This window comes from Podarcis bocagei, assembly GCF_964188305.1.
Source record: "Podarcis bocagei genome assembly, chromosome: 1".
In the NCBI taxonomy this organism is placed as follows: Eukaryota; Metazoa; Chordata; class Lepidosauria; order Squamata; family Lacertidae; genus Podarcis; species Podarcis bocagei.
Window position 1 is genome coordinate 92609135 of NC_138125.1, and position 72089 is coordinate 92681223.

Below are 72089 nucleotides of genomic sequence, written 5' to 3' on the forward strand. Positions count from 1 at the left end.
GAGGTCCCGCTTCATTTTCCGAAGCTCCTCGGTAAACCAGGGAGCCCGGTTTCTGCGGGGTCGCAGAGGGCGCTTAGGTGCGATCTCATTGATGGCTGCCAGGAGCTGGATATTCCAGCCCTCCACAAGCTCAGTCAATGAGTCGCCAGGGGGAGCAAGGTCCCGCAAGGCTTAACGGAATCTATCAGGGTCCATCAGCCTCTGCGGGCGAGCCCAAATCAGCTCGCCACCTAAGCAGGGTGGGGGTGGAAAGTCAATCCTGGCTTTCAGAGCGTAGTGATCAGACCATGGCACCTTCATCGAAGGAGACATGATCACATCTATACCTACGCCAAAGATCAATTCCAGCGTGTGGCCTGCTTGATGTGTGGGGCCTGAAACAAACTGGGAGAGCCCTAGTGTCGCCATGGAAGACACCAGATCCAGAGCCTGTGAGGAGGGAGTGGCATTAGCATGGATGTTGAAGTCCCCCAATACCAATAGGTTAGGGAACTCCAAGGCCCAGCCGGCCACCGCCTCCAGCAGGCCTGACAGGGTGGCTGCTGGTGCGCTAGGTGGCCGGTACACCAGCCAGACAGCCAAGCTCACCTCAGAGCCCCACACTAGGCCAACACATTCAATGCCGGGGATCGATGGCGATGGTAGAGCCCTGAAAGAACAATCTTCCCGGATTAATAATGCCACCCCTCACCCCCGGCCCACAGTCCGTGACTGGTGGAGGACGGAGAAACCCAGGGGCACCATCTCTCGTAAGGTAACAGTTTCCCCTTCACGCACCCAGGTCTCCGTCACACAAACCAGGTCGACCCCCTGCAAGGTAAAGAAATCTTGCAGAGTGGCGGTTTTTTTGCCTATAGACCTGGCATTGCACAACACCAGTGACGGAGGTGAGTAATCCTTGCTCACCCTACCCTCGTCCCTCGGGATGGGGCGCAGATTGGAAGGGGTACGAGCATATCCGTATCTCGATCCCCTTCGCCTATAACATCTGCCCCCACCGCCATACCTCCCTCGCCCCTCCAAATTTATTTTTTATACCCTGCCCATCTGGCTGGGTTTCACTCTAGTGGGTTGGGTGGTTAAGTGAAGGGTACTGGAGGTGGGAGGCAAATAATAATGTATAATATGAAATGGGAGGAAGGAACACAAAGCAATGCTATTTGTTTTCTAGAGTGGACATTAACAGCCTTAAAGCAACTGTGTATCATATAGAATATACATTATAGAGAGCCATGTATGCATGGGGGGGGCAGATTTGCATCACAGGCCTTAAACCTTCAGTGAAATGGTAGGACCCCATTGGTATGACTTCTTCCTATGCTGGCCCAGTGTTGGCAAGCATTATCCCAGATAGCTGCTGGAACTACAGCCTGAGGTAAAGCCCATCGCCAAACCCTGCCCTGGACTCCTTTTAAAGAAACTTTTCATCAGGTGGTTGGGTCCAAGGGGAGCCCACTGGCGTAGAGAAGGGACCACCAGAGGGAACTTTACCAGTCCATCACCCTCACCCACCGCAAGCAAGCAAGCATGCAAACAAACAAACAAACAAATATGCAGCCTATCCTGTTTCCCACATGTAAAATAGTGGAGGGTGGAAATTTTTGAAAGACACACACACACACGTATGTATGTATGAATGAATGGATGAATGAATGAATGGTGTGTGGCACTGTGGTCTAAACCATTGAGCCTCTTGGGCTTGCTGATCAGAAGGGTTGGTGGTTCGAATCCCCGCGATGGTGTGTCCCAACTCCTGCCAACCTAACAGTTCAAAAGCATGCCAGCGCAAGTAGATGAATAGGTACCACTGCAGCGGGAAGGTAAACGGCGTTTCTGTGCACTCTGACTTCCATCACAGTGTTCTGTTGCGGCAAAAGCAGTTTAGTCATGCTGGCCACATGACCTGGAATCCTGTCTGTGGCCGGCGACTGCCTTTGACTGGGCTTAACTGTCCAGGGGTCCTTTACCTTTTTAAAACCTATATGTATGTATGTATATGTACAGCATATAATATCCAAATCCATTTAGATTTATTGGAAGATGGGCTGCTTTAATTAATTTCCATGTAGTTTTTAGATTATACCCGCATAGCATCTGAACTGTCTAGCCAAACACATAGCAACTGCTGCCATCTGGGACTGCTTTGCCTGGCACTAACAATACTATTCTTGCTAATTTAAAATGTGTTCTCCCAGCCTTTGACGATAAATGATGCTGAAGTGCTTTAATTGTCATAGTAGCATTAGACCTCTGTGTTTTATATGTTCTGGTTTGTGATCTGTATTCTTTTAATTTGTTTCACCATGATGTTTTATGCTTTTTTCAGTTAAGTTGTAAGTCACTTTGTAGGCTCAAAGGCCTTTCCAATCTGCCCAAAGAAGAGCTGCATTATTATTTTGCTATACTGACAAGTACAGTGGTACCTCGGGTTAAGAACTTAATTCATTCTGGTGGGCTGTTCTTAATCTGAAAATGTTCTTAACCTGAGGTACCACTTTAGCTAATGGGGCCTCCCGCTGCCACCACACGATTTCTGTTCTCTCCTGAAGCAAAGTTCTTAACCTGAGGTATTATTTCTGGGTTAGTGGAGTCTGTAACCTGAAGCGTCTGTAACCTGAGGTACCACAGTACATGATAGCTGCTTCACTTTTTGTATGTTGTGTTTCTTTCAAGAGATTTCTAAGCTACCAGAAATATTAGCAATTTGCCTAATATCTTCCATAGCTGAAAAAAGAGATATTTTAATTGTCTAACACCTGTAATGAAAGTGGAATATAATCGTGAATTTTTAAAAACAAAGAGGTAACAATGTCGCATTTTGAAAATGGAGTACTGTGTCCAGTTCTGGGCACCACAGTTCAAGAAGGACACTGACAAACTGGAACGTGTCCAGAGGAGGGCAACCAAAATGGTCAAAGGCCTGGAAACGATGCCTTATGAGGAACGGCAAAGGGAGCTGCGCATGTTTAGCCTGGAGAAGAAGAGGTTAAGGGGTGATATGATAGCCATGTTCAAATATATAAAATGATGTCACATAGAGGAGGGAGAAAGGTTGTTTTCTGCTGCTCCAGAGAAGATTCCATACAAGAAAGAAGATTCCACCTAAACATTAGGAAGAACTTCCTGACAGTAAGAGCTGTTCAACAGTGGAATTTGCTGCCAAGGAGTGTGGTGGGGTCTCCTTCTTTGGAGGTCTTTAAGCAGAGGCTTGACAACCATATGTCAGGAGTGCTCTGATGGTGTTTCCTGCTTGGCAGGGGGTTGGACTCGATGGCCCTTGTGGTCTCTTCCAACTCTATGATTCTATGATTCTATGAAAAACTTTCAAAAAGAACTGAATGTTTACAACATTCTGGGAAGGGCTGCTTGGTGAACTTTCTCTTCAAAACTTTCTGACAGCAAAGAAAGGAGAAAATGTAGCATATAATTAAAGTAAAATAAAAACAATTCATTTTCTTAAAATGTACTTGAAGAGAAAAAATTAGCAGTTTTTCATCTTGCAAAATACCACTGTGTCTAACCACCACTAGCTAAATGGATCTTTTCAAGAAGCAGTCTTTTATTCTCAGCTTACCTCCCCAACCCTTTTTAAAATCCAGTGACGAAAAATTCTCCTGCACAGTTCAGTGCTGAGATTCCAGCTCAAGATAGTTGAGTTACATTTGTATTGCAGATACCCTTATCGCATGCTTGCAGAAAAGCACTGCAGACAGAGGAGTTATCTATGGAAAAGAAAAGGTTTTCTTACTTATCGCTTAAAATAATGGAAGTTGAAGTCCAAAAAAATACTTTAGGTAGCCAGAGTTTACTGTACATCTAGTGTCATAATGTGCTGGTGGACATCTTAAATTGGCCTTGAATAGACACGGGGTGGCAGCTATCAGAAGTTATTTCCTCATGAAGACAGTAAAAGATAGCAGGAGGTGTTGGTTTGATGGTTGGCAGTTCCGGATTTATGTATAAGCTAAGCAAGTTATAGCTTAGGGCCCCACTCTCTTGGGGGCCCCAAAATAATTTAAAGGAAAATAAAACTGGGTGTACATTTCCAAAATATAAGATTTTCAGGAGCATTGCCACCTTGACCAATATATATTTCATAGCTTAAATACTATATATTACAATATATTACGAAACCGGTTTCGTGGGATACCTATTTGTCTGATCCAGAGTTTCTTTTATGACTTCAGTCCTATTCAGGCCTTACGACCTTCTTGTACAGGAACACTTTTTGGGTTTTACAATCAAGCAGTGTGTAGCAGGGTGTATAGCTGTTGGTAGCTACTCCTCTTCCAGTATTGCACGCTCCAGCTATCCCTTCCCTCAGCATCTTGCATACAATGGGACAGTGCTGGATTTACGTATAAGCTAAACAAGCTATAGCTTAGGGCCCCACTCTCTTGGGGGCCCCAAAAAAATTAAAAGGAAAAAAACCTGGATGTTCATTTCCAAAATATAAGATTAAAAAATAAATAAAATAAAACCTACATACAGCAACAGTGTTTTGTGTTGTGTAGGCTCCTATGACGTAAGTAATGCACCCCGCCTGCTAGCCTGCTCCCTAAAATATCACTGGTTTGCTCATTTCTATGTATAGGGTGCCTACATTCTGCATGGCAACATGTGCAAATGGCTTTAGATACCTATTAGGTCCCTAAATTACCATATAGCATATGTTCAACACAAAAAACAGGGGCAATTTGTTGTTGTCAAAGGACAGCTGGACATATAAAGGGCCCCATTACCTTCAGTAGCTTAGAGCATCATCTAACCTAAATCCAGCCCTGCTACGAGAGCATCTATAGGGAAGCAGCCTTCAGGTATACAACTCTGTGTGGAAAGCGTTCTGTGAGATTTGAAGCCCCAATATTTCTGGGTTACAGATCTTGTTGAAGACTTCATGTGGGCCGCCTCCTTTGCAGACAACTGGGGCCTGAGCTTTTTCTGCACAGCTACACTCTATGCTTCCATGCTTCCACGCTGTTGCGCATGAGAGCTACTAAGATCAGTATAGGAATATAATCCTGTTGTATTAGTTGTTGTAACGCTCCATTCAAGGACTGATTTCCCCTGTGAGGAAAGGTTGCAGCATCTGGGACTTTTTAGTTTAGTAAAACATAGCATAATAAAAAGTTATGCATGGCATTGAAAAAGTGGATGGGGGAAAATTTTCCCTCTCTCATAGCACTAGAAATTTTGGAGATCCTATGAAGCTGCATGTTTGATAATTCAGGACAGGTGAATGAAAGTGCTTCTTTGTGTGTCTCATAGTTAAACTATGGGACTTGCTACTACAGGAGACAGTGATGGCTTGTAGATCTAGATGGCTTTAGAAGAGGATTAGACAAATTCATGGAAGACATAGCTATCAGCAGCTGCTAGCAGGATGGCTTTGCTCTGCCTCCACAATCAGAAGCAAGAATGCTTCTCGATACCAGCTGCTAGAAACTGCAGGAGGGGAGAAAGCTTTTGTCCTGTTTCTGGGTTTCTTGGGGGATCTGTTTGGCTGCTGTGAGATTGGGATGCTGGGTTAGAGGCGCCATTTGCCTGATTCAGCAGGCTTTTAAAATATAAAAATGTATTGATATAAACACATACAAAATACAGCAAAAGTGATCAGCGCAGCAGGCTCTTATGTTCTTTGAGAGGAATCTCCAGCTAGAATTGGTCACCTTTTGCTTTTCGTTCTTCCCCTAGATTCTCCTCCTCCTCCTCCTCCTCTTTCTAATTTTTGTACCCATTTGTGCAAGGGAGCTTGTAGTCAGCTTCCCTTGTATCTTCCTGGCTTCTGACCCTCCCATCTCCTTATTTGATGTTCCTTTCTCTCCCCGGCCTTCCTCACAATGCTGCTTCATCTCTCCAGAATTTGCTCATCTCCTACCTTTTCTACAGATTAAAATTGTCCATTCTGACATTCTATTGGGCTTGGACTGGGGAAATAACACCTCCTGTGTGGGATATAATTTTCAGTGGGCAAATGGCAGTTGGTAGAAGGATGAAACCCTCCTGGCTGTGCAACACAGTCCTAAGCAAGGCTGAATGCCTGCTCTGCAGTTTTATCTTTAAAAAAGGAACTGGCCAGTGTTAAGCACATTTAACATAATGTGAAATTTGACCCTTAATGTTCAGTTTATTGGCTCAGAGGTGTATATGAATGACAAAGACATGAATTTCATATTATTTAAGGGCTATATCATGTATTAAAACAAGACTGAAATGCTAAAGAAAGGCATATCCTCACACCCAGAATAATTTAGGAAGGTAATATACTATAGAGAAAGAGTGTTATGTAAGCCAATTTATATCTATTTGGAATGTGCGTGCACAGATGCACATTAAAATGTGATAGGGATTAAGATATTGGCTTATAAAATTGGATTTGCAGTCATTATGCTAAAATATAGATAAGAATTATATTAAGAGCCTGCCTCCAATTCATTAAATTGTGAGTGGAATTGAAGATATACTGTGCTTCATAGGAGTCCTCTATCTTCAACCCTACCAGCTCTTACACCTACAAAACAATCTAAGGAAAAGAAAGGTAAAAGCTTAAGAGAGAGGAAAAAGCTATCATACAATTCAACTCTTCCTGGTTGCTCAGAATGAATCCTTTAAAATTATTTTTTTAGTTAGTCTGGGAGAATTCTAGCGATATGCCAAAACAATCTCAGGCATTTTTTCCTGACACTCCTTCATCAAATAATAAAAATAATGAGAATTTCATTCTAAAATGATGAAAGGGGGTTATTCTCTTTTTAAAATGTGAATTTCTCTTGGGTGAAGTGAAGGGATTTGGTTGTGCTTACCTTGCTTTCAAGGTGGCCAAAAGGTGCTTGTGAGTATCCTTCATTTCAATCTACAGATCTGTTCCATGGTCTATGGAGCCTTCTTCAGTGCCCATGTTTGTTGAAAAGCCCAGTAGGACCTCAGCTGAGCTGTCCCAGAAGCACAGGAAAGCGGGACCCATGTTCCATCTTTGACATCTCTGTGCACAGCTTGGAAAAGTTTGTGGCTGAAATCCTGAGGAGCTTCTGTCAGTCAGTGTAGACAACACTGGCACAGATGCACCAATGGTCAGACTCCGTTACTGGTATCAAATGAGAGTGGAGAAACATGTGTGATCATGCCACATCATGCATCTCATTATTCTTATTTTTTTCTCTATTGCATTTATATCCCACCTTTTTCTCCAAGGAGCACAAGCTGGCCTACATTGTTCTCTCCCTCCTCATTTAATCCACACAACAACTCTGTTAAGGTAAGTTAGGCTGAGAGGCAATGACTGGCCCAAGGTCACCCAGTGAGCTTAATGGCTGAGTGGCTCTATGAACCCGGGTCTCCAAGGTCCTAGTCTGACATGCTAGCCACTATGCTGTTGTGGGTCTCATTACTATACATCAGAAGGAAAGGGACTAAAGAGGTCACTTATGAGTTCTGGGTAGCATCCAATTCTGTCACAAGTGCATAAACTTTTGACATTCAAAAAATTTTGGTTTAAGCAGCCAACATCTAGGATCAGTGGGTAATATGATGGATGCACTGACTTTCACAACGTAGAAAGAAAACAGAAGCCCCACCCCTCCCTCCTTTTCCTTAAGAGCTGTGACAAGGCAACAGGTTGTTGTTATTGTTGCTGCGGCTGCCACTGCCTGAATTCCAATTACCTAAGAAGCGTTCAGCTCATCACATTTCCACATGTCATCTTTCCTAAGTGGAACCAATTGCATTAAAAACCATCAGGAAACTTCCAGGGCCCCCACACTTCAGTGAAAATGCAATGGCAGAAATTTAAAATGCACATATTCAGCCTCCATCCCACCTCCTCCCCCACCTTCAAGAATGCCAGGCGAACAGTGCCTCAGGAAGATTCACTGGGGGGCATAATTATCAATGCTCCTTCTGCAGAATCGCTAATGGAAAAATTACATACGCAACCAACTTGTTCTTATAAACCATGCATCTGATTTCGCTGTCTATAAAGTGGCTGGGGGAGGCTTGCATCTGTCCCTGTCCCTGTCATTCTACCTCTTCATTCAAATGGACTGAGGAAGGTTTTTGAGCATACTCTCTTTCTAGTCAACAGACTTCAAGTGAATCCAGGAGAAGGCAAAACATATTAAGCCCATTGGCTCTGCATGAGAAACAAAGCTTTATAGATCACCAGGATTTATCATGCTGGTGAATTCTGTAGAATAATGAATTTTTGCAAGTGCATAGGGGCAAAATGAAATCATGTGCAGGAAGTATCCTCAAACTCTATCCAGTTCCTAAGCCTGTAGACTGGACAAACCTACCCTGCAGAGAGTAGAATTAATTTTCAACTCTTTCCTCCTGTCACACCCTTAAGGTGAGGAGGTGGTCTTCCTGATTCAAGCCCTCTCAAGGTCGCAACCCCACCCAGAGTATGTGCCTTAGGATACTCACTATCTGTTTCAACTTCTTCCTGCACACACCTAACAAGTGACCAAAGACAATTAAAAAAATCAGCCTAATCATCCAGCACCCAACACTGTAACATTTGAGTAACAACAACAACAAAACCAAAAAAAAACCTCTGCAAGCCAATCACAGAAAAGGACAATAAAAATTCTACTCAGCTGCTTTGTGGCAACCAGTTAAACTCACAATGCCTACCAGGGGTGGGAGCTGAATGCTATACTTAGAAAGGAAGAGGAGGTGGGGTGGTCAGCCTGGCCTTAAATATCTATGAAACTGAAAGTGGTTCTATGCCAGTCCTGTGGTCCCCAAGCAAACACACTTGCACCCAGACTTCTTTCTGAGCCAGGCAGAGAGGCTACATTCTCAGGAATCACTTTCATACAGAGGTGCCAATTTCTAGAACACACAAAAATGAGTGGATTCTAAACAACAGTAAAAAAAAAATAGTTAAGGAAAATGTTGCTTTCAAAGTCAGGAACAGGTAAACTACTTTAAAATCAGACATTCAATTTAATCTGAAAGGAAAGCAAATCTATCAACGTCTTTTGGACTTGCAGTAGAGCCTGGAGCAGCATTTCAGTTTAATCTCTTTAGGTGTCCTCTGAAAGTTTGGGTTTGTCTTTCTTTAAATGCACATCAGCTGTAATGTGGCTATCAGTTACTCCATTCCAGAATAGTTTACAAGCATGCCTTGGGCATGAGTCATGAGAAAGCAGGGTATTAATATTTATAATAAATTCCACCAAAGTAGCTTGTCAGTTTATCTTGCACATTATTTCAATTACAAAACTCAGTGGAGCAAGTTACACCGCAAATCCTTTTCTGGAATAAATCCAGGCATTTCACTACAGCTACTCATGAGTAAATATTTGAGCTATTTAAAGAAAGAAAAAAGTCCATGGATGTCTGATTAATGGGCTTTTCACAACCCACATTGCGACTGCATATCACTTGTCCTGTGGCTAACATCCTCTTGTACTTTCTCAATTGTCTTGTCTTACAGATCTAACAATCTAAGTCAGAGTTGCAAAACCCAAATCACTCTGAGAACCATGACATTTTGATTAAATCCTAAGGCTACAGGCCTATGCATGTCTACTCAAAAGTGGGTCCCATTTAGTTTATTGGGACGTGCTCAGGGAAGTTGTGTGCAGAATTGTAACGTAAAGTAGGAAAGCATTTCTGACATATTTTTAACCCAATGCTCTATTTTTTTATCCTATTCTTTGTTAACCTGTCCCACCCTGCCTGTAAGATTTCCTCTGTACTCTGTGCTATCATTAGGTAATTTTGGACTCTGGGATTAATGATCTTACAGATGCTCCCACTTTAAATGGTAAAGCGTGTTCTCACTAAAAGAGAGCACGTGTTGCGGATGGGGCCAGCCTAAGCACCCTTTTAGTTGCCAGCCACTTGATCCAAAGGGACTTGGATCAGATTGGTGGCTGGTGTTGCTGGGGTAAAATCGATGTTGCCAATTTAGGGGTGGGACCAGAGGTTATTTAAGCTAAGCCCGTAGAATGTTCCTTTCTCTTTTGCTGTGGACACCGGATCAGTACCGGAGTGATTGCAGCAGGAGATTTGGTTGTATACTCTCCCCTTTTCCTCGTGATTTTCCCTTTTTTCCTCTTCCTTCCCTTATCAGTTACTGCTCTTATTCTGCCTTAGTTCATTTGCTTTCTATAAATCTATTATTACTGTTATTATTATTAGTTAATTTTATTTTATTTTCTTCCCTGTGTCTTTGTCTGACTGGGGGGGGGTGGGCTCCTGGTCCCAGGCAGCCTACGGCCCGATTCTCGGCCGAGCCTTTTACGGGCCAGGGGCTAGGCCTCCCTCCCGGCCCGCCCTCTGCATAGGCCCTTGGGCCCAGTGGTTTGGCGGCCTCGCCGGGCCTAGTAAGGGCCCGTAAATTTCTTCCATTCCCCCCCCCATTCTCCCGCCCCTCTGCGGGTGCCGCCGGGGATCCTCGGGGGACGCGGGCTCCTCCGGGCCCTCTCCGCCTGGGGAGCGGGGGTTCCGTTCCCGCCCGCCCGCTCGCCCGCCTGCGGGCTCCCGGCCGGGGTACCGGCCTCGGATCGCGGCGCGGCGGCGGAGCCGCCATCGGGTGCCGCTCCCCGCCCTGCCGGGCGCGCTTGGGTCGGGGGACTGAGGGCAGGTGGCCTACCTTCACGGGGTGGGCCTCCCGGGCTCCTTTCGCCGGCGCGGCGGTTGGTCGTGCCTTTCACTCCCCTGGGGCTGCGCTGCCGCCGCGATCCCCTGTGGTGGGCCGGAGGCTCGGCGCGCCCGCCTCTTCAGCGGGCCTGTGGCGCTTTCAGCGCCTGGGGCGATAATTCCAGCCCTGTCCGCTGTTGGTCCTTGGGTGCTGGTGCTTTGGGCGGCCGGTGGCCTCCCATTTGGTGGCAAAATTGGCGGGAGCGCCATTTTGCCTTCCCTTCTCGGGCCACGTGGCGGCCTCTGGTGGCCAGGACGTGCAAGAGCAGGCCTGGACTGCTTGAGGGGGAGCCTCTGGGGCTGAGTTGGCCTGGTGTAGGCTCAATTTAAACTCAGGTGGTGGCCTCTAGTGGCCGTTCTGGTAATTGCAGGGTTCTTTAACTACCTGCTTACTGTTGATGGTGTGGCTGTTCATTTAGCCACTTGTTTGGTGCTACCTTAATATAATAATTAGCGTTTGAATTCACAGTACTTGCAGCCGTATATATTTATTCTATTTTAATTTTATCTTATTTTATTTAATTTTATTTTATTTACTTATTGTTATTTAGCTTTAATTGCGGCTATATATATATATTGCCTGTTGATTGGATATTTCTTTGTTTTGCCAATATCAGGAATGGCTCCAAAGAAAGCGACTGCGAGACCTGGACTCGCACGTACTTCAAAGCGCCCTATTAAAGGCCCATCTCAGGCTTTACGTTCACCTGAACCCAGCCAGACACTGAGCCGTTTGCAATCCATGGTCACTGGTTTGGTGGGTGACCCAGTCGCACTGGCGCGGGTCGAAGCTGAGATGGAAGGCTTGGTGCAACGCTACGCGTCGCCTTCAACCTCCTCTGCGCAACCAACGCATCCAGGGGTCGCTTCTTCTTCAGTGTCTTCGGCTAGTGAGGCAGAGGGAGAACCTTTAGCGTCTGGGTCCTTCTTACCTGCCACGCAACCGGCGCAGTCCCCGGTCTTACCAGTGTCGCAGGTTGCTGCGCCAAGGGGTCGGGGCCTTGCCAGGGGAGGGGCCAGGAGGAGGGCACCGGTGCGAGGTCAGGCGGTGCGGGGTTCACCCGCTCGGCCCCTTCTAGCTGGCAGTCCGATTCCGGGTCCCTCACAGGTTGTTTCTTTCCAGTCTGTTGCAGGCACTGTTCAGCAAGATGATTTATCGGAATCTTCAGTGGAGGACAGCCTTCTGCCACCGCCGAGGTCCTCTTCAGGCGGGCACCGCCGCCGCAAAAAGAGCTCCAAGAAACGCGCTAAAAGGAGACGGAAGGATACTTCATCTTCCTCTTCAGGTACTACCTCACAGAGTTCCAGCAGTGATGAGGAAGCTTCCTTGAAGCTTTATTGGGGCTTTGGCGAGACCTCGGGGCTCCCTAAGTGGGTTTGGGAGCGGAGGGCAAATTCCCACAGGGCAAAATATGGGGCGGTGCAGGAGTGTCGCGAAGGGGTCTTGGTGCCTGACGTAAAAGTCTCCACCAACTCAGCTAGGGACCTTATTCCCGGTGCCCACTTGTCTACCAAATTGCGCTCCAGGATTTTAAACGGTAGATACGTAGATATATTCAGCCTAGCTCCTCCAATCGATGGTCAGGAGCCTTTGGATAAAGGCTTTGCTGCCTCAAAAAAGCGGGTGGTGGTTGCTAAGGCTGATAGGACTTTTGAGCGTTGGCTAGATAGTTTCCAAGTCTTTGCCGGCGTCGTTTCAGCAGCCTACCCTAGAAGGTCTTTGCACTTATGGGTGTATCTCTCTATAGTCCGTTCGGCCTTCACGATGGCCGGAGAATCGGCTGCGCTGTCCTATGATCAGAATTTTAGACGTAGAGCGGCCAAGATTCCCACGGCTCGCTGGGATTGGAAAGACTTGGATGTTTGGACCACTTATGTGGCCCCACGTATTGATAAAAAAGTCCCTGAGCCGCAGAAGTTTAAGATCCTCCCTCAAAGGGCGGGTCGTAAGTCGTTCTGTTGGGACTTCAATAAGGGTGCGTGTCAGCGCCAACCTTGTAGGTACTTGCATTTGTGCGACAAGTGCTCTGGGAATCATTCAGCGTCAGGGTGTTCTGTGGGACGGCGTCCCTTTCGTAAAGGAGGGGGCTCCCAGCAGCCCCCAAAAGTTGCTCCCCAGGTTCCAGCTCCGGGAGCCGGAAAATAGTGCCCTATCTACATTGGCGTATACCCCGGTGCGGCTTCAGCCGTTGCTGTCTTTATTAGAATTGTACCCTGACAAGGAATCAGCGTCTTATTTGCGCGATGGTTTTTCTTTAGGTTTTAGGATCCCAGTAGCATCAAACCCTGTAGCAGGCATCCCTGTTAACCAGAAATCCATTAAGGACATGCCGGAAGTGGCGCGTAAGAAGATCAAAAAGGAACTGGCTTTACATCGTATGGCCGGCCCCTTTTCTGTTCCCCCTTTCCCCAACTTGCATGTTTCACCTTTAGGTATAGTTCCTAAAAAAGCCCCGGGGGAATTTCGCCTCATTCATAATCTCTCTCATCCTAGAGGCACGTCAGTAAATGACGTGATTCCCCCGGAGCTTTGTTCGGTGAAATATGCTTCTCTTGATCATGCGATCAAGATGATTCGGAAGTTTGGGACTGGTGCCCTTTTGGCCAAGTGCGACATTGAGTCGGCATTTCGGCTGCTTCCGATCCATCCCGATGATTTCTGGCTGCTTGGTTTTCAGTTTGAAGGTGGTTTCTATGTTGATAAGGCCATGCCCATGGGCTGCTCAGTGGCCTGTGCAGCATTCGAGCGTTTTAGCTCATTCTTGGAATGGGCCTTGCGTTATAGGACTGGAATGGGCGGGGTCACTCATTATCTTGATGATTTTTTATTGGCTTCCGCGAATGATACAGGGGACTGCGTAGCATTGCTGCAGTCCTTTGCCTCCTTGACGGAAGAGCTGGGCGTGCCACTGGCAGCTGAGAAGACGGAAGGCCCCTCCACTCAGCTGACTTATTTGGGTATCTGGTTGGATACCGTGGCTCAAACCTCCAGCCTGCCGGCAGACAAGATTACCGCCTTGAAGAGGGTCATTGAGGAACTCCTCCCCTTGAAGAAGGTCACATTGCGGCAGCTGCAGTCGTTGTTAGGTCATTTGAATTTTGCGTGCAGAGTTGTTGCCCCCGGGAGGCCGTTCTGCTCCCGCTTGGCTAGGCTCACCTCAGGATTGAGGGCTCCGCAGCACAGGGTGCGCCTTTCCTCTCAGGTGCAAGCTGACCTTCGTGTCTGGTTGGAATTTCTTGAGGATTTTAACGGAGTGTCCTTGTGGCAGGATACCTTGAACCTCCACAATGATTTCCAGGTGCACTCTGATGCAGCGGGTTCCCTCGGGTTCGGCTTGTTTTGGGACGGGAGATGGTGCGCTGAACGGTGGCCTCCTGCTTGGCGTGGGGAAGCTATAACTCGGGACCTAACTTTTCTTGAGTTTTTTCCCATTGTAGTGGCCGTGCACTTGTGGGTTGAGCATTTCAAGGACCATCGAGTTTGTTTCTGGTCTGATAACCAGGCAGTGGTGAATATACTAGCCAAGCAGTCTTCACGATCGCCTAGGGTATCAGCCCTGCTCCGGGCTTTCGTTCTACATTGTTTGCGCTTTAACATTGTTTTTTCTGCTCGCTTTGTGCCGGGTGTATCTAACGAGATTGCCGATGCTCTGTCCCGTTTTCAGATGGAGCGATTCAGATCCCTGGCGCCAGTGGCTCGAGAACGTCCGGAAATTTTCCCGGATCATCTCTGGAACCTTGGCAGCACTTAGTTTTACAGGGAGTAGCTGCATCTGTTGCCCCCTCTACTCTTAGGTCCTACAAGAAGGCCTGGGCTGACTTTTTATTATTTAATGGTCAGTTGGTGGGGGAGGTTACTGCCCCCCCTTCCACTTCTCAGGTGCTCAAGTACCTTGCGCATCTATTCCAAATGCGACGGGCCGTTAGGACGCTGCGGCTCCATTCGGCAGCGATCTCCTTTTTTAGCAGGGCCTATTTTAACAAGGATCCATGTGGAAAGTTTGTAGTGCGCAGAGCTTTGGAGGGGTGGGGGCGACTCACCCCTTCGCGGGCTGTGCCCAGAAGGCCCATCACATTTGAGTTGCTGGGTCAGATGCATAAAAAATTACGTGGCATCTGTTGGTCCAGGTTTGAGGCTCGACTATTTTCCGCAGCCTTCTCATTAGCTTTCTTTGGGGCCCTGAGAGTGGGTGAGCTGGTCCTTGAGCCCATGCGGGATGGAGGTTCCAGGGGCTTGCTGTTGCAGGACGTGAGCGTGTCTTCGACCGACCTGCAGATTCATATTAGGAATTCAAAGACGGATCAGCTGGGCAGGGGAGCAGTCGTTAGGTTATCAGCAACTGGGGAAGCCGGGCCTTGTCCGGTAAGGGACCTCAGGAAGTACCTGGCCGTGCGGCCTGTGGGTGAAGGGGCCCTGTTCATACATGAAAATGGGCACCCACTGGTGAGGCACCAATTCACTAAAGTGTTGCGTAAATCTGTGGCAGCATGTGGCCTTGTGGCAGCGGAGTTTGCTCCTCATTCCTTCCGGATTGGTGCCGCAACGACAGCTGCGCATTGGGGTTTATCTGCAAAACGGATAAAGGACATGGGCAGGTGGAGGTCGGATGCGTTTAAAACGTATGTGCGGAAGTGATGTGGTTTGTGTACTTACATTTCCGTTTTAACCCTAGGTCCGGGCACTATCCATATCTGGATAGTGGGGCACAGTATTGTGCACTGGGCTGCTGTCAGAGCTCGCCAGTCTGGATTGGGAGATGGCCTGGGCCTACCGCAGCACGTACGGGTGTCCTGGATCTCCAGAAGGGGGATGCTGTGGAAGGAATTCTTACCACTCATGCAAAGGCGTGTCCTCTTGGTTGGTCCACCTGCGGCGATCATGGTGCAGCTCGGGGAAAATGATCTGGTTTCCTCTTCTTGCTATGGGCTGCGTACTGCTATTGTACAAGATCTTAAGGATCTAGCGGCTATGGTTCCCAATTCCACATTGATTTGGTCACAGTTGCTGCAACGCCGCATTTGGCGTGGTAGTCCCAGCCCTCAGACTGCCGAACGCTCAAGGAAGCGGATTAATTCCGCGGCAGGCAAGCTAGTGGTGGGCTTGGGCGGATTCGTCATTCCTCACCCTCTAATTTCGTTCAGGGCTGCAGAATTCTATAGGGCCGATGGGGTTCATCTTTCCTCAGTTGGGAATGATGTGTGGCTGGATTCAGTAGTGGCCAAGTTGAGAGGGTGGTTTGATTTGTGAATGGTTGGCGGCGAGCATAAGGGCTCGGGTGGCGGTTAGGCATTGGTTAAATTGGTTGGTGGAGGGGTATGGATAGGCTGGGCCTGCCCCTCCAATGATGATGCTGCATGGGAATTCCGTTAAAGGAATTCTGGGGCTTACCATCCCCTTGTCCAAACCCCTGGAATCGGGTGCGGGCCGTGTAAGACCCCAAGGAGCATGCGGGGAGGAACTGAAGGGTCTGTGACGCAGCCCCAGTTGCCCTGATCTTGTTCCTCCACACTGACTCTCGCTGGAATCCGGGAGTCAGTGCTATCCCCCAAGGCGGGGGGGGATAGATAGTCATACCAATGCCTAAGCAACCATTCACAATTTGTATACAATAAAGTTGTGGCCAAAATCATGCCAAAAACCTTAAACAAAAATTATGTGTAATGTGTGAGTTATTTGGGAAGGGTGTTTGGGGGGACCTCAGCACGCAACTGTATTACTTCAAAATGTGGTAAACTGGCCCAGCTGCATTTAGGGCTCCCCAATATGCAGGGTGGAGCCCTGGACTTTTCCTCTAAAGTCCTATTCTGATGGCGCCACTGTCAGAACCCCTTAGTGGACTCTTTTATTCATAGTTCTCTCTGCACTGCCATTTCTGCTATCTCTTTTATCTGTTGCCTTTTAATTCCTCTCACACTCAAGCTCTCTGCCTGCATCAACACATGCTTTTCTGTGCTCCCACTTCTCATCTCTTGGATTGCCTTACCAGCATCTGGTGATTTGATTTTCAGACATTAGCAAGTGATACAGTGCCTACCTCCATGATGAAAAGCTTCACCTGTTGATTCCTACATGCCAAGCTGCAGTTAGAAGAACGTCAGATACCCGTGTCAGTCTGCTTGCTTGTGTTTCTGGCCAGTTGACTATTACCACTATTACTTCTCTTTTCTTCCATTAGTCCCGTCAGTTACGGGCAGCCCTCTGAAGATGACGCAGGAGTGGACTCGGTAAACCAAGCTATTTCACACACACACCAAAGATGGGGGAAATAGCTCCAGTTTTTCCTTGCTGAATTCCAGATTCAGAGTTCTCTAATTCCTCTACAAAACCTTAACCCCGTCCCTTTAAGTTGTTGTTTTTATGATGCTGTATTTTGGGCACCACTGAAAAAAGGCCTATAAATGAACTAAATGAACTAAACTTTACTGAGAGTAGCAATAATTGTAGCAGAGATTGCCCCCAATGGTCTGTTAAAAAGTCAGGTAGACAACTGCAGTAGGTCTGCAGGCCTTATGTTCTGCAGGCCTCATTTGAGATAATGGAGACAAATCATTCAAATGTGAAATGGGAGGAAATGACATTTGGACTTTCATTTTTCACAGAGCTGTTTTACTAATTGATGAATTGCCAACATCCATCTGGGTGGATGTTTCTGTTCCTTTAAGAGGGCAACTGGGGGGGGGGGTTAGCAGATATAAATAATCTCATTCACTTTATAGCTACTATTAGCTTCATAAACTAATAGAAAAATTGCAGTTTATAAGTTCCATGCTGCCTCTGCTCTCATTGTCCCAAACATGCACACATATGAACACATGCACACACAATCCAATGGTCCAACTGTGTGAATGATGGATTGTTTTTACCCTGATGGGAAAAAGGGAGGAACTACAGAGAGATGTAATCTGTGTTGTGGCAATTTCAGGGGAATTTAAAGCCTCTCTTCCCACCATGTATGGTCCCAGTCTGGATCAGAGAGCCCTTTGCTGGCTATTTACTTCCAACAACAATGTGCAATTTCCTAGTTGCATGAATAACATCATGTTGTATTCATCCCTCAGTTGCAATACTAGACAGTATCTTTCTTGCTTGTGCTGTGTATGTTCCATGTCAAACCACTAGCAGGTTCCAGTTTGTCCCTGTTTGTTAGCTGAGACCAGGCAAGCAAGCAACTCAACAAGCAACTAAGCAGTAATATCACAGTTGGGTCTACCTCCCAAATCCATGAAATGGGGCCAACAGAATTAGCAAGGTATCCACAGGGATGGGGAACTTGGGGCCCTCCAGATGTTGTTTGACTACATCTCCTATCACCACTGACCATTGGGTTGTGCTAGCTAGGGATGATGAGAGCTGTACTTCTACAACATCTGGAGGGCCACAGGTTTCCCATCCCTGCATTAAAGGGAAGTTTGTGGATTGCTAAGCATACAAAGTGTTTTAAGGTTGGGATTGGAATAATGGTAACAGTTCTATTGCCAAACTGAAGAAGACCAAAAAGTAGTGCTGTTCACTTGACCAGAAGTGGGGGGACCTTTCTAGTCCAAGGACTGCATCACCTCATGGCAAACCTTCTAGATGCTGCAGTAGAAAGCAGGGCCAGAGGCAAAAGAGGAAATGGCCAGAGGCAAAAATGGAGAGTAGTGGATGTTACATGCTTGTACAGTTGCCCCCACCCCACATCTCTCCACCCAGGCAAGCAAGGGGCAAGTTCACACTTCAAAGACACATTCCAGCACTTGAGGGAGGCACAGCACAAAGCCAGTGAGAGATACGGCCTGGGGAGATTCCTGGGGGCATTTGGCTTTGCTTTCTTCAGTTGTGGGGACACTGAGAGAATCTCCCAGAAAAAAGGCTGGAAGATCCCCAAATACAGTATATAGTGTACTCCCTCCCTCTCAGCTTTTGATGGCATCTTCTCCTCTGCACCACAGGAGCTCAGGGGAGGTGGACACAGATAGGCAGAGCTGCAGATCTATGTGGCAATGATACAAGATTTTAAAATGTGATGAGTATAAAAAAAGGCTTGCATATTCCTTTCCGTTTCTTTTGGCATCACCTGAGGCTTGAGGCTTCTCACTCCAGCGAACCGCTGGGGACACAAATCCTGATGGCAGTGCTTGACAGCTATGAATATTTCCACATAGCTTATAGATGCATGAGAAGATGTGGGTTGGGCATGTTCTGAGGAAGCTGCCTTTGGTTATTTGTAGATGGGAAAAAAGACTTTAAATTGGCCTAATGAAAACAACCTTTAAGGTCTGAAATAATAATGTGCTTGTGCTCAGATTTTCAGAATTTGCCTGACTGTTGAGATACACAAACAGACAGGGAGAAAGGCTGCACACACAGAGGAAAATATTGTCATGGCGAAATGGAATGTCTGAACACCTAAAGTAGGTAATTGAACAATGTTATGGTCACCCTTTTTGCAAAGCATCATACTGAGAAAATATTAGCTGGGCAGCTAAGCCACAGGGCATTTTTAAAATAATTCTGTTTATTAAGAGATTTTCCTCCTTTGTATTACAGAAGTGAAGTAATAGAGGAAGAAAAGAAACTACATTTCTTCCAAATCCTTTATGAGATTCCCTCCACCTTCAGGCAATTTACATGAAGAGTGGAAAACCCCAAAGCCACTTTTGATCTTTTATTTAATTTGTTGCTCTCAAATGCCCTAGATAAGTTTAATTCTGTTCCCACATACCATGATAAATCTGCAGAAAACCACCTGCATTTCAAGGAGGCATCTTTTCTTTCATTGCAAACCTTATATTAAGAATCTCTGCTACTATTTCAGTTACACTAGAGACTGGGGATCTGTCAAGTTCAGTTTCTTATTTTTCCAAAATCATATTCAGACTATTTATTTATTTATCATTTATTTATTACATTTGTACACCGCTCTGCATCACAGGACAGTTCACAACATAAAAATGCAAAATGTTTCTTGGTCAGTTCTGGGAACCACCCTGAGATCTTTGGGTGGCGTGGCGCTGAGAGTCGATCGCTACCTCGGTTGAGCGAAGCCGCGAGCCATGACTGGAGAGCGCTGACTTCCTTCCTTGAAATTCGGACTGAAAAGAATAACCCGTGAGTAAGACGGAATTGGATTTTAAGAATATTATCCCGTGAATTTGAGACGACCGGGGGGTGTGCTAAAAGGAAGTCCGCACCCCCCCTTCTGCAGACGATCTAAAGCAACGACTTAAGAACTAAGCTGGAGAGCCTACCCTTTGTGGGGTGAGTTAAAAAAGATTTTAACTTCCAAGATTTGGCAAAAAGAAATTTTGAGCTGGAGAGTGGAGTTTTGGAAGCTTTCTTTCTGTTGTAAACAACCCCCCCTCCCGGGCCCGGGAGCGTCCTGTTTTTGAGCTTGTGGAAGAGGTGCGGAGTTTGACAGCTGTCAAAGCTGTCAAACGGACAGTTTAGAGTGGAAAAATTTGTTATTTAAGATTCCTCTGGACTAAAATGAGTTACAACTGAACTAAAATTGTTGGAAACAAAGTAATAACAATAAGTTAGAGGATTGTTGGAGAAAGATTACCAAGTAGCCAGATTCCCTCTAGGGGGAACTCTGTGAAACTACAATGGCTGTGGATGGAAAGTTACTAGTGGAAATCGAAAGAATGTTTCATTTTGTGGGAATCTTACAAGAGCAGAGTCTGGCTATGAATAAACAACTTATGACCTTGACTTCTGGAACAAGCAGCTCTGCTGAATGTATTGAGGACCTGAATGAGAAAGAATCCACAGCTGAATTGGAAATGATATCAAAAGAAGTGGAAGAGACTAAACAAGAAAAAGAGGAAATAAAGTTGGAAAGCACCAACCAGGAGCTGACATCTGTGGAATATAAGCAAGGAGACTTTTGGATCATATCTACCACAAATCTGCGAAAGATGCAAAAGAAGAAGGAGGAGGCCCCGGGAGTTTATGGAATACAGGAATTTAAAATAAAGAAATATGATTGGGGCCTCCACTTTGACTTTGACTCTGAAGATGCAGGCCTTGTGGAAATTTTCCAGCAGCTGTTTCCAAATGCCCTTGTGGGAAGAGAATATGGTTGGATGGTGATAGAACTCTTTCGAGATCCGACGACCGACATAAAGGACTACCAACAAGACCGGCGGAGAGGGACTGAAAGAGACTTGAAAGCCTCGGACGTGAGGAACCCAGGCTAAGAATTGCTATTTTGGACATGTATTGGGGAAGGGACGAGAACCGGGGATGGGAGGGAGGGAAGAATAGAATTTTAAAAACACTCAAGACCTTTGGGTTTAGTTAATATGACCTTTATTTAAGACAAAATGGGAAATCGATGGGAGGGAATTTGAGTCCAACTTAGAAAAATTTATTTTTTTTTATTTTTTTTTATGAAAGAGGTAATATTAAGATGGTTAAGAGGAGAAATACCAATTTGCTGACATAATTCTGGGAATTGGGATGCATGAAGGGGGGTGGGGGGAAGTCAGGGAACAAGGTTAGGAAAGTAGGATTTTCTGAAATTATACATGTTTTTGTCTTTTGTCTTTTTTGTGTGTATTTTGTCTTTATAAAAGGTGAAAAACCAATAATTTTTTTTTAAAAAAAATAAGAAAACGAAAAACTCCTTTGTCTAGCGAGTTTTTCGTCTTCCGAGGCGTTCGTCTTGCGGGGTACCACTGTATTAGTTTTAATCTTCAAGGAAGTGGCTGTTTGAGAGCTATAGCAACCTTCTTCAATGGTGCTAGGAACCTGCTTTCAAAGAGGTTTGCTCTCTCCAGATCAGCTGATTGGTACTGACAAGGAAACCTGCTTGTAAAGGAACAATTCAGAGCACCTTTTAAAATCCTGATTGTTCCTTCCTCACTGTTTCTATACTTGCCCCACACTTGACATCATATATAAAATCAGGCATGAGGCAGGTGGGTATGGTTTGTGGGAAATAGCCTTGCGAGCCACACCAGGCCCATTGAGTCCGACAGGGCCAGACGTTCCTCAGCCCTGTGGTGTCTAAGGTTGTAGCATTATTCCAGAATACCACAGTTCCATAGTAACACAAATTCTGTATCATGCCACAGCTATATAATGCAACAAAGGGGAATTAATAGCAATAGCTTAGCAATGTGTATTAATCTCATTGCACTGCTCACAAGGGAAAAAATTGGATTGTTGTTGCTGTCCTTCCTGTTACAGTGTGTTTTCTTTTAAAAACTCTGTTCCAGCTCAAGTGCACACTTTTTGCTTAGAGTTAAACCACCAAGAGCTTGACAGGTAAGAACGAGCAGGTGAACTCCTGACCTTTTCTTTCAGTGACCTGAGGAGCTGCAGAAAACAAAACTCAAAACCTGGTGCTCATCTAATTGGAAACCAGCTGAAGAGGCAACCGATCTCCAGCAGTCATCACACCCTAGTCAACTAATTAGGTGCATGACTCTATGTCAGGGTAAAAAAACAAAAGGCTTGGTCTAGCCCATTTGCTGTTCTTGTTCAGTGTTAATTCTCTATAGAAAAACAAGTGCATAGCCTTCCTTAATGTATCTCCTGGCCTGAGGTTGAAAGCCTTGACCTAACATTGTCTTTGTGACTGGACAGATTAGCAACCTGACTATTGCACTCCTGTGAACCCTAATCATTAAAAACACAATTCAAAGCTCTGTTTTCCTGAAGCTGCAGGATTTCCTAAATGTTTTGTTTGTATATTTTTAGTTGCTTCCTGTTGTTAGGTGTTATTTAATGACATGGCTGCATGTTCTGATGAATGCTGTAGGAATAACAACTGTTTAACTATTTGTTCATTTTAAACCACAAAGTGGACTGTTTGAGTTCTCGCTGTCCCCCCTGCTGCTCTTTGCCATGGCCACAAGCCCTTCCTTTATTATATGGCTAGTTGTTTCTCCAGCATATATCTTCTATTCAGTAGGACCTTTATTCTCCTGATCACAAAGGGAGTAGAATCCGTTCGACCTGAGAATCCAAACCCCACAAGGAGGAACTGTGATGATTTGGCCTCCCATCTTGAGTGATAGGAGCTTCCTAGGTGCCCCGCAATCAAACATGCTTTTGAAGAGCAGCTCTATGCTAGACTACATGTCACAGTCACCAAATGAATCAGTGCCCCCATGACAAGTTCTCTGCCCCCCTCAGTAACATTTTGACATTTATGAGCACTTAAAACCTGAAGTGCTGTCCACAGGCTGTGAATATCCCTGGTTCCAAAGCACACTAATTTGATTTCATAGAAGGAACACTGAAGGAAATCGCCATGGGCCACCTGGCACATTGGGAAATGTATTTAGAAATGTCCTGTGGAAGTGTTGCAAAGCAGCAGCATTTCTCTTCTTCCCAGAATTGACAAAGAAACACCAGGGCACCGAGCCTGCAATTTTATTTTCTAAGTTATAATGTATAAAGAAAACCACAACTTGAGTATACTTTTGGTCACCTGTAACAAAGGAAAAAAATAAGGTGCTATGCTTGAAGGTCTAATCATGCTGTCCTGACAAAATGTTTCCTCTGAACGTATGTCTGGAGCTTTTTGCTTCCGATGGCGGGTAACAAAAATAGGCTGATGGGAGGAAGAGGCAAGTCATGTCTGGTTCTGATGCTGAAAAGTCAGAATTTGAACTAAACTTAGAAGTGCCACACAGAGTTGGCAGAATTTGGAAGAAGCCTTAGAAGGACAAACTGCATGTTCATGGGCAAAGGGAGTTATATATTCAATCTGGATGGATTTCCTGCTGTTCCCCTACAGTCCCCAGGTGGGTTACACCATTAAAACAACTTGCAATCACATTGACCAATGTGGTGGCTAGTGATGATGCTGGCTGGAGATGATGGGAGTTCTATCTCTGTATAGAGCAGGCATAGGCAAACTTGGCCCTCCAGATGTTTTGGGACTACAACTCCCATCATCCCTAGCTAACAGGACCAGTGGTCGGGGATGATGGGAGTTGTAGTCCCAAAACATCTGGAGGGCTGAGTTTGCCTATGCCTGGTATAGAGGCTTTCTACACCAATGAAAGGAGGTACAGGCAGAAATGGAGCAGTTAGTGCTGTAAGTACATTTCTGAAGACTAATATTGAGTAATAGCTGCTTTTTACTTATACCACACATTTTTAACTGATCACCCCAAAAAGGTAAGCATTTCTCATAGACTGAGCAGTTCCCACTATTGATTTTCTGTTGGTATTAAAAACAACAACAACCCACAATTAAAAAAAAAATCATTCCTAAAAGTGAGGGCTACACAGTCATCATGACAATTATGATAATAAGAAACCAACAGCAGCGGAATAATTAAATCAAGAGAACATATTGTCTTTGTTAATTAGTTGCCGGTTATAAATCTAAAGCTGTGTTTCTATGCGTGTTTAAGTAGAGAGAAAAAAATCACACACCAAATGAGGGTTTGCTTATATGTTCCAATAGTTACCCATCATGTTAGTGTAGCAGCACCTACAGTTTGGGACTCTTTGCCCATTGACACCTGGCAGGTGTGTTTGCTGTGCTTTTCTCAGTGCCTGCTTGAAAGACTTTTGCTTAGGCCAACCTGTATGGACAGGTGGGTGCGGACATGTTTAAATCTATGTTACCATTAATTTTAATTATCGTTAAATGTTTTTAACCATTTTCCTGACAATTTCAACATTTACTGTTAAACCACCTCAGAGGTTTTATTACAATCAGGCAACATATAAATTTTAAATCAAATGAATAACACATATCAGGTAAGGGCCATCGCTCAGCAGCAGGTCATCCGCTTTAGATGCAGCAGTTCTTGGGTTCAATCCCCAGCGAATCCAGGTAGACTCTACGTGGGGCTGCCCTTGAGACTGACCCAGAAATTCTAGAGGGTGCAGAATGCCGTGGCGAAACTCCTTATGGGGTCCTTGCCGTGGGATCACATTCACCCGGTGCTATACCAGCTGCACTAGCTCCCAGTGGAGTACAGGATCAGGTTTAAGGTGCTGGTTTTAACCTTTAAAGCCCTATATGGCCTAGGACCCTTGTACCTATGGGACCACCTCTCCTGGCATGTCCCACAGAGGACCTTACAGTCTTCAAATAAAACATCTTGGAGATCCCAGGCCACAGGGAAGTTAGGCTGGCCTCAACCAAAGCCAGGGCTTTTTCGGCCGTGGCCCCGATCTGGTGGAATGCTCTGTCACAAGAGACTAGGGCCCTGCGGGACTTGACATCTTTCCGCAGGGCCTGCAAGACAGAGCTGTTCCACCAGGCCTTTGGCCAGGGCACAGCCTGACTCCCTCCTTTGGCAATCTTCACAGAACTCTAGCCCAATTGCCATTAATTTGATTCTGAATTGATTTTAGAATGTATTTCAATTAATTGATTGTGATTTTTGTGTAAACTGTGTTATTTTACTGTTGTTAGTCGCTCTAAGCCCGGCTTCAGCTGGGGAGGGTGGGATATAAATAAAATAAAATAATAATAATAATAATAATAATAATAATAATAATAATAATAATAATAATAATAATATAGCTGGGAAAGACTCCTGCTTGAAAACTCCGGGAGCTGATCCAGCTAGTGTAGACCAGTGTTTCTAGCTGTTTCCAGACTACAGTTCCCATCATCCTTGATCAGTGGTCTTGCTAGCTAGGGATGATGGGAGTTGTAGTCCAAAAACGACTTGGAGACCCAAGTTTGGGAAACACTGGTGTAGACATTACTGAGCTAGAAGGACCAATGGATCTGACTCTGTATCAACCAGTTTCCAGCTGCTACAATGAGTGAGATATTCATCTCTTTGGGTGCATCCTTGAGAAAACAATAGATCTTATTTTGTACTAAAAGTAGTGGAGAGATCAGTTCCACATGAGAAGTGAATGACATAAAATTAGCAAGATCAGATGCCAGGGGCTAAATCAACACAATTAGATGGATGGGACTAAAAGGTCAGTGCATTTCAAAAGGTTGATATTTATGTTATGCTTTCCTGTTGATGGTCTTTGAATGTGCTTTTGCTGCTGTCTATTTTTACACTTACATTGTTTTAGTCTGCTGGTCTGTTTTCTCTCGCTCTGATCATTTTTAGAATTATTCTGTTTTAGATGATGTTTCTTATTATTTTGTTATTTGTAATGTTATAGATGTTGCAAGGCTGTGGAAGGCAGCCTTTGAATGTGGCAAATAATAAGTAAATAAAGCAACTGGGTGGCAAATACACAGCACAAACTTGCCTATCTGAAGAACAGAATTTGCTAAATTTCAGGAGAGATTGGTTCATTCTATCTTCTACCTCACCCTTCGCTGCACAGCAGAGAGCATCCACATTCTTCTCAGCTTTGAGGTTTCCCCCTGACAGGGATACTGTCAATAGTTGCTTCTGACACCACTTGGATAGACATATTGAGATGCTCCTTGCTTGTGCAGCTTCCACACAAATAGTGGAGGCTTGCAGAGGTTTTCAGAACTGTGCAGAAAGACACCTTGGCCCCATCCTGACCTTTTCCAGCATGGCAGATCAGGAGGTTGATTTGCTCTGTTAGACTCCTCTCCGTCATTCCATATGGAGCTATATTCTGCCTCTCTTTTCTCTCTTCTCTATCTGTGAAGTTTATGGTCTAGGTAACACATAGGTGGGTTAATGTGTGCATTCCATTATTAACCCTTTCTATTCTGTATGCTTCAGCAGTGGCATTTCAAGCTGCAAAACCATTTTGTTCCTTCAGAAATCATTTTATGTTGGTGTGTGATCACCTTCTTCCCATATTTTTTTGTGCGCTCTCTCTCTCTCTCTCTCTCTCTCTCTCTCTCTCTCACACACACACACACACACAATTGCTGCAAAGTTGTGGTTATTGCTAAAGCAGGAAAGCTAATACTGCTTCCATATTGGGCAGTTCTATGCTTTCCAAAGTTAGCCAGGTATCCTTAGCCAATGCAGTTCTGTCTGTGTGTTCCCAATGGGCTCCAGTCAAGATCCCAAGAGTAGTATTGCGAATCCCTCCCAAATTAGCTTCTCTGCCACTACAAGTGCAAGACGTGTGCAGGCACGCTAGCAAACCTGACAACAGAAGGGAACACAAAGTTGTGAATCCTAACCAGCCAGAATGTTGTTTTCTCAGCTAGTATCAGGAATTCAAGGATGTGAAGCTCAAAACAAAACAAAACAGTAGACTTATGTTAAACATCAGCGATATTTGTAGTATAGTATACATGTATGTGCTATGAACTTAATAATTTCCTTCGTATATCTGACCAAAGACCATCTGTTCCAGTATTATATTTCAGCTGTAGCTAGATCCAGAGGGAAACTTAGAATGGATACCCCATTTTTTGTTCTAGCACCTGGTGCCCAGATTTAAGCTGTTAATAGCCATTGACAGGCATTCTCCATGAATGGGTCTAATTCGTTTGCTGGGGGCATGTAAGGAAACTGACACTGAGGACAGTGCGGAATCTGAAGTTATGGTGTGTATCTCCCTACCTGTGCAATGCAGGGATGGGAAACCTGAAGCCCTGCACTTCTTGTTGGACTACAAGTATCATCATTCCTAACTACAGTGGTACCTCGGGTTAAGTACTTAATTCTGGAGGTCCGTTCTTAACCTGTAACCATTCTTAACCTGACGGCCTCCCGCTGAGCTAATGGGGCCTCCTGCTGCTGCCGCATGATTTCTGTTCTCATACTGAAGCAAAGTTCTTAACCCAAGGTACTATTTCTGGGTTAGCGGAGTCTGTAACCTGAAGCATGTGTAACCTGAAACGTCTGTAACCCGAGGTACCACTGTATTGGAGATGGTGGTTTGTGCTGATGAGAAGTTTAATGTTCCCCATCCCTGATATAATGAAATAGGCTGCTTAGGAAGTGCCTCAATAAGCTTTAATCAGTTAGCAAGTCAGGGATGGACCACCTCTGGGAAGGGTTTTTCCATCTCCCCATCCCTAGAGTGATCTACCATCAACCGTTCTAGTCTGAGTAAATGTTGGTTCCGTACAACTCAATGTGATTTAATGTTTCTTGTAAGCTACCTCCTTATAAGTATTGTAAGCTGGACAGAGTATACTAGTAGGATCTGTCATGGTATCAGATCGGATCAGAATGGCAAGGTGGATGCAAACTTTTCTCATGGTGCATACTTTTTCCCATAATTATATGAAGCTGGAAATATCATTAAAGCTTTCACCATTTAATGAAGGATCTCTTGTTTCAATAGCTTCAGGGAGCAGCTGTCCATGGGAAAGAGTAATTACTTTTAGTGAACCTACTACTGGTGACCAGCGAGTGAGTCTATCCAATCGCTAGAATCTACCTAGTAACCGTGTTGGAACTGAAGGTAACTCTTATGTAACAATGGCAGTCACATAAAGCGAGCTCACCCAGCAATGGCAGGGGTTGGGTCAAGTGACATTTGGCAAGCTTAATCAGTGTCTCATTGATTATTTCATCAAGAAAACTTTGCTCACACTGCAACTAGATTATGATGGGTGCACTATGAAAATACTTGTGATGGATTCCAGAGTTTATTGGAGCAAAAACTGACATAAATGCAATATAGGGACCATTTTCAATGTACCTAAATGGCTGTGTGATTTTCAATCATGTCTTGCTCCCACAGCTGTCTCTGTTTAATAATATTAATCATTTCTATAGGACTTTCCAATGTACAATGTGCTGTACAGTTTTTTTATCACATTTCTCATTGTCCTGCCCTGAGGAAATATTTGAACCTGGATCTCTCACATCAGAACTCAATAAACTACCCACCACAACATATAGGCCAACATATAGAAAGTAACAAATGAATGAGTTGAGTACCTAAATTAACCAGTGAGGTCCACATAGCCACCTGTGGGAATAGGTGTTCTTTATCATGCCACCTGTCCTGGGCAGTAGCTCATGTCCCAACCTAGAAGAGGAGGAGCCTGACAGATCAGAGTGACCAGCATCAAATGCCACGAAACAGCTAGACCAGGGGTAACCCTGCAGATGCTGCTGCACTGAAACTCCCTTCAACAGCTGACAGCTAGTCATGTAGTTTAGTCAAGGTTTTAGCATTGTTTAAATGTCCATATAAGCCAGGGCTCCAAGCAAATTTTCCTATCCACCACCCTACCAATTTCGCATTCTGGCAGTTTGGCAACCTGATGAGGATGCAAATCATTCCTTCAGAATATTTTGATTTCTTTTCTTTTTTTTGCCCCCTTTGTGAGCTTGGGTCAAGTGTAGAAACCTCCTTGTGTTCAACTGTTAGTACACATCAGGTTCATCATTGCTCAGTCCACTGTTTCTCACTCTCTCACTCATCCCCTCATCATTCCATTCACTCATAAGCAACAGTACATCACAAATAACACCACCTGTCCACAGAAATCAGATTGGATAAGCACAGAGGGAATATAATAATTTGCTTTTTCTGAAAAGCATGCCCACTCAGAAGTCTCATTAAGTTCAATGGAGCTTACACCCAGGTAAGTGGGCACAAGACTGCCACCATCAATCCTTTCTGGAACTGTATTGAAGCAGGAATGTGTGTTTTTATTTTCTTCCCCCTTTTCTTTGACCTTGAGTTTCTTTCTTTAAAGAGATCAACCCAGTTCCCTATAACCCAGTTCATTATAAACTGGGGAAATCTAGCTTGTTTCATGTGGGTTTTCTGTTTGTTTTTGCATTGATGGTTGAGGCTGCAAACACAGAGTGCGGTTTATTCTTATTACATGTCTGGTATATTGCTTTGTATAGGAGGTTTCCATACTATCTGGAAGATAATGTCTGTGGTGGGGCAGGGAGATGGAGGGCATAGAAAGTTGTTTCACAGCAGCTACACATCAACTTTCTAGTTCCAATGTCCATTGAAGAAAGAATTAAACATGTGCAAGTTTTCTCCAAATTTGTGTCTTTGGGTCTGGGCCTCATATCTTTTAAGTAATGGGCCTGGCTGCAAAAACTGGGCAGAAAGAGAATTCTCATCTCTTTTGCAATCCAATTGTAACCCTATGCTAAAAATTATGTTATGTAGGACTGCTGAAGATGCAAACAAAAATAACAGGCTGTCCTTATCATTAGCTAGGATAAGATGACAGTTTTCTGGTACCATTTAAGAGTAGCAAACTGTCAATTATTTGGCTTGTTATAATAGCATAATAATATTTTTCCATCACTGGAGGTACTGATGCCCATCTGTTGTCATTTGGATTTTCTGCTTAGGGCACTGATATATCTGTGACAGGATTTAGTTTAGTTACTAGCCACCATAAAACATGTTTACCTTACAAGGAACTGTATCCGTAGCAAGCAGCAACATAGTGTGGAGTTGTAATTTCTTCATGCTGCTCTTCTTATAATGTAGTAATTATCACTCATTACCAATTTCCAACACAGTTCTGGAGAGGGTCACAGTGAACATGCATACATTTTGCAAAGGCATGGGGTGTAACATGCCGTGTTTTTCTTACCTTGGAATATTGATTGCCTTACTGTAATGTATGTTGGAGCCCTAATAAGAAAAGGAGGGTGGGGAAGCAAACTTGGATGGTCTAGAGCAGTTTATTAGTAAGGCTGAGGGGAAATAATGAAGCAGAGCAGAAATAATTACAGTTAGCACATATTTAATTGATGTGAGAATGATAAGTAACACTGTGAATATTTGGACAGATTTGTTAAAGTGTCTGGCACAGTTTCTCAACTCTCCAGTAGGGCTTTAAATAAGACATTTAAATGGAAGCCTGCATTTTTAACCCATTGTAAACAAAGAAAAAATGCAGAAGTTGGGAGGGGAGTCTCAGAAAAGTCCCTGTAACACTGCAGCATTTAGAATGCATTTCTTGGATCTTGCCTGTGTCTACTGCATTTGTAAGGACTTCCTATGTCAGCAACATGTAGCCATGCACTGTCAGTAGCGGGTGCTGAGAAATTGAGCACAGTTTACTAAGAGTGCCTGCAGGCTGTCACTATCTTTTGGGATGAATTCAAGCGCATGCCAGAAATTAAAGTTTTCTGCAATTAAAGTGGACTAAAGGGCTTTGTTACCCTAGCACAACCTTTCTTTTTATCAAGGTTTCCCACTTTGACCTTGCAGAGAAATATTTGAAGTCAATTTGTTCAGGACCCTTTTTGTGGGGTTTCAGACATGTGGTTTATATATATACAGTTATGAACAGTATGACCTTAAAATTCTTATAACAAGCAGTATATAAATACTGTATATAAGTATGCTCCTAAAATTGTTAATGGTTTAGAGATATACTCTTGTGAGGCCTGCAGGTATCTGCTGTGTACACTCTGATACGATTTGCTTTGACTTGATGTGTGAAGAGGACTCTTCTGTACAAAACCCCCCAGAAATTTCAAATGTAAGGTAATGTCTATTCTCATAACAACCTGTCTATGCACTGAAGTCATCTTTAGAGGCTCTCATCCAGATGCCCCTGTCATCTATGTGAGACCACCTTGCACGTTTTTGCTTGTGCATAATACTTTGACCACAACTGTGTTTCAACATGGCTGTCTTTCTATAACAGAGTTGCAAATATTTTGGAGGTTACATAAACATAATCAAAGTAATGGTGAAGGTTTCACTTATACACTAACAGAATGATAAAAGTGTCACATCAGAGAGATAAAGACAACACAAGCTGGGGGGGAAAGCTCCATTCATATTTTTTAAAACATAAACAGAACAACTCAGTTTTACAATTTCACTCTAAAATTCTGGCTAAAGTGGCAGTGAGCAAAATATCGTTTGCAAAGGAAATACCTACATTTCAGAGTACAAAACAGTAATTCTACATGTCTTTCACAGTCTTTGATGAAAGGGATTATACATACATATATATTTCTTCAAAAGTGTTGCAATGTCCATTTCATGCTAAGGCAACTTTCACCACTATAACATAATTATAGTAGAACAAGAAATCCCTTATTGATGCCAAGATCTCATTTAAGTGTTTACATGTTTCCCAGTTAGATTGCACCTTGTATTTGATCTGGCTTTTGTTGTGGTTACTGATAGTTATCCTATCTCACTAATGCGTTTACTGAAATCTCATTACTGGAAGTGCATTTGTAAGAAAGCTAGGGAAGAAGGCATAAGCCCCTTGATTTGTACAGACAGCAAGTGTGACAAACAACTTTGAGCACAAAGGGATAGATCCAGAAAAAAGAGGTCTAAAATGCTATGCCCCAAAATGCTTGCATGGAGTAGGATAGCCATTTGTTGTCCTACTTTGCAGAGTACAATCTCCCATTTGTGACAGGACAGTCCTCTGTTTGAAGAAGTCCTCTATTTGAAGAGCTATCTAGATCACTCCAAAGGCAAAGAACCCTGAGGAGGAGGATTCTCTTCTGAAGTTGTTCACCGATAGCTACCTCATGGACAAGAGGCTGAGCAAGCAGTCAGTTCACTTAGTCACAGTCTTTCTCACAATGGCATGTATGTCTATTTAAAGTACAGTGGTACCTCAGGTTACATAAGCTTCAGGTTACAGACTCTGAACCCAGAAATAGTGCTTCAGGTTAAGAACTTTGCTTCAGGATAAGAATAGAAATCATGCTCTGGTGGCGTGGCAGCAGCAGGAGGCCCCATTAGCTAAAGTGGTGCTTCAGGTTAAGAACAGTTTCAGGTTAATAACAAACCTCTGGAACGAATTAAGTACTTAACCTGAGGTACCACTGTATAGCAATTATTTCTAAATTATCTCCACATCTGAATTAGCAACTGCAGATATTATAAAAATTGGTGTGCCCTCCTTCATCCCTCATTTTGATGGTGGCCACCTTACTTCTATGCCAGATGGGGAATGGGTTACAATGAACTACCCCTGAGGATAGGTGAGGAGTTTTGAAGCTGAGATTAAGTTTACTATTTTCATTTCTGGCACAACTATACAGAGCTGTTGTGGTTTTTAAACAATATTTTAATCTTACAGCCAACTACTGATAGCATCAGCATTGGATTACATCTCGTTTGCAAGAAGAAATTATCTCGCTTACAACAGGCAAAGCTGTTTCAAAGCAAAACCCCTTCTCAAAGTGTTATTCTGCTTTCATTTCTCACTTGTGTGGTCTCCTCACATACGCCCCAAAGGGTGAGGTCAGCATTATGTGAAATTTACATGGTTAATGAACCTTTTACAAAAGCAAATGAAACAAAGCAATCACAAGCTGCTCACAGCTGAAAGCAAAACCATATAAGTGGGAATACCAATAAGTAAGATATAAGGGCCAACCATTTTCCTTTGAAAAGCACGCTGGAAATGTTTTGGGAACATTTGTTTGTACTAAAGAATTAACTATTTTTTCCTGAAAAGAAGGACTGGAAAAGCTGTGTTGAGAATAGGGATGTTGGAAGGCATCAATTTCCATTCTGCCCTGTTTCGGGGGGAGGGGAACCAATCATATTCACCAGAATCAGGACACTGGAGGAATAAGCAAACATCAGCAATTTCTGCTCCTATTTCCCCTGGAATTATCCAACATCCGAAGTTGGGAAGAGAAGCAAGATGAGAAGTTATTAGTTTAAATCTTTCAGAGTCTTTTTTTCCTGTGATAAAATGTTCTTTTTTCCAGTCCCAGGGTAGAACAGAGTAAACTCTAGTTAGTGGTCAGAAATGGCAAAGGACGCAGGAAGTGGCCGGGGGGTTGAGAAGATACTTTCATTTCCCTTTTGACTGGAATACAGCAATGGCATAAATACCCAAATTCCTTAATATCTCCAGTGATGATTCTGCCCAGGCAGGTTTGAACATAGACTGTCTTAGTAAACATGTTAACTTTTCTTTTTCAGTTTTTTAAATAGGATTTTCTTATAAAAACTCCTCTGAAACTGAAATGGGATTATTGTTTTTCATCAACCCAAGACAATGGCAGCTCAACGGCAGCTGGATGTTAATATTTCATGTGGTGACTTTCATTCAGACCTGTCTCAACAGCATAATTGCATTTTGTCACCAATGTTGGAAATAACGCTTATTAAACCTGGGGTGATGGCCACAGAGGGCCTTTCCACTATGTTTCAGAAACATCTGACTTTAAAGTTGAGTTAAGAATTTAGTATTTAACCTTTCTTCTGTTCCTTTGTTGTTGTTGTTCTTTTTTTACTGGGGGGAGGCTGACTTGCTAAGGATAGACTAATAGGTTCAGAAGCATTAAAAAGTGAGTTGAACCTTTCACCAAGGCATGAAACTGTTTTGACATGCAAAATAAAATATGAGTAATTGGTTTCGACTACTTTTTGGGGGCTTTTTAATTAACACTGGTCCAGGTTTCTTCAAGAAAAAGCTTTAGACAGTCTTCTTCCTCCCCCACAAATGATGCTTCTTATCCTGTTTCTGCAGACTACAAGGAGTCAGTCAATTTTGATTTCTGTGACATTACAGGGCTGGGGAAGGGGAGAAAGAAGAGGGGAAACAGTTGTGGATGTTCATACATTCATGCTGTATTACTGAGACAAGGTAGAAAATTAACCTTCCCCCCATTATGAAAGTAGAACAAAATGTGATCCAATGGAGCTGCTTAATAATACACCAGTGAAAGTAGAAGAGGAGTCAAGTCTTCTGGTCCCTTATTGTATGCTTTGGTTTCTCCTTGGGTGTCAAATGCACACTTTCAAAGAAGACAAAAAGGCTGCTGGTGGTGTGGATGAGTGACTCACAACAAGAACTGTAGGGCAGCTATTTATTTTAAGTGTGCTTTCTTCACTTTTCTTGAAAGCAAACCGAAAAAGCTAACAATAAAAAGTATTAATGAAGAAAAACCAAGAAAGCAGTAAAAAGCACTTAATAAAGCAATACCACCACCCCAAAAATCCATTCCATTTCATTTACTGGTGTCCATTTCTAGGACTGCCAGTTGTAGCAGGAGCTAAGCAATAAAGTTCTAGCAAAGGCTCAGTAGCCAATGAGAAGTTTATATCCTCCCTCCTTTGCTTGGTCATCTGCTGGATCACTGATGGTAGCAGATTCTTCTCCCGCCTCTCAAGCAGACCTTTCTTCTTGAGGAGATCCCTGATGAGGAATGTTGTTGTTGTTGTTGTTAATATGCCACCCATCTGACTGGGTTGCCCCAGCCACTCTGGGTGGCTTCCAACAAAATATTAAAACACAAGACTCCTGGCATCCATGCAAGTGCACCTCTGTCACCTCTGGGCTTTCCACCAGTTCCACTGGCACTTTTGCTCTTGAGGACAGAGAAGGTGGAGAACGAGGGGTCAAGGTAGGACTTGAGATAGGGTCCAAGACCTTCCACATCTACATTTATTTTGCACAGATTTAATTTCTGTGCTTTGAATATTCTGTTTGCCTCCCCCACGCTTTCATACAATGGGATGAACAGTTTTCCTTTATTGTTTTCTACCCTTCCATGTAGTCGCTTAGTAAAAAGGAAATCTCCATGGATCTGGCTGAGTGCCAGCCTTCCCTGTGCATCTCAGCCCCCATGCCCGGTTAGCTGTGAAGGTCACTACATCACAAATGGTGATTTGACAACCCTTCTTTCATGTTCTGAATCCATGGGAAATGGCAAAATGTCATTGAGACAATTGTTAGCACAATGAATCATTGTCTTTTGAGTTCAGATGCTTTTGAACTCAAAGGCAAATCAAATCTCGGATGAAATTTCTTGTGAAAGACCTCAGAAAACCACAATGGAAAGGGTATCTGAGCAGCTTTTGACAAGCAGAGGATCCTCCTCTCTAAAACATGTAAGACTTCCTTCTAAGGAGCAAAGCTGCCCTTTTCTTCCACAGAATCATTAACCGTTCATGAAAAGCTAACTACTATGAACTCTGGTACAAGTTGTGAAGAATCTGAAGGTGTGTTTCAAATGTATGTTAACACATCACGTTGGCTAAAGTGTCATACATCAGTTTGAAGACTATTTTAGTTTTATAATGGCTTGTTCTTATAACCTAGATTCTGTTTCTGAAAGTTGATGCTATTACTGCTTGTCTTTCTGCCACCTTTCAGATTATCCATTGCCACCTACAGAACTGACTACTTGGCTGCCTTTTGCCACTTAAATTTATCTGACACAAAAAACTGAAATGGGGGAAGGAGAGAAAAGGGAACTGTGATGGAAATGCCAGTGACAGATTAACAATAAGTGATATGTATGCCATTCCCTATCATTTCCAGAAACAGGTCCTGCTGAATTCAGTGGGGCTTACTCCCAAGTAATTTATTTAACACTCCTGTCCAAAACATACAATTTGGGTGTAAATCCAGTTATTCAACTTATTTTCATAAAAGCATATAAGAATGATTATCTCTTTATCCCTTGTTAGGGAGACTGTAGTGACTTGCAGCACTACCAGTTAGGTTTATCTATGTGGATCAACTTGCCAAGGGGTATATAATGCCTGTCTGTCCATGCCCATGAATCTACAAGAACTGTGGGTGACCCCCTACAAAAAGTAATTATATTCCATTTTGTTATATATTGCATTCATCATTATATATTTATATTTATTGTTTCTGCAATCTGTATCTGGAAAATTGGTGTGTCGGCTCCCTAAATAAGCATTAATAATCTCTTCTCTCATTAAAGAACCTTAACTTCAGGCATACTTGAGTTCTCCAAGGACAGCAGAAAAGAAAATTGATCATCTTTTCTTCAAACAAGGTTCAATTGCCATAAAATTGGAACTGGGGGGGGGGGGGAGGGAATCTCTGCACTATAGAAATATAATTGTGCTTGGAGAATTTTCAAAATGACTTCTTGGAAACATATGAAACAAGTTAAATTATCTGCTTCGTTTGCACTGTTTACATGAGGGGGGGAATTACAAAACACTCGACTAGATACTTTATTCTAAAACAGCATAATATTAAATAATTGCTGAAGGACCACAGCAGGTTTTTTTTGTATTCTGTTTTGACAATATTACTATGGATTGTGCATGTGGGTGTGTGCATGCACATGATGTGTGTGAGAGAAACAAAGCTTTTGGCCACATTTACACCTAGGATTCCTTTGTGGGTCACATGCCACTGGTCAAAAAGCATGTGCTGTGAAATGTGGCCACCTCCATGCACACGTCTCATAATTCTGGAAGGTAGGATTTGAACCTGTGGCCCCAGATGGTCATTTCAGGATAATATTCCATGTCTGAACACAATTTCCCCACATTTCTATTTTCCCCCTTTATTATTTCCCCCTATGTTATTTCAGAAACATATGCCAGATACTCCATTATATTGCACCAGAATCCAACGGAATTGAGGAACAAATGAATGTATAAACAAATGCACCACTGCTGCCATCAAATTCTTAGGTGTATTGGGAAGGGGGCATAGGAAATCACCTGAGGGAGCTGGTGCAGGCCCTAGTAAGGAGGGGTTAACCTCCTCTGCAGTAAAAGATTGGTTGTTACCAGGTTTTGTCCCTTTAGTTCTGTGTAGTTTTCTTCTTTTATATCTAGTCAGATACTGATGGGAACCTTGGGTTTTGGATAGCCTCGCTTATAGGAACTGCAAAAGCAAATGGAATGCCCATTGGAATAAGCATTGGAATATGCACCCAGCTGTAACTATATCTATGGCTTTCAGTGATGTGTACATCTAGAGACATATGTTGAATGGGCGACCAAATATAGATGCTCTGCTTTGCTTTCCAGGGGATGCAAATTAAGATGGGCATCACAGTGTTCATCCCCATTTTAAAAACACAAGGTTTCAGTATGTTCAATGAATTCATATAAGCAATACTTTTTCAGTGCAATCCTATGGACATTTACTCAGAAAAAAAGTCTAGTTGATTTCTATGGACCCTACTCCCAGATATACAGATACAGAATTGCAAGCTTACATTGTAATCCTATGCATAACTTACTCTAAAGTAAGCCAAGCTGTATTCAGTGGGATTGTGTTCTAATAAAGAGTGTTCAGGACTGCAGCCAAAGGCAACTAGGTTATGGATTGCTAAGATCCCACTGTTTGATTGTTCAGTGCATTTGTTCATTTGTTAGTTGAGTGCCTAACCTCAGAGCTTTTCTTATGAAGGTGTTTATTAATCTTTTGTGAGGAAGGAAGCAGAACAATAGATCAAATTTCCACCTCACATAATATGATGAGGACAGTAACTGAGACTATACAGCACATATAATTGGAAACTTCTCTAACAGAAGAAGATTAAAGTGTTTATAGGCAGTGATTTATGTATACAACTTCCCTTTGATGAAGATAGTGTCAGAGCTCTTTTGCTGAATGAAATTGGAGATTCAAAAGAAAGTTGGATGGTATGCCCAAAACTGCAGAGAGTCATTGGAAGATTAAGCTTACAGTCCTATGCAAACCAGCCACATCGTAATCCCCATTTAATACAATGCCATCCCCCTCCCCCAGTAAACATGCATGCGATTGCACTATACCACTCGATGTTGTTTCTCTCATCGACCCACAAAACTGATAAATAATCAAAGGAAAACAGTAACAACTGAGATAAGCAAAGGTTGTACTTGGAACATTTTCTAGGTATTGAGCATGGGAAGCCTGGCTTCCGTTGACTTCAATGAACCATGGGTGGATATGTTGCAGTGCTGTGGTATGCAGTCCTCCTTGCAATGAATCAGGCATGGGTCCTTCCCAGGAAATGCCTGGGACTGAACCTGGGACCTCCTGCATACAGTGCATGGCTCTTCCACTGAGCCATCATTTCCCTTTGCTCTTGGGAGACTTGCAGCTCCACACGGCAGGATCTGCACTCTCTAGCCATCCGGATGGCTAGTACCCACGTGACGGGGTGAGCTCCCGTTGCTCTGCCCCAGCTTCTGCAAACCTAGCAGTTCAAAAACATACCAGTGCGGGACTTCCGGGTTGGTGCCTCCGGCAATGGCGGAATTCCTCTGATTGGGAGGAATTTGCCCCGTGGGAATTTGGGTCTGTACCGCCACGGCGAAGGCGGAGATCCGTAAAAATCACAGGCAGGAGAAGCCTGTGAACGTGGGATTCGGCGGGCACCTTTTGCGCCTCCCCTACTCATGGGGAAACCCGGTTTCGGGGATCCGGAGCGACGTGGGGTGAGCGGCGCGGTGCTTCAAATCGTCTGCTTCGTCCACGGAGTGAAGCCACATAGCTGTTGCCAGAGAGCACTGACTTTTTCCTGTGGACAATTTGGCTCTAAAGTAATTACTCGTGAGTAGAGCTGAAGTGGGAGAATTGGATTTTTAAACGTTTAATTTGGCATCGAAATGGGGAGGTTCAATACAGGAAGTCCGCCTCCCCTTTTGTAAATAAACTAAAGCAATGAGCCTGCCAGCTGAAGTCTTGGAAAGCCTTTTGATCTCCATCGGCAAAGAACTAACCCCCCCCCTTGGAGACAGGAGAAGAGGGGGGGAAGTGGTGGACTGAATATGCCTGTAGGAGAGAGTCAAGAGAGTTAAAATACCGCCGCTCTGACCCTGGAAACGGGCTGCTAGCAGGATCGATGTCTTTTGGAATGTTCATTGACAGCGATTAGAACGTTCATTGACAGGTAGCTAAACAAGAGAACACATTGTTTTGTACTGTCTCCGAGTAAAAGTAACTGAAAACTGAAACTAACTTTGGATTATTGGAACTGTGTTTAAAGGAGGATTTTACTGACTAATACAAATAGAAACTGTTTTCCCCTAGTGGAAGCTTTTGAAATTGGTTGCTCTACAGGAGCTGGGCTAGGGGAATTTCCAGCTGCAAGATAAAAAATTGTGAGACTCTGGGATTGACCTTGAATCTCTTAAGTTTTATGGCAAATGGAAAGGAAAAAACAGACGGAATGTCGACAGAAGAGGCCTTAGCGGTTGTATTAGTGAACATAAACGATTCACTGGAACAGCTTCACAAGAAAACAGACGTGATAAATGTGAAAGTGGATGCTGCAAATATTAAAATAGACTTAATTGTAGAAAGTTTAAATAATCTGGGACAAAAGGTGAATACCAATACAGAAACCATCCAGAAATGGATACAGGAATCTACTCTGATACGGCAAACTGCGGATGAAGTCAAGGAGAAAACCCTTGCTGCTGAATGTAAAGCAATACAACTGGAGAGAGAGTCCCATCCATACAAGGACAACTTGATGAACATAAGCTGACATTTGTTATGATTGAACTTAGAGAAACAGATGAATTTGAAGATCAGAGCCCTACCTGAGGAAAAAGGAAAGCTTGACAGAGTTTCAGGAGGAGACAGGACTAACATCGGTTGAGAAAGAGAGGTATTTGGGGGTTAGTATGACCGCCAGAAATGTGAATTTATTCAAGGATAACTGTGAAGGACGTTGGATTGAAGAGAAGGGGGATTTGGAAATATGGACAAATCTGAAGTTGTTATTGCTGGGCCGAGTTGCTGTGGTGGGGATGAGGGTTGCTGTGTTGTCGGGGATGTTGCTTTTGTTTCAAACATTGCAAGCTTTGGATGGGATGGATTGTTTCAGGAGGTGGCAGAGGGACGTCTCTAGATTTGTTTGGCAGGGCAGGAAGCCTCTAGTAAAATTTAAGATATTGACAGATGCCAAAGAAGGAGGTGGACGTGCCCTGCCAGACCCCTAAACTTTGTTGTGAACCATCTGCTTTTTGCTGGCTGAGAGAATGGTTGCTTCTCGAAAGCACTGAAGTGTTGGATAATGGCAGATGAAGTTGATGGACTATATGGAATTGGCGGAAATGACTGGCAAGATCCGAGACCAGGGAGAAGAGTCGGGGGAAGAAGACTGGAAAAAGTTTAAAGACTATTTATAGAAATATTGTAAAATTAATGAATGTTAGAAGAATGTTGGAATGAAGTTATATGGCTTTAGTAGAAATGTTATAAGGAATTAAGTATAAATAGATTAATAGAAAATTAAAGGAAAAAATAAGGCAAGAATGTGTTAAGATAATTATAGGATAGAAAACAGAGGATGATGGAAAGGAATTGCTGAAACAATTAATAGAAGTTGAATACAAAAAGGGAGGCGTGAGGAGGTCGTTGGAAATAAGCGAATGAAAGAGAAGATATTGAAAATGTTGGAGGTGTTTTTAAATTGTTTTTGTTTGTTTTTGTTTTGTTTTGTATGTAGTGTTTTTGTATTGTATTTGTATTGTTCTTTTTTTTCTTTTTTTGTTTGTAGTGTTGTGTTGAAACTGTTCGAAAAGTAATAAATATCATTTAAAAAAAAAATACCAGTGCAAGTAGGTCTTGCTTGTCTTACTTGTATGATGTTAGCCGCTCTGAGCCCGGCTTTGGCCGGGGAGGGCGGGATATAAATAATTTTTTTTATTATTACTATTAGGTAAATAGCTACTGCTGCAGTGGAAAGGTAAACGGCATTTCCGTGTGCTCTGGCACTTATCACAGTCCTCCGTGCACCAGTAGCAGTTTAGTCATGCTGGCCACATGACCCGGAAAGCTGTCTGTGGACAAACGCCGGCTCCCTCGGTCTGAAAAGCGAGTTGAGTGCCACTCCCCATAGTTGCCTTTGACTGGACTTAACAGTTCAGGGGTCCTTTACCTTTACTAGTAGCTTTCAAAAATGAGAAAAGAAAGCAGAAATGAAGTGAGTCAGCCCTCAGACTGCATTATTGTAGAATCTAACAGGATCCCAAAGCTCCTCTCTCGGAGGTGCCGATCAGGTGAGTCTGCTTTGGAAGTCGGAACTTGCCAGATTCCTCAAGCATCTCGACAGCAGGGCTAAGGAGCCAAGAGCCCTCCAGATGCTGATGGAAACCAAGCCCCATCAGGCCCAACTAACGTGCAATGGTTTGGGAGGATGGGAGCTGTAGTCCAGCAACTTTTGGAGGGACACACCTTCCGCAGCAACTGGTAGCAACTCTCCAGGATTTCAGGCAGGGCTCATTCTTCAACTCTTGCTAGATATGCCTGGGATCTTCTGCGTACAGAGCAGATGTTCTACCACCGAGGGAACAACACTGAGGGAAGCTACAACCCTTCCCACATCAAGCCCTACATGATGTAAGTCAGCTTCCCATGTCCTAAAAATAGAAAAGGTCTGGTCTGAAGCCCAAGGATGGTAAATATTCACATACAGAGATTTAAATCAAAGAAATATGACTCAAGATGTTGGGAAATGTTTGTCACACCACAGCTTCATTATTTCAAAGTGCTAGGTAGTCGAGGTGTCTTCATTATTATGCCTCTTAGCCACTGCAAAGAAAGGCTTCACTCTATCATTTAGATTAGTTGTGTTAAAAGTGTGCTGCTAGGCAAAGCATCCATATTTATGTTGCATTTAAATTTTCATTAATAATAAATTCAGGTGAAGTAGTTTTGTTATTAATATTGATCAATGTTTCCACTGAAACCCCAGATGTCAACAGTCCTTTTAGTGTGCTCCGTTCTATTTAATGGTGCTGTTGATGAAAGAGGGCCTAATGAAGGCTAACAGATGGTTGGTTTAATGCTGCTCTCAGATTTGAGGCCTTTGCCAAAAAAGCAGATACACAAAAGGATCTGACAGTGCTGTAACCAGAAACCTTTAATTACAGCTATTTCCAGGGAGGCTAATGTAACACAGCCTCTTCAGCACAGGTCAGCATGAGGAGGGACCGGAGACTTGCTCACTCAAGCTGTTTCTTTTCTGAATATTTGGAGATGTATTTGAAATTGTGGAATATTTGTTATATATATTTACACACACACATACTGGGTACAGGCAACACATATGCATATATGTTCTTTCAAAAACTTGTGTGGTTATTGGTAAAGATTTGAACCAGGGTATCTGCTTCAGTGCATTACCTCCACCCTACGCATTTGGTTGGGTACATCTTAATGCTTTGTAGGACATTGTACAGGCATAGCATCCATAGGGCACCAGAGAACTGGAAAGCAAAATTTACCCCTTCTTCACCAACTCTAACCAAAAGAAAGGAAATAGATCATGTGCTTGGTCCATTATTTGTTTTCGTTTGTTTTTTTAGTTGGACTTATACAGAGACAATGAGTTCCTCTAATTTGAAAACCCAACACTTTTACTCAAATTATTGCTTTTCCACATCACATTCTCGTTGAATATACAGTGGTACCTCAGGTTACAAACGCTTCGGGTTACAAACTCTGCTAACCCAGAAGTAATACCTTGGGTTGAGAACTTTGGCCCAGGATGAGAACGGAAATTGTGCACCGGCAGCAGTGGGAGGCCTCATTAACAAAAGCATGCCTCAGGTTAAGAACAGTTTCAGGTTAAGAACGGACCTCCAGAACAAATTGTTTGTAACCCGAGGTACCACTGTACTACTGAACACAGAAGAAAACCCATACCATTTATGCCTTGTTTTCATCCCTCCTGCATCACACACACACACACACACACACACACACACACACACACACACACACAATTTCCCCAATATGTCCCAGTTTCAGCTTCTTTCATATGTGCCCATTGGCATTTCAACATGTATTTGAATTGTGTAGTCCTATTCTCAAGCTTGGTGAACATGGTGTCTGGTTGGCTATGCAGGATCACAACTTTCTCAAATCCATGACCATTGATGTTGCATCTTTATCCCTCATTATGAAACATACATACCCAATTTCCTATATGGCATCTAATTGGCTTGTAGCCCCACGTAAGATCTCATTTCAATTCAATACATGCACACCTAAAAGCAACTACAGGGCTTAAAACAGCGGGATGAAATTTGCTGTTGGGAGAATGGCACCAAATGGTTTTGAACAAAGCCATGGATTTCTTTTAGAAAATGTAATTTGATTAACATTTCCACTCCTTTGAAAGTGCAAATTGAAATGATATTACAAGGACAAGCTTTGTAAATTTATGCATACTATTCACTATATGTTACTAATGCATTTTCAACATTTTGTAAAGTATTCAGGTTGTAACTAAAAGCACAGATATACCCATGGAATATATATATTCAGTGGAAACTTTCACTCTCCTAGTAGCATCATTGAGTAGCCCTGTGTAGCTAGATAAAGAGAACATTTGGCAAAGAATCATTTCTTTTTTAATGTGCCATTTACCTTTTATGGTGCAAACCACATCATTAAATGCTCATCCATTTTATTAGTGTTTACACTCCCCTCTCCAGAACTGAAGGAGTTGTTTATTAATTATTCTGTGACAGACACATGCCTGTATTTTTTCCCTCCTCCTTTTTTTGTAAACCAATTCAAGCACAACACACTACACTTTTGTAAAAGGCTTTGAACCATCACAGATTATACTGGGGCTTGAAAATGTAGCTTCACAATGGATGTTCCATAATTAGAGGAGGTGAAAAACAGCTGAATGTTCCAGTAAAGTCAATTAAACACTAATTAGTATTGGACTCAGAGTTGCTGCCATGTGATGAATTGTTCAAATGTAAGTATCCTCACTGTGGAGAGGTGCCGACCCCCTCACCCCAGCCTCCCCTTGAGGTTCTACAGATGTTTTTAAACCACTTCTCTTGTTCACTTTAAGATAAAAAAAATACAAAACCCTTCCCTCATTATAGATAACAGAATGGGAGAAAAACCCTCATTAGCTAACAATCAGGGTGAATTTCTTTTACATGACTATCTCAAAGTTGCCATGTTTCTACAATGCACTAATAATGAATTCCCAGCTGCTTTTCTCAGGAGTTCAGGAGCCTTTGTTCAAATCAAGATCAATGCATGGTTAGTGTTTTACCGCACTGTTACCTTTCACATGGCAAAGAGCTTTGAAAACTTCCTCAGTTTCTATCAGTCTCCAAGACTGCGATGGTCATTTTATTAAATGCTTTTAGGAGCAGTTGCAGTTGTTTGATTATCCAGAAGCACTCCAATAGAAAGGCACTGCCTCTCCTGTACTCTCCAATTAGAAGTTTGCAGATTGAGCACGGGTCAAGACATGATGACAACTCACTGGGAGACCAGCCAAAGGGAAGCAGTGGTACTGCCCTTTTTGTGGGTATTCAAAATAACAGCAACATGAGATTGTTTGATGTGAAAGGTGTTGCAATGTTATGATCAGGTGAGAGCTATAGTAGACAGGTCAGAGGTTTTTTCCAGTGCTGACTGGTTACTGGCAGGCACTGGTGTAGTAGTGTTTGTAGCCAAGTTTTGATTGCTCTCACACACATATAAAAGTCAGCATGCTGCTACTGCTGTAATTAATCAAATGAACCAGCCTTGTGAATAAAAGAGAATGCAGGTTGTAGATAGGGATGGAGGAGAAATTCAGTTCTGTTTTCATTTAAAGACAAATCTTTCAAATTCTCACTTCCTCAAACTATATGGAAACTGAAAAGCAGCTATCATTTGAAATTCACACTTTCCTGAATTTTGTGATGCAGTTCTCTGCTCAAACAGAGCTCACAAAAATGCATGTATTAGGGGGACGTATGTATAAAAATGAAGGTGATACATGACATCTGCTGAACAATTGTAGTAATGATGTTGTGGAGAATGTGGAGCATCATTTTGAGTGATGCTATGAAATTACATCACCATAGGTCCTAAGAGCCATTTTTGTACCTCATGATGTTTGGACAGTTTTATCCTAAAATATCTCCCACTATGTTTCATTAACTGTGTTGTGTTCTGATCCATATATATGATGCACTGTTTCCATGCCAGTAAAGGAGATTGATTGATTGATTGATTGATTGATTGATTGATTGGATTGATTGATGTTGGTGAAAGTAAGATACAATAAACGGCTTGCAAAAATGAGTAAAGTAGTCAAAGCTGCATACAAAATGTATTTATTAGGAGAAATTCACATTAAAATACTGATGAATGTTCATTATTATTATTTTTTAATCACAGAATGTGGGGAACTGAATATAAGATTAGGAAAATGAGAAACTGAAAGAACCAAAACTGACATCTTTTTGTCCCCATTTGTAGATTTTTCTTTTGGGCAGTGCTGCTCTAAGGGAGGGATATTGAGCAAGGCACCCTTGTTGTACTGCTCTCTCTGTGGGCTCTCATTCTCATCACCATTACAGCTAGCTCAGGGCTGAGCCAAGATATTTTGCTGCTTGAGGCAAAGGACAAGATGCACCCACTCTTAACTCCAGATATATGAAGCTAATTGGACAGGCAGCTGGTGATAGGGTATCTTCCACCACATCTGAGATAGTCACTTCTGGGGCCCCTGGGGCAACAGAATAGGTTGGCTGGGGGCCTCAGGAGAAATGCTACTACTGCCCCAAATAAACTGTCACCTGAAGAAGTTGCCTCAGTTGCCTAATGGTAGGGCCTGTTAGACCTACAGCTCAGTTGGCCCATACATAACCTGTTATACTGGGCCCACTATCTGTTGTTGATAATACACCACACTTCAACCAATGTGATGAGCAGAGCATGCACAGCTCCGGCAGAGACATGCAGCAGAACATCAGAGTCTCCTTGCTCTCCAGTAGCCAGCCCTTTCTAGAGTTCCCAGTTAAGAATACTCCTTGCCCACACTGTTCAGTTAAATGTATAAAGTGATTATTGTCTCATGACACAAGACAAGCATAAACACACTAGCTACATAAACTTTAAGAGATGAACTAATCTACTATAATACAGTTCTCTGGTGTTAGAAAGACCCACTAGCACTTTACTGTGCTAGCTCACCATGCTATATCATCTTGTTCGGTGTTACCATATAGCATGTAACACCGAACAAGATGATAAAACCTCACACTTGGCGAATGCCTCACACACATACCAAATGCTGCTGAATGTAACCTTGGCTTTATACCTGCCACTGCAGGTACACACATTCCTTCACTGGGTCTTCATGCACTGGCACATAGTTCTGGGATCGTGTTCCTGCATTGCATAAAACTAGTGAAACTAGAGAAAGGGAGGGTGCCAGGAAGTGACCTCATTGATCTTGAACTTAATTGCACTTGTGGCAGTGAGGTCTTACCTTGAAATGTACATGTGTTACAGAGAAAGGGGTTGTGTTGTGAGGCTGGTGTAATAGGAACCATGGAGATCAGTTCTGGAAAACATCAGAAAATAACTGCAGCTGAGAGCAGTGGCCACTTTTGAGAGGAGCTGTCAAAGTTGCAAAGTCTTAAGTGAGATTTGTTTCTTGTAGCACCATTTTATAAACTTAGCAGTGACACATTTTTTTCTAATGTCAGAAGGAAAACATCACAGCTCCAGGAATTCTGGTGTCAGGGGGGAGGGGAATGCTGCAGAGACCAGGGAAATTTGGAACAAGCATTTGAATGGACTTTTATTGCAAGTGGAGTAGATCCAAAAGTGGATAAAAACACTGAGAGACTTCAGTCAATGACATTTCTTCATGAGGCAGGCAAAGAAGCAAGAGAGGTATGTAATAGCTTTTCAGTTTGATAATGGTGCGGATATGGAAAAAGTTCAAGTTTTGCTTAATAAATTTGAATCCTACTGTAAACCCAAATAAAAGGCTACATATAAAAAGGAAGAAATCCTTCATTCCAGTTCAGAGCCAAGCTAGAAATGGCATTTGCACACATCACATAACAAGCTTAAGGGTGGTGAGAATTGTAGCTCTGTGAGGTCAGCACCCTTAAACTACAATTCCCAGGATTCTCTATAACTGTTAAAGTGGTATAATAATGCTTTATGTGATATTAATGTTGCTGCTCTGAAGTCATAAGTATGGATGTATGACTTCAGCAAATTGATGCATTCATGGATGGGTAGAAAGAGAAAGATAGTGTTCTGTATTTGCTATCTACTCAAGCAGATGAACAGACGATGAAGTTACCATACATGAACATCATGCTGAGTATGTTATTTATAACATTTGCCAGAGTTAATTAACACTAATTGAGGTTGGGATTTTTTTAAAAATTAAACACCCACCCACTCCTTATGAATCAATTCACTGCTGCTTTTATACCACACACTGCTCTTTCTTATTTTAACAACAGTGTCAGGCCCCTTCTTTCATCCATTTCACTTGTAGTTTAGCCTTAATTTGGTGCTTCATTGCATTTGTAATAAGCACCAGCAACACGGAAAGCAATTGGATCTAGAACATCCATTTGTCCACAGCCAGCCCAGATAGCTTTTTAGCTGCCACAAAGGGTTTTTCTTAATACAAAGAAATGCTTCCCCTTATTTTTCTATTCTCTTGCTTTAGTAACACTGCCAGCTGCACTTTCCACTTCACATGAATTCTGGTCTATTCCAATTTTCCACTTCCCTGCATTTAATCCCAGTGTTACAAATGGAATCCCATGCTACACTAATATCTCTTACTTGCTGGCACAGAAGAGATCAATATTTCAAAATGCCATATGTTTTATAGATTAGGTGCCTTTTGCATAAGAATCTATTGGTGTCTGAGCTATTTATGCAATACTTCTGTGTTATATTGGGGAGGAAGCACAGAAAAGATACATGGGGCACCTCCTTGGCCAACACTCCAGCTTCTATCATGTATGATGTCCAAGTGGAAAGACACCTCAACACTTTCCTAGGAAGTATGGGGTCTATCAACTAGAGTTGTGACTTTGCATTAAGATAAGCATTTAGAAAATAATAGAAAGGCTTTGGCACTCTGGAGGGCACCATGATTACTCCTGCTCTAAAGCACAAAAAATACTAGTCAGGGTTTCCAGAGGACACAAGCTTTCTAAGTAAAGGGCTGCCTTTCACTCCTATGAGAATTAATGGACTCTTGAGAAGGCCATGGCTCAATGTTTGAGCATCTGCTTTGCACATAGAAGGTCCCAGGTTCAATTTCTGGCATCTCCAGGTAGGACTGGGAGAGGACACCCTCAGAAACCCTGGACAGCCACTGCCATTCAGTGTAGACAATAGGGAGCTAGATTGTCTACAGAGAAGTACTGACTTAGTGTCAGAAAATGCGCATGGCATTACATGATATGGAGAGGAGTGAATGCAGCATGGATTCAACTAGGGGTTTTGGGGTGGGGGAGGGGGCAACTCAATATTTCTTATAATATCTACTTGTTTTGCTTACAAATGAATAACATTTCTCAGTGGGCATCCTCAAATGAATTGTAATTAACTGGAACAATTCATTTGAGGATGCCCACTGAGAAGTAGTATGTTAGCACAAAGAAACACGCAGACACATGCAGCCATTATTTTAGGGAGAAACACCAGCTCACATATGTGGCCTACTTGCATGATTCAACAGGGATAGATGGCTCTATTGCAAGTCCATATCAGTGTCATGTATTTTCCTCATAATTCCATTCTATTGCCACATTAACCTAAAAATTAGATCTGCATTTTGTTACATGTAAATGCCTGAGAATCACATTGCAACATTTGGGAAAGTGTGAAATTTGGTGGATAGCTAGGTTCCAATCTACACGTCGGTCTGAAAGGTAACGATCAGCTAATTTCATATTGGAATCTCAGGGAGGGGGAATTGAATTCCTCAAGCATCCCTAATACTCTCAGAAGATAGTGACTGCTCCTCTGTGATTAGAAAAATCACACTGAGAAATTGGCTGCAGCACCATCTGCACCAGCTCTTGGGTGCAATCCTATCTTGCACCAATGCTTAGTGGAGGATAAACTCACACTGTTAGAAGCATTTCCTGAAAAGTGTTGGGAACTTTGTGGTTACATTTGCTGACAACTATATATACACATGAAAATTAGTTTTAAAAGCATCCCCAGGCCACACAGAAATCTCTAATGTGAGTAATCTGGATTTCAATAAAAACTACTGTATTTCTTTACTATATTACTGCAGATTTGTATAATTAGTTGATTCCCTTAGAGGAAATGAGTTAAAGTCTTTTCTATTTGTGAAAAACTTCTTTTTTCCATGCTAAAATGTTGCTACTGTTGGATGTCTTAATAATGTTACTTTAAAGCTTGAATGGAGAAGAATGGATTAATGCAAAAGCAAAAAAGATTCAGCTATGAACCTTTACAATGTTACGACTTTCAGCTGATGGGCAAACTCATGAGAAATATTCAGGCTTTCTTTGTGAAAGAAGTGGGGAGGGGGGCAGTGGATAGATGCTGAAGTGAGCACAAGGGTTAAGCATTACGTCACTGAGAGCCATTGCAAATCTTGAATTAGGAATTTAGGAAGAGAATTGTGGATGATATATCAATTAGGGATGTTAGCCATGCTCAGAATGGATTCATTAAAATTGTTATATATCACCAGTGCTCAGGACAGGTTTACATGCAGATACGTGTCAATCTATTGTTCTGAAATTTAGCTCAGTGGTTTTCAAACTTTTGAACTTCTAAGAACACTTCTAAGAAAACTCACGTGTGGCCAAGATTCTGGGAAATGCTCTATGTAGGACACAGTTTACATGGATAATAGCCAGGCTTCTTTTATGACCTGTGTGTTTGGTATCTTGTAGCAGCCTACCTTATGATCTAAGGGGCAAGGCAGTTCCTTCTCATTCTCCCACCACAGGGTGATGTACATCATGAGGTGATACATAATTGGACTTTCTGCATGGTGACATCCTGTTTCTGCAATGCCCTACCCTAAAAGGTACAGCTGGTGCCAACATTGAGCTGCCAGCCAATTTTGCCCTAAACAAAATAACTAAGACACATATGGAGGTTCTTGTTTAGAAGAAACACCCCAGGAATTCCAAAAGGGAAAAACACCTTTTGATAAGAATCAGTTTTTCAGGGATGGTTGTGCACATATGCAGCATGAACAAATATTTTACCCAAATCTACCACTTGGTTATTTTAAGAGAGAGAGAAAAAAGAGCAATCTCCTTTTGTCCTTGTTTGTCCTTTTTTATCCTGTTTAAAACACTGGGCAAGTTAGTCAGAACAACTCACTCAAGTCCAAAAAATTCAACACAACATGTGATTCACTTGCTCTGAAATGGAGCCAATAAATATGAATTCCAGCTTGTCAATCTCTTTTCCTTCCCTACAAAGTAAGTCAAAGTTAGAATAGTTAAAGTAGTTGCAGTAAAATCAAAGGAACTGATTCTTTAAAAACTAATAAAGATGTTTAAATAAAAGTCTTTTCCCCCTGCTGCAATGTCTGCTCTTAGCAAAGAGTTTTAATTTATTTTTATCATCATTTGGGGATGGTGGGAAATATTTGCCTCTCATCCAAATATTACAGCAAATGGTCCATAATTAAAGTAATTGCAAAGCACTCTTTCTCCTTTTTTTGTCTTTGCATATGGTTTGATGAGATAGGATTTCTTTTCCTCATTTTACTCATCACTTATATCCCCTTGCTGCAATTCCAAATTAGGAAGCTGCTGAAATGTACTGAGAAAAGGATTTTTAAAAATAAAATCTCTGAAGAACGTAGTATTTGAATGTTTGGTAATCTACTGTGGGAAGGAATTGTTGAAGTCTTCAGTCTGGCTTGGCAGTCTATAGCAGACACCCAGTTTCCTACCAGAAAACCAGACATTTTGCAACAGGCAAGTAAGTGGGTGTTAGCCCTTAAGTAGGTATGAGCAGGCTGGTGGGGATGTATATTGCAACATCTAAATCGTGATGGTAGCCTAAAACTCTTGCATGAGATACTTTTAGAGTATCTCTACACTACAGCCTTAGAATGCTTCCATACTATCACTATGTTGTGAGGATGATTCACGTACATACTAGAACTTTAGGTCTGTGCAGCTAAAGTGGGTTAAAGTCCTTTGTGCAACCAACCCATCTTTAAAAAAGAACCTGACTTTTTGCAGTTAGGAAACTGATGGGGAAATGCTTTGAAAAGTGTGTGAAGATGAGCTTGAGAAAGAGGACCTGATTGGCTATCTAACAACAGAATTTTCTAAATTCTGGGGTATAAAAGAGGACGAAGATTTCAAGATAACAACTGCGTTTAGATTGGGAAGAATTGCCAGGAAGGACAGGCCCAGAGACTGTTTGATTATTTTAAGGACTAAACAGGAGAGAGACAAAATACTTGACCTCCACTTTAACAAATCACTTGAGATCCAGGACAAAAGAGCCGAAATTTACAAAGATATCCCTAAACAACTATTGGATCTCAGAGCCAACTACACTGATTTAGCTAGACTTTTGAGAAGCAACGGGATACCTTACAGGTGGGAGTTTCCACAAGGTCTATCATTCAACTACAAAGGAAAGAAAGTTAAAATCAAAACGAAAGAGGACAGCCAGAAGTTCCTGCACGACCACGGAGAGGATTTGCAGAAGGGAATAGCAATCCCTTGGCCTATATCACAGCCTGGAAAAGAACCAACACCCTCTCCCTCGGACTTGGACAAAAAAGAGGACACCCCATAAAGAGTAACAACAGATTGATACAGGATGTCTCTGCAGCTGTATAGTTGGAACATTAATGGCGCAAATTCCCCGGAAAAACGCAAAAGGATCTTCCATATTTTGAAAAAAGAACATTTGGATATAATTTGCTTGCAAGAAACTCATGTGACTAGGCTCCATAGGAAAGTGTTAATCAACGAAAGACTAGGCCAAGAATTTATCTCATCGGACAGAGTTAAAAAGAGAGGCGTGGTGATCTACGCAAAGGAGAACTTATCACCGAAATTTTTGTTTAAAGATGAACAAGGAAGAATCCTGGCAATTGAAATACAAACTCAAGGAGAAAAAGTTTTGATATTAGGAATTTATGCACCAAATGAGGGGAAATCAGAATTTTATAAGAAGCTACATGAGACATTACTGGACTATCTGGATTATTCTAACATCATTATGATGGGAGATATGAATGGGGTGGTCTCTACTTATATGGATAAGTCACAGAACCAGAATTTAACCAAGGATGGCAGACTACCAAAAACCTTTTTTGAATTAACAGACAATATGGACTTGATTGATATATGGAGGACAAGAAACCCCTTAGGTAAAGAAGGAACTTTTTTCTCTGAGGCCCACCTGTCATGGACAAGAATCGACCAAATCTGGACAACTAGAGGGCTGGCACCTAAGACTACAAGAGTGGAAATCTGCCCAAAGACCTGCTCCGACCATAACGCTTTGAAAATGGAAGTGAGACTTACCCCTGCCGGTTCCTTCAGATGGAAAATGAATGACAATCTGTTAAGAGATCAAGAGATTGTAAAGAAGGCCCAAAAAGCTCTAAAGGACTATTTTGAAATTAACTTGAACACCTCGGTGGAAAAAAGAACAATCTGGGACGCTAGTAAAGCTGTAATGAGAGGGTTTCTGATACAACAGAATTCGATCAAGAAAAAACTCTGGAATGGAAGAAAGGATAAGATACTAGAGAAGATAAGAGATGGAGAGAAAAAGTTAAGATTGAATCCAAAATCAAAAGAGACTTTAAGAGAAATTAAATTCCACCAGTCACAATACACGAAATTGATAAACCAAGAAGTGGAATGGAAAATTAAACAAATGAAACAAAGATCTTTTGAATCGGCAAACAAATGTGGGAAACTGCTAGCTTGGCAGTTGAAAAAGAGACAAAAATTAAATTACGTTACCAACCTAGAAGTTGAAGGGAAAAACATCCAGAAACCGGGAGAAATTAGAAAGTGTTTCCAGAAATACTTCAAAAAATTATATACCCAAGGGCCGGAGGAAGTGACTGAGATAGACCAATTTTTGAAAGACAATGGCTTACCAGAACTATCTCAGGAGAAGAGATCAATCTTGAACCACAAAATAATACAACAGGAAATTGAGGATGCCATTCAGAACATGCAGCAAGGCAAATCTCCAGGCCCTGATGGACTTACCTCCAAGTATTATAGGACGTTAAAAGACTACCTGATACAACCATTAATGGAGGTTTGTAACCAGATTATGGGGGGAGGGAGGGCACCAGAAACGTGGAAAGAAGCATTCATCACACTGATACCCAAAGTGGAAACTGAAAAGACTCAACTTAAGAACTACCGTCCCATCTCACTCCTAAATGTGGATTACAAAATATTTGCAGACATTTTGGCAAATAGATTTAAAAAAGTACTAAATGAAGTAATTCATAAGGACCAAGCAGGCTTTCTTCCAGGCAGGCATTTCTTTGACAATACCAGGAACATTATTGACATTCTGGAACTTTTGCAAACAAATATTAACACCAAAGCAGTGTTAATATTCATTGATGCAGAGAAGGCCTTTGACAATATTTCTTGGAAGTTTATGAAGAAAAACTTGGAAGGGATGGGAGTGGGACGGGGGTTTGAAAATGGAATAGAAGCAATTTATTCAGAACAAAAAGCTAAGTTGATAGTGAATAATGTGGTGACAGAAGAGTTCCATATTGAAAAAGGAACACGACAGGGGTGCCCCCTATCCCCTTTATTATTTATCTCGGTCCTGGAGGTGTTGCTGAATATGATTAGGAAGGACCGGCAGGTACAAGGAATATGGGTCGGAGCGAAACAATATAAACTGAAAGCTTTTGCAGATGACTTGGTTTTAACATTACAGGAGCCAGAATCTAGTACCAAAAGAGTTTTAGAATTGATTCAAGAATTTGGTCGGGTGGCGGGATTTAAGTTGAACAAACAAAAAACTAAGGTATTAGGAAAGAATTTGACATCTTCTGAAACAGATGGGTTTCAGAAGGAAACAGACTTAAATGTTGTTAAAAAAGTGAAATACCTGGGGGTTAACTTGTCTTCCAAAAATTTGAACTTATTTAAGGACAACTATGAGAAATGTTGGTCAGAAGTTAAAAAAGACCTAGAAATTTGGTCAAGATTGAAATTATCCTTGTTAGGCCGAATTGCAGCTATAAAGATGAATGTTTTGCCAAAAATGTTGTTTCTGTTTCAAGCCTTGCAGATCGTGGACAGAGTGGAATGTTTTGGAAAGTGGCAGAAGGATATTTCGAAGTTTGTTTGGCAGGGCAAAAAGCCCCGAATAAAGTTTAAAATATTAACTGATTCAAAAGAAAGAGGGGGGTTTGCCCTGCCAGACTTAAGGTTATACTACGAAGCTGCAGCCTTCTGCTGGATGAAAGATTGGATTTTGCTAGAAAACACTGATGTCCTAGATCTGGAAGGCTTTAACAATTCGTTAGGTTGGCATGCGTATTTGTGGTATGACAAGGCAAAAACACATGGAATGTTCAAAAGCCATATTGTCAGAAAAGCAATATTTATGGTCTGGAAAAAATACAAAGACTTACTTGAAAGTAAGACTCCGAGGTGGCTATCACCAATAGAGGCCAAGGCTCGGAAAAAACCTAATATGGAGGCCGGCTGGCCGAAATATTGGGAAATAATAGAAAACATTGGAGACAATTGGAGGTTGCAGAGCTTTGAAAAATTAAAGGATAAGGTGCAAGATTGGTTTCACTATGCCCAAATTAATGAGGTTTTTAAGTTGGATAAAAAAACAGGATTCCAGGTGGAAAAATCGAAACTTGAGACAGAGCTGTTAGAACCAAAGACCAAGGTACTATCGAGAATGTATAACTTGCTGCTTAAATGGAACACCCAGGATGAGACAGTTAAATCAGCCATGATAAAATGGGCTCAAGACATTGGGTACAATATTATGTTTGAAGACTGGGAAAGGTTATGGACCACCGGTATAAAATTTACGGCATGTAATGCCCTGAAAGAAAACATTATGAAAATGATATACAGGTGGTACATGACCCCAGTCAAGCTTGCTAAGATATACCATTTGTCTGACAACAAATGTTGGAAGTGTAAGGAGGCTGAAGGAACATTCTTTCACCTTTGGTGGACTTGTCCAAAAGTGAAGGCCTTCTGGGAAATGATCTACAATGAGTTAAAAAAGGTGTTTAAGTACACCTTTCCTAAGAAACCGGAGGCCTTCCTCTTGGGCATTGTCGGCCAAAAGGTGTTAAAGAAGGACAGAACGTTTTTTATGTATGCTACCACAGCAGCAAGAATCCTTATCGCTAAGTACTGGAAGACTCAAGATTTGCCCACGCTGGAGGAATGGCAGACGCAACTGATGAACTACATGGAGTTAGCTGAGATGACTGCCAGGATCCGAGATTTGGGAGAAGAAGCAATGGAGGAGGACTGGAAAAAAATTAAGGACTATTTGCAAAAGTTTTATAAGTTATATGAACTATAAGATACCGCATGACTTGGAAGGTTAGCCCCAGCAATGAGAGTGGATTATATATGAAATTGGATAACATTATTGAAAGAACCAAAGTTTAAATGGCTAAAGATGACAATATGTTATGTTTTTAGAGTAAATGGGAAATAAGGGATTTAAACTTAAATTGTGATTGAAAGTACAAAAGAAACACATGACACAAGGTTACAATTTGCTGACAAATTTATTGCTAAGAATGCACTGTGCGGGAGATGTGGGGAAGTCCGATAGAAGTTGAAATAAGTTGCTGAAATGATTTGGTTTTTTTTTTCTTTTTCTTTTTTATCTTTTCTGTTTTTTCTTCTTTCTATTCTATCTGTAATTGGAAAAAACGTAATAAAAATTATTATAAAAAAAAGAAAAGTGTGTGAAGATGGAATGACAAATGGGAAGACGTGTGAACACCCAACAAGCAAATCAAGATGAAGGTAGGATGAATGCTTGTTGTTGTATCAACCACACCACAAGCAAATCAGAACGAATGTTCAATAAAGTCCAGATATAATCTAGCCTCTATGAAAGCTTTGTGCAAGTAATTCTGGATGAATGCTCAATAAACAGGTCACCTGGAGGGCCTCTGTTTCAACTCTATTTCAGTGAACTGTGGGGACTGTATTTCAGTGAGCAGGACGCAGCATTTTGAACAGAATTCTCAACATCCTCACCAGATTCATGGGTTCCTTGAGGGAAGCCATGACCATTCAAAAGAAATAAAACCAATGTAGGTTTGTAGTGTAGATTCATTGCAGTGTCTTTCTCACAAAAGAATGTCAGATTTGGGGGTGGGGAGAAGGCACAAAAAGCATATGATTCCCCCCTTCTTTGCTTGAATTCAAGTAACTACTTCTGTACACACACACACACACACACACACACACACACACACACACCTAAGAAATGGATATATATTGGCTTATACATGATCAGACATAGCCAGAGAAATGTAGCAAAGAAATCATAACTTGCTTCACAGCAGCACTGCTGTGAAGCAAATGAATGTTCTTTAAAAAATGTAAATCTCTCTCTCTCTCTCTCTGACACGGAGACACACCCACACCCACCCCAAAAAAGAATGCATCCTTTGATAGAGAAATTCCACACTAGGATTCCCAATTTGCCGCCCATTCACCTCCACAAATTTTCTCATTTAATATTAAAGAGCAATTTTCATCCTTGTTGTTGGGGGGGGGGGAGAGACTATTTCTGCCATATTGCTCCACAGAGAGCTCATGTTCACAGTCTCAAGTCGTGCCTGTTTAAAAAGATTCACAGCAGTCACAAGCCTTCAGAGATAATTGATTTGCATGCTCCACTCTCTGAAATTTTCTTTTCTATTTCAATACGAAGTCTTCTACCTTTTTCTTTTTTTTTACAAGAAGTCATATTAAACTGTAGGTGATACACGTCTGTCAAGGGGGGGCTCTGTCTCCTCATCTCAATTCTCCCCCAACACGCACTGGTTTCATCATATTATCCCATGTCACTCATTATAAATAAAAAAGAAAGCAATTCCATTTTGTGCTTTTTCTTTTTGCCTTGAGTCTTTTTCATACGATTTTTATTAAGAATAGATTTTCTGAGCAGCTGTTCAGCCACATACAAGGATTCTAGTCATTTGGCCATTGACATGTGTGACGACACTACAATCAGGTTGAATAGTAATTCGTCTAAGATTTAGCTGCTAAATAAACAGGTAGTTTGCTTTTTACAGCTGTTGATCAACAGGCAGAAAACCAGGAAATTAAAATAGCCTGCAAATAGCTTCTACCCTGCTCAAAGTCTGGCAATCTACAAGGGCACATGTGGATAGCCATCCATTTTAACTACAGATCTCCTTTGGTCCAAATCTAGGCATGGGCTCTGTTTACCCTCTGTGCTGCATCCCCGGGAGCGTGTACCACCCCTAAACAGGAAGAAAAAGTTAACTTGCAAACAAGAAAACATTAAACTAATGGAGGGTAGTGTGGGTGAATCTTCTGAGCCAACTGCCTGGCTACTGTCGGCTCCGCCCCCTATTTAAAAATGGGACTGGCCCCAAATCCCAGCAATGAAATTTGACCACTGAGGCTGGGCGTAAACCTCCAAATAATAAACAGGGACTGGCCTGCCTCTCAGTGTTGCCATTAAGTTCCCTGGGAACTATAGCACCACATGCGATGCCGCAAAGGGCACCCACAATGTAAAGTGTGAGTGCTCATTATTCCTGCAACAGTGACATCACTCTAAATACACTACCCCACCCCTCACCCCAGGCTGTTAAAACCCTGTCTATGACGAAACATACAAGACAGACATTTCCCCCCCCACAAAGAGAGACAACTCAATTTTAACTCAACTTTGCATCAAAGTAGGCACATATAGCATTGCAGCCTAAAGCACAATCCTTTGTGCCCTTACTGGAGACTAAGTTCTATTGCACTTGTGAGGGCTTGCTTCTGAATGTTTATTTTAGGTTATAAGGTAATTAAATCCAGTGATTTACAGTACAATCTTAACTATGTCTACCCAGAACCCACTGGGGCTTACTCTCTGGCAAGGAGCATTAGGATTGCAACTGTGTTTGCTCTAATATACTTTAAGTAGCACTCATTCAGTGCATGCAATATAAACATCTTTTTCATCTAAGAAATTTTGCATACTGTTAATTGTGAATCTGAAGTTTGTTTGTTATTTGATTACTGTTATTTGTATGCATATTGGCTTACCGATATATGTAAAGGTAAAGGTAAAGGTACCCCTGCCCGTACGGGCCAGTCGTGTCCGACTCTAGGGTTGTGCGCCCATCTCACTTAAGAGGCCGGGAGCCAGCGCTGTCCGGTGACACTTCCGGGTCACTTCCGGCACCAGCGCAGCACAAGGAAATGCCGTTTACCTTCCTGCTATAAAGCGGTACCTATTTATCTACTTGCACTTAAGGGTGCTTTTGAACTGCTAGGTGGGCAGGAGCTGGGACCGAAAGACCGAAAGCTCACCCCGCCGCGGGGATTTGAACCGCCAACCATGCGATCGGCAAGTCCTAGGCACTGAGGTTTTACCCACAGCGCCACCCGCGTCCCTACCGATATATGTACTGAGGCCCAAATGCAAGTTTGCTTTCCACTCTCGTGCTCTTTAATATGAGCTTTTGTACAATGTATGACCGAATTCTTTAAAAAAAATTAATAATCATGAGAACTGCCTCCATATAAAAGTTCCTTTCATTAATATGAAAAAACCACTGCATCATCACCATAAGTTAAACCTTTGCACCATTTGTTTATCCTTGCAAAATTTACAGTTTAGTAAAGTTTGTTTAATTCTCCATCAGTTTTATAACAATCACAACATGAAAATCTACCTACAGCCAGCAAAATTAATAAGGCATCTGCTAGTTGTTTTTAAAACCTTCAACAACAAAACTATGGTTTTAAAATATATTTAACAGGCCTTGTGGGTAACAGAGTGGAGGAAGGAAAGCTGAGAACAGAGTATTCATTATGCCACAGAAGCACATTAATCCACAAACATGAGAGAGAGATTCATTGAGGATTAATGTGTATTGCATTGTAGCAAGCAGGGAAAGTGTTCACAAAATATGGAGCTGCTCATATTCAAAGATGAAATGGAAACTCAGGGAAGCTTTTGCTGTGCAATATGCCTAGGGAGGGGCATCTAAACCATTTGATTAAACAGGGGTTCAAATAAACTAATAAAAACTACAGTCCAGATTGGCAGTCTGGATTCAAGACTAGTTATAACCAGGACAAGTACTTTTTTTTGTAAAAAAGAATGTTTAGGAGTACTCTCATTTTGGCTCAAGAAAATCACCATTTTATAGTTCAAATCAGGAAAAATAAAGACGGTAAATGGACAAAAGTACAAAGATTCACAAAACGTTTAAGGGTATGCGTACCCCTGTGTACCCCCAGAAAAAGTCACTGACCAGGACAGGGATAGGGAATCTGTGGCCCTCCAGATTTTGGTGGACTCCCAACTCCCATCAATCCTAGCAAGCATGACTAATAGCCATTTGGAAGGCCACAGGTTCCTCATCCCTCCCTCCCAGGGATGCAAAACTTTCAGATGCTGCTGGGCCACAGCTCCCATCATCCCTGCCCATTGACCATCCTCCAACAACATATGGAGGGCCACAGGTTTCGCATCTTTTATCTACACCTACTTAATTTCAGTAATGCTACACAAGGCTTTTCTTTTCCAGCAAAGGACCATTGGGAAAACTGCAGCATCTCCTCCGTCTTCCTCGGAAGACAATGCCATTTTATGCAAAAAGCAGTGATCTGTGGAAGGACTGTGGAGGCAAATCAGTTAAGATGCATACAGGAATGTCGATGGGCAACTCAAGGTTGGAGTTACCCATTAGCTTCATGAATGCAACTTTTCTACTCTGCCTCAACAGAACCTTGACCTGAAGCTTTCAAATGAAATGTAATTCCACCAAATATTCCACTGAGCACAACAATAGCAGCCAGGTCATTTGAATGCAGCCATTCTCCTAATTGTTGTATCAAGCTATTATACTCAACAATTTCTCACTCTCCCCTTTCCTTCCTGCTTTGTCATCAGTGCATAAATAGACATTCCCGGTAATGCCATCTCTGTAAAGTTGGTTGAATTGCTATGCACAATTTAGAAAGAGGGCAAAGCTTTGCAAACTTGTAGGAGGGTGACTTTTGCAGCTTTAGTGTGAATGTGGAATTTCAGAAGGAGTTCTAATTACATCTGTCAATGTTCAAAAAAGAAAAGGTTCTGACCTCCTTTCACTCCTTCACCTGGTCCTCGGACCCTAGTTCACACAAAAGAGTCCTTGAGAAAGAGTATCTTTGCAGAGTATTACAGCTTTTATTCTTAAAAATCATCTTCTCCAATTACGACCAACAGCTTTTTATACATACCAAACTCAGCCAACTTTTTACCATCCGACCAACCCACACCACACACAATCAATGACCACTCTATATATACAGGCATGTGTAGGTGAAAGGTTGCATGAGTCATACAGGCTTTGCCGATTCATTGTAGGCTGCTGACTCATGCTGACTCAGTTCCTTTTGTATTAAAGAGACGGCGGCTAATTTTAAGCCGTGACAACATCTCCCCTAATGAAGACGCTCTTGCCAATGTTCTTACGTAGTACAAAAAAGGTTTATGTGCTATTAACTTTCAAGCCAAAACATTTGCCAGTGGTTCTTTACTGTACAGGGCTCCCATAATCTGTCAGTCTGGAAAAATTTGTTGTGTACCCTCAGCCTACCTAGTGGCAAGCCCTGCTAGCGTATACAGTATATCAAGCCCAAGTTCAACAGTCAGGAACCTGGCCTGGGGTCAATCCACGTAAGCCAAGTCCAAAGTCCAGCAGTCAGGAAACATAGTCTCATAAAGTTCCTGTAGCATCCAAGCCAAGGTCCATTCACTATGGGCAGTTGAGCAGACACAACACCTCAGCTCTGCTTCCCTTTTATACTTTGCATACTCATTGCAGTATCTGGGCTTGGTGAGGCATGTGACCCTCACCTGTTTTCCACCTACTCCAGCTGAGGAATCACACACCTCCTTCCAGAGCTAATGAGCCCCACCTGGGCTGTGGGCCCTTGCCTGCCTCAGTCTCCCACAGCGCGCCTTCCATGACTCCCTATGCCTCAAAGCCCATCTTGATTGTGAAGACAGGGGCTTCTCTGGCTCTGATCAGGGGTTCTGCTCTTCTGGTCCCTACACACTGACCCCGTCCCCTCACTGTCCTCTGTCATCCCATGTGTACTTTCCACAACCCCAACCTATCCCTGGATTGCCCTGGTGGGTCCAAGTCGCATCTGCCCCCCTCGCCAGGATCCTCTTCCTCCTCGCTGTCCTGCCAGTTCATGACAAAATCTGATCATTGCAGCTTTTCTTTGAAAATTCCTCAAAGCACCAGAAATAAACCAGTGTTGGCTTTTTATTGCAGCACTGATATTCAAAACTGGCTCAGGCTGCTGATCTTTCCTCTGTCTCCAACAAATGCAAATGTATCTTTGTTCAAGGGTTGTTCAATTCCAGTCCTAGCAGGTTAAGACCTGAATGTAATGGGGTACAAGAGTGAACCTCAGTTTCACCTACCCACAGTATACAGAAAGTTTTGTATGAACCAGGTTTCATGGGAATATATATTCATTCAGAGCCAGTGGGGACAGAGCCAGAGGGACAAATCCTGTTTGCATACAAATGCATAAACTAAGGATGAAATTCAGTTCTCTGGATTTTACAGCTATTCACTTAAAAAAAAAAAACCTTATGAAAAACTCATCAGCATTTTAGTGCAAATTTCTCCTAATGGCAATTTCAACCAATGTACATATTTCTGCAAGCAATTTCCCCTACTATAATGCATTTTTCAGTTATGTTGTGAACCGCCCTGAGATGTTCAAATGAAGAGTGGCATACAAATTTAATAAATAATGATAAGAATATTTTCATTAATATCTTCATTTTATGCAGGCTCTCCTAATATCTGCGTTCTTGTAAACATTGTTTGGTTGGAGAATTGCATTGCAAAATTCAGATAGTTGTGATTTGCAGGGGGGAGAGAATAGCTGCACTTCAGTTCACTTATTGTTTTGAAAATTATGAATTTGATAGATTTGTGTAATCTCGCTGTATACAAGTTGTACAAGTGACAATCAAGTATTTCAATTTGGTTTTGGATGCATACTGAATTGATTTCTCTTCTATCCCTAGCATAAACATGGGCTCAGTTCACAAAAAATTCTATGCATTGTGAGTGCTAGGGCCACTCTCATGTTGTGTTGTAATTTCAGTACATGAGTGTGTGCATTACCTCTGCTTAGCTAGGCATAAACATTGAGCACGGGGATGGAGGAATAGCTGCTTTCTACTGATCATAGTAGAGGTAAGTCAAATGGTTTTCAGTTTAAGTAGAACAAGAATTAAAGGTAAAGGTAAAGGTACCCCTGCCCGAACGGGCCAGTCTTGACAGACTCTGGGGTTTGTGCGCCCATCTCACATCTATTGGCCGGGGGCCAGCGCTGTCCGGAGACACTTCCGGGTCACGTGGCCAGCGTGACAAAGCTGCATCTGGCGAGCCAGCGCAGCACACGGAACGCCGTTTACCTTCCCGCTGGTAAGCGGTACCTATTTATCTACTTGCACCCGGGGGTGCTTTCGAACTGCTAGGTTGGCAGGCGCTGGGACCGAGCAGCGGGAGCGCACCCCGCCGCGGGGATTCGAACCGCCGACCTTTCGATCGGCAAGCCCTAGGCGCTGAGGCTTTAGCCCACAGCGCCACCCGCGTCCCTTAGAACAAGAATTACCGCTCATAATTCCCGCCTACCCCATCATTTCCACAAAGATCTACAAAATGTGAATACAGTCATTTCAGGTAGGTAGCCGTGTTGGTCTGACACAGTGTGTGTGTGTGTGTGTGTGTGTGTGTGTGTGTGTGTGTGTATGTGTATACACACACACACACACACACACACAAATGCACACACACACACACACACACACACACATATATATATTGTCATGTAGCACCTTAGATACCAAGAAAAAACTTAGTTGCTCTCTAAGGTGCTAACAGACTAGATATAGATATAGATACAGTAGTACCTCGGGTTACATACGCTTCAGGTTACAGATGCTTCAGGTTACAGACTCTGCTAACCCAGAAATAGTGCTTCAGGTTAAGAACTTTGCTTCAAGATAAGAACAGAAATCGTGCTCCGGCGGCGTAGCAGCAGCAGGAGGCCCCATTAGCTAAAGTGGTGCTTCAGGTTAAGAACAGTTTCAGGTTAAGTACGGACCTCCTGAACGAATTAAGTACTTAACCTGAGGTACCACTGTATAGATATAGATATAGATATATATCCATACAGTCATTTGTTTATCTTGTCACAGCTACACAGCCAACATGACTCAATTGCATGTCAGTTGCATTAGATAAGATGCTAACTGGAGGCTTAAGGCCACAGGTACTCAAAAGGCAGAAATTCAACAGTTAAAGCATTTGCATCACTACCTAAGTCTACAAGGAAGAGTTGAAATTCTGTCCGCTAGGCAGCACTTACAGGCACAGCAGTCTATTTTTCCAGAGAGCAATAGAGGCAGACACACATCTAAAGTCTTCACCACAGAGTAGTCTGTAACATGTAGGATGTTTGAAAGTAACCTAACATCTAAGCATGAGTTCAGGCAAAGCAAACAGCTCTTTGAAGCTCTCCTGGAAAGTGGGTTGTTTTTTTTAATTTCTGCAAATTAGGACTCGAGCAAATATTGTGTATCTAACTAAGCAAAGCAATTCTCGATTTAAAGCAGCAAAGTGAGCCTTTGTGTTTTCAGATTAACATACATGAATTATGGAAAACACAATCATTTCAAAGCTTTCAGAGAAACGGTGTTTGGACAGTGCTTGCAAATTCAACGGTTTTCCCAGGGCATATATACAACTAGCATATTGAATCTTGGGACATGACATTCAAAGTTCCTCTCAAATGTACTAATCTTGTTTTAAACTTTTAGGTGCCATTTGTATTAATTTCTTCCTCATGATTAGGGAAATGCATTTTTATCAGAAGGAAACTTGACAAAAATGAAGATCTAATTGTTTCTCTTCACGTGGTTATTCAGCTAAAATGTTCTCTGCCTGCTAATTTCAGCTTAATTTAAACATAAAAGGAAATACATATTAGAAAGAACAAGCCGCAAATATTCTAGCAGAAGCTGTTCTAATGGGCCAAGCTTTGTGGTTTAATTATTAGATAATACAGAGGAATACAAAGAGTGGATTTTGCCTCTGCAAAAACTCCCAGAAATAAAAAAAGATTAACTTTAAAGGACTTTCAGCTCCTTATGTCAATGCACAGAGTTTCAAAGTCTGGGAATCCAAATAAGGAAAGATACTTTTAAAATGCTAATTATAAAATATTATAATAACACTAATAACTTCTATAGTTATTAGTATTCATTGCAAAGCGGCAGCTATTATGCATGCTAGGTTGGATAGCTGGATATAGGTATACAGTGGTACCTCAGGTTACATACGCTTCAGGTTACATACACTTCAGGTTACAGATTCGCTAACCCAGAAATAGTGCTTCAGGTTAAGAACTTTGCTTCAGGTTGATAACAGAAATTGTGCTCCGGAGGCACAGTGGCAGCAGGAGGCCTCATTAGCTAAAGTGGTACTTCAGGTTAAGAACAGTTTCAGGTTAAGTACAGACCTCCGGAATGAATTAAGTACTTAACCCGAGGTACCACTGTATCTCTGTTTATAGTCCTAATAATGAATGAGCATATAGATCAGCTGTCAGGAACCTTGTCTCTGCCCAGGGCTGTAGATCCACTGGAAAGTCAGCAGGGTGGAGCCAATAGGGCGCAGACTTTGCAGCACTGAAGGCTTGCAAAGTTACCTCTTGCTCTGTCTCCTGTTTCCCGCCTCCCCAGACATCTCTCTTCATCTGTTTGGATTTCCCCCCTTCTTGACACAAGTATGAACCAATGGCATGGGCAGTGCTTTCCTACCACCTTCCATCTCTCCATCCACTTCAGGTTTTTTTCTTCATTCCTTCCTCCCCTTAGCTCCATGTCACTTAGCACATCAATTGGCAATTTACATAGGTGGGTGAGCAACCATTGTGGAAACCCTCCATAGCTAGAAGCTCCCTATTATCACATTGCATCCACTCATATGCAGAATTTTGCAATGGAGTCCATTCAGATATTCAACTGCATATCAACAGGTATGATTAATAAAGAGATGAGAAATCAAGTTCATTCGTGACAGCCAGATTCATCTAAAAAGTATGATTTCCCACTTTGGATAAAATGAATAATCTTTCCAATAATTTATTTAATAAAGCAAACATCTGATTTAAACCAATTCAGTTTACGTGTGCTTAATTCTTTTACCAAATAGTCCTGGTATTAGAATAAACTGTTTTTCATAGTGTAGTGGATTAGATTTTTATTAATGCTCCATTCAATAGTTTGTAGAGTGTATCGATTTTAATAAGACATGAATCGATTAAGGTAAAATGTCACTATATTTGCTAAGAACCTCGTATGGGGCAATCATTAAGTAATGTTAGAATTTTACTAAATCAATTTTATGCACTCCCTTTAATTAAGGAGAGATTTCCTTTAACTTTGCATGTACAGCTTCAATAGAACTTTTACTGTATGTCAGCAAAAAAAATATTAGAAATGAAAGGCTTACCAGAAATTACTAGAGTTATTAACTTGGTGATGCAGTTGACTTTAGGAGGGAAAAGGTGAGAGCCTTGATTAAAAATCTGCTATTGCTTCTCAAGTTCAAAAAGGACCTTGGGAGGGGAGTACCATGGGAATGTTATCCCTGTACGGATGGCACTCTCTGGCAAGAATATGCACAATGCAATGCACAATGCAATCCTTTACATGTATATTCAGAAGTCTTATTGAGATGAAAGGTTTACTCCCAGGTTAGTGGTATATATTTGCAGCCTAAAGGATATTGGAAACAAATTTCTATTTAGCAATAACTATTTGGGGCATTGTGATTTGTACTATTATTTTTATTAAACTAAGGGTACATTCCACAGAATTAATGGTGAGCAATTTCCCACTGACTTGCTTCGTATTTGGCTCAATCTCTTTCAGCTGTCTTGGAGATCTCTTGTAAAAAGCTGAAAGAGATTGAGCCAAAGGGTTCTCTTCTGGCTTCTAATGCAAGAATGGAAGATCTTCCACACAATGACAACCCCATAAATTACACATATGAAAAGGGAGAGACAGAAGGCCAAGAGAGCTGGCACTGTGCAAGAGGCAAGCAGGGAACGCCAGTGGCATATATATTCAAAGACTGAATACTCCACTTTTTCCTAACACTTAAGGCAACAGATGTTTCCATGCCCCTACTACTTCTGAACAGTATGTGGAATGTAATTTCTAGTGTCTTTCTGGTCTATGGATTGAGCTGGGAGGCATTGTAAACAACATTTCCCATGCTCCTCAGTGTTTCTGCATAGTCCACATAAGCATCCAGGCCTTAAATATGAGACATTACTCCACCTATCAGTCCTTCCAGTTGATGATCTTACACCATTTATATGGGTGCTTTTCGGGGTGGGCATGACCAGTAAGCCTGAATGTAGAGGCAGCTGATACTGAGTTGACATTCCTTTTTAACCAGGCCTTTGGTTGATTTGATTGACATCCTATGCCCTTTTAAAATGTGTGTAGGGGGGTATTATTGGGTTGCTGTTATTTTGATTATGTATTTTGTGGTTTTATATTTTGATTTTATTCTGTGAACTGCCCTGAGACCTGCAGGTATAGGGCGGTATATAAATTCTATTAACAATGACAACAGCAACATGAGACGTTCCCTGCTGGATTAAACCAAGGACCTATATCTAGTCCAGTATCTTGTTCTCACAGTGACCAGCCTGATGTTGGGTCTGCAAGCAGAACCCAAGTGAAAAAGCACTCTCCCAACTTGTGATTCCCAACCATTGGCAGTGGAAGTATGACACAGCCAATATGGCTAGTTGCTATTTCAAGCCAGGCTTAAGATTGAGAGAGGGTTTGAACTGATTGTGTAATGTTTTGCAGCTTTCCAGATGGGGAAAATTCATTTCTGAAGCCCTCCAGTTAAGATTCCATCGCCACAAATCAGTTTACTCAAATAGGAGTACAGAGTAGCAGAAGAACAAAGCAGACATGCTACAGAAAAGTTATTGCCTTCTTGGGACTTTCAGAACTTCCACCAATCATTAATTCCAATTTAAAAAGACATCATGAACTACAGTTGCAGAAATGTTACAGATCAACGCAAGTGGTCGCACCAGCTGTACATTTAACTTTTCCCGGCTGGGTTTGGGGCTCTTAGGCAGAGACTATTTCATACATGATACTATTTCACACTGGCTGTTAGGAAGATGCCTTTTCAAATCACCAGCAGTGGCCACTGAGGTGGTTCTAGTAGGGACTTGAAAGTATACCCTTACTAGAATTGGTTGAGTCTGGCAATGGAGTAAGTGGGGCATCTCAGCCATCACTGGAGAAAAAGCACAGATCCTGATTGGCTACTATCTCATGCCTAAACTGAATATCAAGAGCCAACCAACAGTTTAGCACTTGAGCCTGAACTCACCAAGGCCTCCTGACTCTTTCTGATCAGGTTGCCTTCTCACCTCAGTAGCCGCATTCTGGAGACCTCCCTCACTGGTCACTGAGGGAGGAACATCACAGCCTTATTCACCACAGGTTATCTGTACAAACATTTAATGTTTTCCAGAATATTTACACCAAGATGATTTTTTTTTTCCTAAAAGAGGGTTTTCATTATACAGTTTGATTTTTTCATTATCATTACCAATATGGCCATAAACTACAAGACCCAAAATAAAACAAAAATGTTTAATCATAGTAAAACAAAATATTTCAAAACCAACCAAAAATAACAGCAACAAAAATCTGAGATGGCTTTGGAAATGAGAATAAGAAAACCGTTGTTTACCAGAATGAATTTGGGCTGCTGAAACTCCAGAGTGTGTAGCGTGGCAATTACATAAGAAAGCCTTTAGCCTAATTATGACTTCCTTACTATTTTATTTGGGCTATCAAATTTTCATATAACAGCTTGCACAGCAGGTATAAGCTGGTATATGTAAACACTTAAAAGTTATCTTTTATTAATATGGCATCATGAGTGAACAGTACAACTTGTTAGAAACAAACAAAAACCAGCAATTATCCTGTGCTACGAAAATTCCAATATTATTCTTTCAGAATGAGCAGTTGTTGGCATCTGTTTGTCTTCAGAGACAATGGAGTGCACCCCTGAGGTGAAGTCAAACCACTATGTTAGCAGGACCAAAGTGACCTTCCCAGGGTGCAAGCCTGGATAGTGTATGTGGAGGTCCTAGACTTCCCAGACACCAAGACTCTACTCTTGTTCTTACTGATGTCACCCAAAGGAAAGCAGAGCAGCATGCTTGGCACTAGCTTGGCTGCAGGAGTTGCTGGAAGGAGGTGTACAAAGCACCATCCAACCATCTTAGGGACTCCCTAAGATTTGTGTAGGGTTAGCCTTTTCTTCTCCAGAAGATATCCCATAACTCCTAGATGGGCTACCTTCCCAGGCTGATGAGTCCCATCTGCCCCTCACTTCCCTCTACAGCACATGAAGAAATGGTCTTCTTGACTGTTGGACTCAATATTGGTCTTGTCTGCTCAATCCACCAAAGCCTATTTTCACATGCAGGCAAAGTCCCTAACTCACTGAGGGTTTGAGACCCATCGGCTACCCTCATCTGGTTTAGCTGGCCAGTTGAAGCCATTCCTGGGAAGTGGCCACTGTCACATTCTGACAGCTTCTAGGAGCCACAGTTTGAGACCTGAGTTCAGGGTAGGGACCAAAGGTGGACAAGCTACCCCAGAAGGAGCATGACATGCCCCCCCCAGAGGTACCAACCCTCCCCTAACACCCCAGTAGCTTCTCAAAAACGTCAGCCACACACCCTAAAAGGAGTGAATGAATCTGTCTATTTCAGCTTCTCTCAGTTTCTCATTTTTCCAATCTCATGTTCAGTTTTCCATATTTCCAAATCAGTGTGTGATTTGTTTGTTTTTCAGCCTTCAGGAATATTCATTGGAATTTCAGTCATGATTTCTCCTAATATATACATTTTCATGTGCAATTTTACCCAGCATACACAATTTTGTAAAGCTATTTTCAACAAAGTTATTTTCAAGCATGCCAGTGAGTTGTAAAGTCGTTGTTAATGGATGCGGGAGATATTCAGCTCAGTTTGCATTTCAAATATGAAATGTCCTCATTTTGTATTCTCTGAAACTGAAATGTTGGCATCTCTCAAAAGTCTCACTTTTTTCAAACGTTACAGCGCTGTTGTCAAACTCAATATTCTGAACAAAAATGTGGATATTAGGGGAAAGTGTTCATTAATGCAGGAATTAATGAAAGTAACATGATGGATAGCTCAGTTTGTATAGCATGAGTCTCTTAATCTCAGGATTGTGGATTCAAGCCCCACATTGGGGGGGGGGGGGGAGAGAGACTAGACGATCCCCTTCAACTCTACAATTCTATGATTCTATGAAAAATGCATTTGCTTGTAAAAATGTATATAACCACACTAAAATGCTGATGAATTTTCATGAGGACTTAAAAAAAAAAGCTGATGCAAAATTGTGGAAAACAGAAGCTAAAGACTGGAAAAGTGAAAAATTGAGAGAAATGGAAATTGGCAGTGTTGTTCATCCACACTGATTACATTGGGGTAGCAAAAGAACTCAAAACAGCCCAGCACATTGTTACTCTATGCTGTTTTGCATTCTTATTATAAGCATGCAAAACGTGCTTTAAATGTACACAGAGGGAAAGCACAGCATCAACTCACTACTGGCCCTCTTCAGGTGCACACACCAACTGCATATCGTAGATTATGTTTGCACAATTGGTGGCTACTGCAGCCGCATTGTGTGGCCACATCTTACACATGCACAATGTCTGCATGCATGGGCTAATTTCCAGCATTTCTCTGAATGTGCCCGTGGGTGGAGGCAAGTGAGCGTGATCCCTACATATATTCAGACAAATGTCTGAATGGTGCTGTAGAGAAGCAGAGGCATGGTTTACTACATAACCTGAGAAATGTCAGTCACTTTCCGCATTTTTGACAACAATCATACACTTAAAAGAAAAAAGAAAAAGATGACCTGCCACAACATCTGTGGAAGTCATATATTAGCATTTGACGTATTTACTCTGGAGTCATCTTAATTTTAAATTATATTGATGTCCCTCTTGAAAACTCCCATATTGCACAGATAGTTTGTCAAACTGGATGAAAAACTCCACCATTTCTTTTCTTCCTCTGCTTTAGAAATTGCCCCATACAAAACAAATCTTTCTGTTTTTCATGCTAGTGCTGAATAAACAGATTTTTTTTTTTACATCTAATACACAGTTATGAATTGCAAACTTGTCAGAATCCAATTATTAATCTGATATTTAGATACTTCTTTCAGCCCTTGTAAGAATTCTGCTAGCTCAGCTCTGAATAACTGCACTTACAGTTGGCTCATACGCCAGCCTTTGTGGAATATAATGCAAGCATATTTTGCTCATATTCGATAACACTTCACAGCACAGGGGGGCAGAATAAGCACCATCAAATTATATGTGCTGAATTAAATTCTGGTAAAGTGCTTTATTTTAATATTTGAGTGCATAAGAGTCTGTTTTTAATAAAAATATGCACTGATGAGAATTATAATAGAAGAACGGAGAGATATTTCAATTCAAACTTCTTTCCCTTATTATAAAACCACTTTTAAGGGGCAGAGGCTGTTAGAATCAATGCAGTAGATTTGTTTCCAGTTACTTAATTACTCTGTCTGTATGATTAATAGCAGATCTATTTACTAATTTTAAAATAGCATACCCTTAGTAGTCATGCATTTTTCTAATTGTGTTCCATTTTCAATATTTTTATTTCTTGCATCCAAGAATTAGTTTCTGGATATTGCATTTGGCATTGTTTTTACCTACAGTATTTATGATTTCCATCATAAAACAAATACTCCTCTAGTTTACAATCTGTACTGGGCAGATGGTCAACTAAAAAGCACAGAATGATTCCTTCAGGTATAAATAACTTGGCCAATTAGAATTTACACAAAATATATCTATGCCATCCAGTGATGTGGACAGAATATTTTTGGTGCTTTCTTTTTCCATGAAACCTTTCCCATTTCATGAGCTCATTAATAACCATGAATGGATGCCAATTGCAAATATAATTGTAGGCAAGCTTGCTATAACCAACTTTGTTTCCTAAAAGCAAGTTAAATAAGCACGTTAAATTAGATAACTTTCTAGGGCATCAGAAAATTTTCTTGACACAACTGAATTTCTCCTCCATGTAAATTACACTGTGAATATTAGCCTAATTAACATAAGACATTTTTCCAGCTCAATATTTTCTACAAAATCTAACATCGCTAATGCCAACTCTCTGTCAATTTTTTTTATTAAAGGCAGCATATAAAGTCATTAAAGCAAATCAACAAAATATTATAGCAATGAAAAAGACAGCTAGGCAGACAGTGGATAAAAGGAAAGTGCCATTTCAAAAATGGTAGATAAAATTGATAAGGACAGGTTCAAATGGCTACCCTTATGAATCAAAATTAAATTCAAAACTGAGGCTTGTGTCCAATACAGTACAAGGATTTCTGTTTGCAAAATGGGACTATCCCATTTTTTCTCTCCTTGCATGCACTCTGCATCCTCCCCAAATTTGTTTCGAAGAGTTGAGGGAGCCCCAGGCATAGCTGTCAAGTGTCCCTTATTTGAAGGGACAGTCCCTTATTCCAGCGCCATGTCCCGCTGCTGTCCCTTATTGATGGATGTCCCTTAAATGTCCCTTAAATTTCAAAGGAAGCAGCTCCTCTCTCTCCCTTCCTGCCGGCCAGGGAGGAGGGAGGCTCCAACTGTGTTGCTTGGCCGTGTTGCTCACCCAATAAGAAGTCTAAGAACGACGGGGGGGGTGGAGCTCG

General features: G+C 42.1%; 1 long non-coding RNA gene across 3 annotated transcripts; it reads left to right on the forward strand.

Annotated features, from left to right (window-relative positions):
• Nucleotides 1-9615: 9615 nt before the first annotated feature.
• LOC308585259 lies at nucleotides 9616-36392 on the forward strand. 3 transcript variants are annotated; one of them, XR_014007205.1, is made up of 5 exons: nucleotides 16364-16757; nucleotides 18937-19048; nucleotides 21944-22056; nucleotides 35879-36007; nucleotides 36142-36392. It is a non-coding gene; the product is annotated as an uncharacterized lncRNA (long non-coding RNA). The 3 variants fall into 3 exon arrangements; XR_014007204.1 differs by lacking the exons at nucleotides 35879-36007; nucleotides 36142-36392 and adding an exon at nucleotides 9616-9686 and having other exon boundaries at nucleotides 16660-16757; nucleotides 21944-22317; XR_014007206.1 differs by lacking the exons at nucleotides 35879-36007; nucleotides 36142-36392 and having other exon boundaries at nucleotides 21944-22317.
• Nucleotides 36393-72089: the final 35697 nt, after the last annotated feature.